Raw genomic sequence first — 55,576 nt, 5'->3', positions numbered from 1 at the left:
ATGTATGGGAAACCTTCAATAAGTTGTAGACTGTTGTAGATAATATAATACTGTAACTGACAAATTATATGATATGGATGGTGGAGAATTTTGTTTGAGAAAGACATTTTGGAATGATGATTTACGGTTCTTGGAAAACTTTATTACGACGAAAGCTAACCGAAGCTCGAGAAGGAGTGAGCACTAATGAAGAAGGCTGAAGCACATCAGGCACGCATGCCACGTGGTAGGATTACAGCTCAAGTCTCGCTATCAGATTGCGTCGGCGTTGAAATTTTGAAGCGATTTATTGGTGATAAGGGTGCCAGATGAATATGGAGTTAGTAGCCAATGCTCTGCCAAAGCCACGACTGATAGTCTGATCCCTTCATTACCATGAGTGCCCAGCACTAAAGGGTCCATGATCTGGCTTTACAGCCACTGGTCATAAACCAGGCTTAAACTGTGAGAAGAAAGTTTTAACCAGTGCTACGAATTCGTCAAGCCGAAGCACATTTGCGAATTTATCGTTCATTCTCTTCATAAAACTTTGATAGTTCTGTTGCAGTTTAGGGTCTATTCAAGACCAGCTGGGTTCGAATCGCAGCCCGCATGCACACCATACAAGCCACGGACACTTATCGTAAATTAATATGGGATTTTATCGCATATTCCTTACACCTGCTCACCTATCAGTAATCTCAGGCTATTCATATGATAATATATCAAGTGTTGAGTTTCATTAACTCATTATGTCTATATAGTCTCATTAATATGGTTAATAATGAATGTGCTTCATTACTAAAATTAGCTTCAATACTACTTGTAGTTCTGTAAACAGTAGACCTCATGCAGTTTTCTCATCCACATTTATCTGGCGTCACCTGTTCACCGGCATCTCCAGACATCTGTGTAATGCATGCAATGAATAATCAACTTGTCAGCTGATAGATTATGAATAATTCTATAGTCTGATTAATCCTATCTTTAAAGTATATAATATACAATATAAGTGATACCGAAGTAGCAATCTATATAGTTCGAAAGCAAGCTCAGCCTTCAAAATATTAGAACTTCTTAAGATAATCTCAAGCAAGTCTGTTCAATAGTTTTCATAGTCTATTATATTTTCATATGATACTTTTTCAAAAGATGATGAAACTATCCAAAGCAATCTTCCTCTTTCAATTAATCTCAATGGAATCGCTCGATATTGCTGCAGCATGTATACATTATAATTTCTTATTTAAATTTTGATACTAATCAACTCTGGCCATCCTTAAATGTTCACTCATTCGATAAAAACACGAATTGTGTTTAGAGGCTACTTCCTTATTCTGACTAGGAATATAACAATGAATAGTTTCAATGTGAAAAACGGTCTCTTCACTTGGCTTAAGTACTACTGAATTTTTCATAAAAGAGACTTTCAGAGATGGAAATGTCAAAGAATAGAGAGTAAAAGAGATGGAACTTTTTTGAACGTCTTGATTCCATAATTGGGAGCGGGTGTACTGGAGATCTTAAGAGCTGTATTCTGATGAGGGGCTTCATATTGACGAGTTCATTGAGAAAGTTGTTAGAATTACGAGGTTTTTCAAGTCAAGATGGAGACTTTAATTGGAATGTTTGAGTTTATATAAACCATTAAATTGCACAAGAGTGGAACAGTGAAGATCAAGCAAATTCCACCGTTTATAAGATAATTTATTTCAAGAATGAAGATTAGTAATTCAAGACCAATAGATCATGAAATTTCAATATTTATGATGAATGAGAAACTTGAATGAGCTTTGTATCGGTTTTAATACCAGATTTGATTGATTCAACGATTGATTTTCAAAAAGAGGATTTTTCAGGGCTTTGACAATTATTCAGTCTGCGAATCCCCAGCTCAAATTCAGAGCCGTTTGGGAGAGAGCAATGCGCAAAATTGCTTAAGTGGCCCTTTCAAACCCTGTTAATGTTCTGATTGAAGTAGCAGTACCCAATCAATTTTTCAGCGATAAATCAGGACCTCCAAAATAGGTATTTAGGAGGTACTGGATAAATTGGTATTCAGGAGGTCCTGGATAAATGCATTTTAATCTTCAACTTGGTGTCAACCTAACAAAGTCAACTCAACTTAATGCCAACCTGACAAAACTATTAATTTAGTTGCCAGTTAACAACTGTTTCGAAGAGGTACTCTATCTAGATTATAGTTCCATAGTAACATATGATATAAAATTTCAATTATAATAAATTAAGAAATTGGGAGAAGAAGAATATAAATGCTAAAAGACGAACTCTAAACCCTTAAAACTACCCTTAGAGTTAAAATATCGCCAAAAGATTTCTTAATGCGCCTCTAAATGGCCAACTGAACATACCTACCAAATTTGAAATGTTATGTCATATTTTTATCATATGTTAGGACGATCCAGTCGGGGTCCAGACTAAACGTCTGGCTAAACGGATATGGCGAGCGAAGCGAGCCTGACGGCTAGTAATTTAATATTCCCAGGAATAGTTCTGATTGAAGTAGCAGTACCCAATCAATTTTTCAGCGATAAATCAGGACCTCCAAAATAGGTATTTAGGAGGTACTGGATAAATTGGTATTCAGGAGGTCCTGGATAAATGCATTTTAATCTTCAACTTGGTGTCAACCTAACAAAGTCAACTCAACTTAATGCCAACCTGACAAAACTATTAATTTAGTTGCCAGTTAACAACTGTTTCGAAGAGGTACTCTATCTAGATTATAGTTCCATAGTAACATATGATATAAAATTTCAATTATAATAAATAAGAAATTGGGAGAAGAAGAATATAAATGCTAAAAGACGAACTCTAAACCCTTAAAACTACCCTTAGAGTTAAAATATCGCCAAAAGATTTCTTAATGCGCCTCTAAATGGCCAACTGAACATACCTACCAAATTTGAACGTTTTTGGTCCGGTAGATTTTTAGTTCTGCGAGTGAGTGAGTGAGTCAGTCAGTCAGTGAGTGAGTGTCATTTCGCTTTTTCATATATATAGAATATAATAGAATAGATACATTGAGAAACTTCCATCTGGTACTCTTATGTTATTTATTGACTAACAGAGAGAGCTGTTGGTCAATACTTTTTTGATTAGCTATTTGATACTTTTGAACTATAATCCGTACAAATTTACTTTAGACTTGGAGGAATATGCAGCGCAGAGAAATGGAGGAAGATCAGTCAATAACAGTGATTAATAGAGTCATAGGTAAAAGTGCAGTTGCCAATTTGTCAGTCGTCTGACCGCTTTCAGACAGGAAACTTCGCATGTGTAGCATGAGTGCATGAACAGTCTCTAGAAATAATTGGAAATGGCTGGCCTCTTCAAAACGACAACATCGCGCCTCTGTATCATTCTCGCAGTATGCTTTCCCTGTTGCGCATGTCCATTCCAAGTACAGAGTACTTGTACTTTTTGCGAACCAATGTTGCGTATTTAAGATATTTATTTCAAATACGAATAGACTACTTTGATATCGGTAGGATGTCAACTCATGATCAGTATCAAATCAGTAGCATTGTTTTTGAAACAAATGTTTGATAAGAAAAATGTCACATGAATTTTAATTGAATATAATTAAAACGAAAATGTATTGTGTCCATGATTTTTTTTGCAATAGAAAAAGTCTAAGGCCTAATTCACAATGAAGTGGCGTGGCGCTGACGTGGCAGGGACGTGACGGTTGTGTGGTCATGACTTTTATAACCTCCATTCATGTTCATATGGAAATGCCACTCCAGTTTCCATTGACCCATTATGTTTATAAAGGAGTAGTGTGGAAGTGACAAAGAGTCAGTGCCATGCCAGCTCCTCATCACCGAACAAATAGAAGAATCAATCATACAAATCGAAGAACCAACAATAAGGAAGTCTATATTTTTGTGTATGAATGAATGAATGAATGAATGAATGAATTTATTTATTGCCAAAAAAACAAATTACAAATACAAAATTCTTATGCAGACTGAAGCAACAAAGTGCAAAAAACAATATATACAAAATTTGACACAATACAACTTTTAATATTATCAAATAAAAATACTTGTAAGCCTATCTTGGCCTAATAATAGCACCTTATTAACTTTTTTGGCACTGCCGGCAGAAGTACAACTTGAGCACCAGCAGTGAGTTCTATTTTACAAGGAAAGCATTTTCTATTTTCAGCATTTACAGCAATAGATTCAATAGAAAAAAAAATAAATTTATAAATGAATAGCTTAAAATGAAAGGATAAAATAAAAGAGATAATTTTTGTTTATAGACAAAAAAGAGTTTTGTAAGGCTTTAAATTTTAGACAATTTAATTTGAGTTTAAAGATGGAAAGATTAAATAAATAAAGATGAATTCACTCATGACATAGAAAAAAGTTAACGTGAGATACTAGGCTTTTCGAAATTAATCTTAAAAAGGCAAATTGAATAAATAAATGAATGAACTAAAGATGAGAATACATTTTTAGGACAATAAGCATTCAATCACAACAAAGAGATAAAAGCACTTGGCTTTCGATGCATCAAAAATAGAGCAACATATAATAGGACAAATATTACCATCATAATATTAGAAAATAGAAAAAACTATCCTAAAACGTAATAATTATCAACCTAATAGGAACATCTTCATTATCATCCAGGAAAACAACAGCTTATCATCAGCAGAGATGAAAATAAATATTTCTCTTCATCCACTCATCAATTTCTATATGAAGCTTTTTTGTAAGTTTGCTAGTTATAAAATGATTTGGGACTCTATTGGCATAAAATTCTACATAGAATGAGAACTGATGTTTATTTATTGTTAATCTGTTAAATGATGTATTGAATAAATTGTTTACTGAAGGGCGAATGTTATAGGGATTGGTATTTAGGGTTAATAATTCTCTATTTCTATTTATGTGAATTATGATGTTTTTTACAAAAACCTGTCTCAGTGTATGAACTCCAAATTCTATGAAGAGACATTTACTAGGGTAAAGTCTAGGTTTCCCAAGGGCTGCCCTGATTATATGTTTTTGTAAAACGAAAATTTTATTGAAATGGGAGTCAAAAGTACCACCCCAAACCTCTATGCAATACTGAAACAAAGAATGAGCATAGGCATGATAGATGGTTCTTATTATGTTCACATCATTCAATAAATTTATTTTGTAGAAAACCGATATCAGATATTTCAATTTGGAAATCAAATACTCTAGATGAGAATTCCACTTCAACTGGCAATCAACCATTACTCCTAAATATTTTATAGAATTTATTTTTTCTATTTTTTGACACAAACAATTTGTCTCACCTATAGGGGTATTGATTCTGTGGTCGTGCATTCTAATACAGAGATCAGGAGGTGGCTCGCCGATCGAAGTTGGGGAGAAAGCAATAAATTTAGTTTTAAGCAAGTTTAATGTAAGAGTGTGATTATCAAACCATGCCTTGGCCAGAGCTAAACCTTTATTTGCATTCACATATGCCTCCCTCCATGACTCACCTGTGAATATTAACGCTGTGTCATCAGCAAAAGATATTTTTGTTGTGTTTGGAATATTCAATTTGAGGAGATCATTTAAATAGATTAGGAACAATAAGGGAGATAAGACTGTACCTTGAGGTAGGCCATAGCTTTTCAGCTTGCGTGTATCTGTTCTATTGTTTAAGGTCATAATTTGCATTCTGTCCTCCAGGTAATTCAAAATTAATTTTTTAGCCAGTCCACGTATTCCACAGCCATCAAGCTTATTTATCAAAGTTAAGTGAGGTATGGTATCAAAAGCTTTAGCTAAATCTAGAAATATTGCAACTGTTTTGGATCCTTTATTGAAGTTCCTGTTAACTAAATCTGCTAACAACATAACAGCGTCCTTAGTTGATTTCCCTGGCTGGAATCCGAACTGATTCGCTGCTATGATGTCCTGCTTATTCAAATAGTCCATCAATCTCTTTTTTAAAAGTCTTTCCATTATTTTCGACAGGTTACTTAATAAACTAATAGGCCTGTAATTCGCTGGATTTGATTTATCACCCGATTTATGTATTAGTATAATTCTAGCAATTTTAAAGCGTTTTGGAAAGTATCCATGACTGAAGCAACTATTTATTATAATCTCCAAAGGTCTAACAATATAGGGAGCAATTTGTTTCAGAAAGGATAATTTGTTTTATAAAGGATGAGGGGAAAAGGATAAGAAAGAGTAAGTTTCCTTGGTCGTAAGATCGGATGAAGAAATGTTTTTATGTGAAACTCGATTTGAAATATAAAATTATAAAATATCTGATTAATATATTTTTTCTATTCTTTGCGATTTTTATATGATAGGTATAATTAGTTTGTCCACCATTTATAAATTTTTATAGTATACTATTTTGTACTGAAGCAGGATGAGTCAACTGCAACTCACTGCCAACACACAAGGGATCTTATGTTGGCAGAGCCAGAAATTAATTTATAATATTGCATTACATTGTTATCTACTCATGTTCTAAAGTCTATTTGTATTGTTGACTCATCTTATTGTTCTGATATCTTATTTGGAAAATAGAATTCTATTTGATTCATTTTGAATAGTAAGTTGAATTGAGAATTCTACTAGAATTTTAATTCCAATCATATTAAAAATTAACAATAATATTTTCCACTTTAATATAAATCAAGCTTGGTTGGATCTTTTTATTGTTTGGTTTTTCTGGTTGTATAAAAATTTTAATCCAAGTTGTATTTGGAATCACACGACTTGTTCTATGTTATAATTTTCTTTTTTCTTCTCCTCTATGACTGCTCTCTTAAGGTGCGTACAGATATACGCTCCGCGAACATGAGCAATTCACTTTTAATCAGCTGACTATATCTGTATTTTTACAGAAACGGTATAAGATATAGATATAAAAAGCTTGGCATCAGCTGATTGAAAGTGAATTGCTCATGTTCGCGGTGCGTAAATCTGTACGCACCTTTAGACCCACACTATTGACATGTTTAATAATTGAATAACCCGCAAAATTCTAAAGGTGAGATTATCATGGTGGATGAAAGAGTCAACTATCACTGATGAAGATTATCATGGAGAATGGAAAGTGAAAATTCTGAAAAGAAGATTGTCATCGTGGATGAGAGAGTATAGAAAATGTGGGATGTTGTGTTGTCAGGTTCACAAATACGAGCGTGTACGTGGGCCTGTCGTACTATGCACCGGTGCTGGGTGGCGACGAGTTCCTCAACTTCTTCCTTGCGGGTGCGGTGGAGCTTCCTACCTACATTGTGCTGTGGCCAGCCATGGAGTGCGTTGGTCGCCGCTGGACCCTCTGCGTCAGCATGGTCATTGGAGGTGTTGCCTGTTTGGCCACCATATTTGTACAAAATGGTCAGTAACACTACTTTTCTATCCAACTTTTATATCTCTTTTTTATCTAATTGTGTTCCACTATCAGAAAAGCACTAGGTAATCCAGTATGATGAATTGTTATTTTGATAGCAAAGAATAAGATGTCGAGGTTAACGCGGCTAGAAACTGAGTGTCCTGGGTTCGATCCCAAATTAATATTTTGTGTAGTAGCGATCATTCAAATTTCTCAGGCGAATATTTTTGTACAGTAGTGATCATTCGAAATTCCTCTGGTGTCCATATTATTTGTTGCTTCTGGAGGAGCAAATATCTATAACCATAGTATAATGAAGGGAAGAATTGGCTTGTACACGTACGGGATAGGAAATTCAAGAATCTCTCATCACTAGTTTCTCATCATCACGTCTGTACTACTGGACTAATTAACTTGTATTTTTGCATATAGATTCTTAATTTACCGAGGATGGTTGTAGGCCTATTTTAAATTCTTCAAGATTTTAGTAGGTCAAGTTTTTAAGAGCACGAGTTACCTGCTAGTAGGCTATAATATAAACGCATTCAATTGAATCGCGTTTTTTCTATACAGAAAGATTCATTTTCTACTGCTACTAATTCTTTTGGATCTTTTTCATTTGTGATGCTATATTTTATGATCCCCCATTACCAGAAATGAAAATTATAACTACAAAGTTCAAAGTCATCTCACAGGCTGCTCTTACCGTTCTTCAATGTGCCATTGGTTTTCCAATCTGGGAAATGATAACTTATACTAGTTCTCCATTGAGTTTTTTCATTTCGGAATATTGAGGGGACTTAGTAGATTTATTAATTTTCGACAATCATTTGAAGTACGCGTATATTTGGAATCATAATAATATTGATGAAAAATCAACATTATTTTTGTTGTTGGGTAACACTACATGGATGAATTTGTGTTTGACAGAGTAATCACAAATTACTAATAACACACTAACTTCAAAGAAAGGGCAATGGAGTATGATAAAAGTATTATATAATATAATGTTTTTGTACAAAAATATATTATTTCAAGCCAAGTTTGAGTTCAAAACAATGTTATTATAAATCAAGTTCAAGGTGAAATTCATGCTTTGCAAAAACAATGGAATTCTAATTAACGATTTTATCATACTGAGTCAAGGGGTAGGGCTGTCAAACCCAGAATCTACCCCGAAGCAACTGAAGTTCTATTAGTGCCATCCAGTAGGAGGAAGAACGAGATGAAAACTTGTCGAAATGAGAAGGCAGGATAGCTTGAAATATTAATTTCAACGTAAATGAATATGAATACATCAAATCATTCAACAATTCATAGATTGTAAACAGAGGAATTGATACAATAGTTACTTCACAGCAAGGTGTGTCAAAAATCATTGTTATTCAGTTTTATCAGCTATATTTTCTTTGTAAACCATCATTGGAATATTGACTCTGAGATTTTTTTCAAATAACCAAGATTCCTACTACATTTAGATACATTTTTCATTTGTTCTCTTATCACTCCCTTTTTCTTTCTAGAATTATTTATATTTCACTATCACCTGGAACTCTCCTCTTCTTCCACCATTATCCTTATTTTTAACTTCTTCAGACGAAACTCTTTTAAAGACTCCTCTCCCCCTTCTTCCTACAATAGATTAATATCAAACAGTTGAATGTCATTCCAATTTTCAGGTTTTCACTCTCATCTCTCTCTTTCTTGCTACCACTCTTTCCTTCTCCCACACTCTGTTCATTTCCTTTTCACATTCATTCCAAGTGTCTGAGTTTAATTTCTTATCTCACTACTTACTGAGTTTTTCTGCATGAATATTTATATTGTAATAAACTTTCTTGCAGACTTCACCGTCCCAGTGCTCAGTTTTATTTTGTAATTTGCTTCGCAAGTTGGGTTATTTTGAAACAATTCAATCCGAACTCATACTTACCTATTGCATTCACAACATACAACATGGATACTTCTCTTTACGCAAGTAAAAAATCCTTGAAAATTGAATGATTTGAGAGCGTTAATTTGTCATCAATGACATCAGTGAATTTGAATGCGCTTCGGCACGCTCGAAGAAAAAAAACAAGAAAAAAGTACTGACGAAAAAATCATATTCCAATAGATTATCAACTTACAAAAACTTGTTCTTCACATTCAATAATTCAATATAGAATGTTCTACTTTCTTATTTTGAATTTCAGTAATCAAGTGCGGATTACTATCAAGTCTGTATTCAATGCGATATATGATGAAGCTACCCAACTAATCAAGATTTAAGCAAGAAACATATTCGTCAGGAGTGTCCACCCACCCCCAAGCCCATAGACGCATCCTCCTTGAAACTAGGAATAATTAAGCTGGCTACACTTCTGAATTGAAAACCCAAAACGCAAATCTGAACACCCTCCGGTGTGATTGGCTAAAAAAGCAAAAAAGGTCAGCAGTACTTAAATAAAGAATGACGATCTTTTTGAGAGGATGAGTACAGACATAATATGTACCGCGAATGCGCTTGCGCTCAGCTGATGAATCAGCTGATTATATATAATGTTTCCTCATAGTTACGGTATGTAACAGACACAATGATGACAGCAACAGCTGATGGAGACAGATAGATAGATAAATAGATATATATTAAGTCTGGTTGGCCTCAACGGCGTCAGACAAGTCAAAGTGCTAGCAAAAAGCGAGACACCATTAATTTTTCATGAAATTTATATCTAGTATAGAATTACTATTTGTCTTTGACTCTACTACAGTAGTCAAAATAGTCTTCTGACTATAAAAGCCCTCCTTCTTTAGAAATAATTTAAAGCTTCGTTTAAACTCTTTTATCGTTAATATTTCCCGCAACCGAATTGGTAGTACTTGGTAAATCTTTCTACCAATATAACTGGGTTCTTCTTCATACTAAGTCAATCTATGATATTCCGAGAAGGTACTCTTATGTCGTGTATTATATGCATGCGTCTTGTTAATGGTCTGTAGTGAACACCTTCCGATATATAACACATAACATAGAGACAGAGAATCTCCATTTCAATAAAATAGTCCCTACAATTTGTTTGTGGATGCAACCTCAACATAGTGCGCAATGCTTTCTTTTGACAAATGGAAATTTGCTGAAGGTTAATCTCTCTAGCTCCCCATAGGGCCACTGAATATGTAATATGTGACTCCACCAAGCAATGATAGACCGACTCCAATAGCGGCTTATTATTTAATTTACTTAAATTCCTTGAGACAAATATTCCACTCGCTATTTTACCTTCAATCTTATCCAATTGTTCCACCCAGAAGGCGCGCGTTCGCGGCGCATAAATCTGTACGTACTTCTAATGGGACGAGGCTGAAATTAAGGATATTTAGGGGGTAGGTCATTGGGCTTAAGGAGGTTGTGCACCACTAGATATTATTCTGGATAGTAGATCAGTGAATCCATGTGTAGCCTGAAGTGCATTATACATTGTGAAAAGATCATTACGAGAAATCAAAAATGAAGATAATTTTGACCCTGTAGCCCCTAAATGATAATCTCCTTCTCTCAATGTCCGTCAGATTCGATGACCACTCTGTGCCTGTACTGCTTGGGAAAGATGGGTATCTCCTCCTCGTACGTGGTCCTCCCCTTGATGGCCTCCGAACTCTACCCGACCGTCGTCAGAGGTCTGGGAATGAGCACCAGTGCTGTTGCCGGCATGCTGGGACCCATCATCATTCCAATTGTCAACTATATGGTAAGTTCCCATTATAATATATTAGTCTCCATTTCATTCCACATCAATTACATCGAAATGATTGAATTCAACTTGGATTTAGGCTGTATGCCGAAGTTTAGTATAAATTGAATGAAAAATATTTAATTTGTGAGTTATATTATTCTGAAGTGATCAGGAAGGTTCAAAAAGTGATAAGATACTGTGACATCCTGAATTTGTTGAAACCATGAAATAGAATAAATCGAAGAAATAGAGGATATTATTATTGTCGAAGGTTAAAAAGAATATCAAATGTACTGTTACCTGATAGCAATAAAGCTTGTGATATACCAAATGATTGCACAACCTCTGATCCACGAGTTAAAGAATTTAGAGAATACTGAGTAAGAATCACAATCTTATCAAAGGCAGATAAACAACGGTTATCAGACCTGTAAAGGCTGCAATAAGTAAATCAGATATAGTATATTTTTACTTTCCTTGCCCTATTACCATAGGTAAGGAAAGTATTGCTTTCCGAAAAAATTAAGATACCCAAATTTCTAAATTTCTATACGTTTCAAGGTCCCCTGAGTCCAAAAAAGTGGTTTTTGGGTATTGGTGTGTGTGTGTGTGTGTGTGTGTGTGTGTGTGTGTGTGTGTGTGTGTGTGTGTGTGTGTGGTGTGTGTGTGTGTGTGTGTGTTTATTGTGTGCCAATTATCAGGCTTCAGATACAATTTGAACAGAAAACTTCAGGTGGAAAAGATTGACCATGGAAATCTCTTCAATTAATGTTCAGTAAAATTTTCACCTAAAATTGGAAATAAGATCGAAATTCGATAAAATGTGATTATTTAATTGAAAACTGTTGGCAACTGTTGAATCTATTGAATCATTCACTATGAAGAGATAGCAGACCTCGTGTGTCTCCAGCGTTATTGTCCTGTCACCAGCAGGCTTGGATCTTTGAATCAAAGACCTTAAAGATGCATAGACTCACTTGCAGCGCTAGTGTCGTACTTGGAATTGAAATCGGCCATTGAGGGGGCAACCTATAAGATTATTACATACCAATGCCTTCGTAATCTATAATATTACAAATATATAGATATAATATCTAGTGCTAAAATACCCCAATGACGGCTTGAAACCGATCTCCTGGTGACAAAAGATTTTGTCGGAGAAGGCTTAGTTGTTGGAATAGTGCTAGACCCTGAGATCTGCGGATTTTTATCTAATCAATGATGTGATCCTAATTCTAGTGGTTTGAGGGTCTTGGAATTAAAAACATAGATATGTGGTTGACTGACTGCTCTTATAATAATGAGAATAATATAGAGAATATTACAAAATACATCTTTACATCGATAATCTAATAATCAATCTGTCTTTAAGAGACCGAATACACATGTCTTTAAGAGATCAAAAACAATACGTCTTTAAGAGACCAAATTCACGGGGCACATCTGATATTGTAGTGGGGGTATCAAGTACTTATCTAAGATCTGTCGTCCTCGAGTCCGGTGTCCAAAGGGTGATGGATGAGGATGAAGGGTGATGGCCTCCAGGCATCGGGCTAGTGGCGTCAGATCGAAGATCGTCTTTCAGCCCCGCACGGCAAGGTCAGATGTCCGATATCACCGGCCATCTCGGTCAGCGAATTCGTAAGCCCTCGTTTGACAGCAAGGCATATTTACAGCACGATCCTCGAATGAGTATTCAAGAATACACACCCACACACACAAAAAACCCTTAAATGGGGTTTCGACTGTCACTAATCCATAGCCTACAATAATAATAAAGTGCAGCAGTCAACCGCTCTCAATGGAAATTAACTATGCCATTAATAATTTAATAAGAGGATTAGTGATTTCAAAACTGATGGGATAAATGATTCCCAATAATATAATTTTAGTCTCCAGGAGAGAACGAAAAACTAGACGAATATGTCATGATTAAATCAGCTCAGAAAATAATGTCTGTACTCTACAGAATCTAAAATCGGTCTCCTGTTCAGGTCTCCAAGTCGATCGAATCAGGATCAAAAATAGGTATCAGGGCTGGTAATATTATGCATTAAAAAATACCAAATTACAAAGGACGTGGTGGGGACGACAATAATTTCCCTCAATAGAACGAGAAAGGAATAAAACTAACAAGGACAGAATACAGGAAAATTCCCTCAGTCAATTAGAAGACTCAGCAATAGAATGGACGTTCAACTAATTTTTTATGATGATTTTGCGTTTACAACAATTCTAAGTACTTTAGGAAAACGTTTGAAAACAATAGAGGAAATATCAGAATTTAATTACGTAATGCGCGGAATGACATCATGAAACTACTCCGATACCGTGAGAAAATCACAACGTTAATCCAGCACTCTAATAAAATTTTATCTTGGAAAAGTTATAATTTAGAAAAAAATAAACAAATTTTGGCACTGGCTTTCAATTTTAAGTAAGAGCTATCATTGGGAAGACATAGGCAATGTGGGTCTATATCTCTTTAAGGTCTTTGCTTTGAATAGTAGACTTGAGATGCGCGTGTACACTAGCGTCAGGTGATTAGTTTTCATAACGGCAAGGAAAGTTGTGTGAGTGCGCCACACCAGATTTTTCAGAAATTTATTAACAAACCACATGTATTCATAATGTTTATTATTTTGAATAGTATTTCGAATATTTGGAGGTTAGAATTGAACCGATACATACCCTAAACAAACCAAATCTTACTGATTTGTGCCAATTGAGAAGGCAGCTTGCGTAATAATTATTTGCAACAGCTATATGATATTAATTTTCATGTTTTCATATTATAATTCCTATACCAAATGGGCTCAAATACTTATTTATTAGCTGTCATAAAGCTATATTTATTTTATAATGTTTATATGGTTTAATTATGTGTAGTGACTTGGGATGACATTCAATCACAGCAAAAGCAATATAAACAAGAAAAATATATTTATTATTATTATTACAAGCATGTGTTCCATTATATGTATTTATACTTCCACTTAATTTCATAAAAATCTGGTGTGGCGCATTCACACAACTTTCCTTGCCGTTATGAATATTGATCACCTGACGCTAGTGTACTCGCACATCTCAAGTCTACTATTCAAAGATATGAGACAGCTGGTGATAGGTCAATAACGCTGGAAACACACGAGGTCTGCTATCTCTTCGTAGTGAATGATTTAATAGAACCAACAGTTGCCAACAGTTTGCAATAATTTAATAATCACATATTCTCGGATTTCAAGCTTATTTTCAATTTTAGGTGGAAATGTTACTGGACATTAATTGCAAAGATTTTCATGCTGGATCTATTCCACTTAAAATGTTTTGTTCAAAGTTATAAGAAGGCTGATAATAATTGGGAATCTAAAATCGAACTTTGCATAGATGGGGCAAAGCATCATACATGGGGCCATTTTAGCCGCCAACTTGGATTGAATTTGATCGAAATTGTTCGTGTCGGATCATTATAGTGTAAGGACCTTACGTTCTGAATTTCAAGTCATTCCGTTAACTGGTAGATGAGATATCGTGTACACAGACGCACATACACTCATACACACACACACACACACACACACACACACACCACACACACACACACACACACACACACACACACACTGTGAAGTTGTGCTCCTGGGGGGGTTATCTCTTATGATATAGTCCCACGTTATGAAGCTATTGTGAGAAGTTGTGGATTGTAATTCCTTCACAGATAATATGGTGTTTCTGGCATTTATAAGAGCAGTCTCTAAATTCCCTCTTTTGCGAATAAATTCACAAAAAATTAAGGCCTTCCGGCTCGCAAAATTACTGGGTTCAAACCTCAGCTCTAGCTCAGTAGTAGAAACATGAATTTTATAAGTACAAATAATCACCATAAGGTTCAAGGACCAGGTATTGATAATTCTTACCGCTGCTTCTATGAAGTTCTTGAAGAATACCAGTAAGGAAATTAAAAGAATATTTGATGACTGATTATCAGTAACCATGTACCACTAGAGAATAATCAGGACCAACTATAGTTGTTTCTAGTTGATTCTTAAAACGCTCGTCGTGAATACAAGTATTCACCAATATACCCTTTCAAAATTCCTTAGAACTTACAACGCCAGTTCTTGAAGTTCTCTGGATCCTTATATGATATAACTGGAACCTTATTAATATAATTTCTTAATATATTTGTTCTGGCTGATGAAATGAATATCATCAAAGGATGATAAATATTGAGTGCTCTGAATAAGGTTAATATTATTTGATTCAATAATTTTAAATGCTGTTAAAGATTTGTTGGTACCAAAACAGTTCAAACTATATAACACGAGATGAGTTGGGATATAATAAAAAATTTTATAAGTTTGTATGCTGACATAAAACACAAAATATATTCCCATAAAACAGATATGCATAAAATATTCAATAAATCTGTAATTCACTTAAATAATCTACTTTTAAAATCTGAATAATTATCACAGGCTTTGCTAATATTCACAATAATGAATTTCAAATTCATAAATATATTATATTCATACTGGTACTTAGACTTCCAATCAATACAAAATTCTACCAATAAAAACCTGTTCGGTCTATAAGTTTGATATGATATGTTTTGTTCAATAAACAAAATTAATATTTAATAAATTAATATTCAAACATGAGATCTCAGGGCTTTAATATGAATTCGGGCGGTGCATGGAAGTAAGCTTCCTACATATAATGAAGAAAGTTGATCTAATACCCCATGTAAGCGTTGCCAGGCTTTCAACCACACTCAGGCTTATTGCAACAAGGAGGCCAGATGTGTGAAGTGCGCTGCTGAAAACATGCATCAAAGGAGTGTACGAAACCTAGTGAAGCACTACCGAAATGCATTCATTGTGGTGAAGCTCATCCTGCAAGCTACCGTGGTTGCTCTGTAGCAATTGAGTTACAAAAAATACGTAACTCGAGTAGGGTAGCCAGTAAGAATATAACATCAAAAAATGTTGTCGATTCTCAGGCTCGGAATGTGGCTAATTCTCAAAGTAGGCCCACTCAACATCAAATTAGGCCCACAGAAAAGAAAATGACTTTCGCCGAAATCGTATCCAAAGAAAATAAATCGCAGATGAAGAAAAATGAAGAAGTAAAAGACACCTCACAAATCCTACAGCTCATCTCATCTAATCTTGATAAACAAGAGAAAATAATTTCATCCCTTCAATCTCGCATCGAGAAATTAGACAAAAAAAAAATCAAAATCATTTATTTGCCAATTATAAAGATAACAATAATGAATAAATAAATACTTCATACTTATACAGAATAAAAATAAAATTTTAACTTAAAATTTAATTGGCGTTGCCAGCAAAACCTAAGTTTGTGTGCTAGCAACGAGTACCAAAAGATTTCATTTAATTTAAAATAAACATAAAAGATGATTAACATTTTATTTGAATGGTAGTAATAATAAATAAATAACTTAAATAATAATAATAATTGTAGCAATATAATATCTGAAAAAAATATAACTTAGTGAAAATAATATCAAAGAAAAAAGTTTTTTTTTTTAATAAAGTAGATTCTAACTGTACATGAGGCGAAAAACATGTTACTTCTGATCCTCTCTCTATTTTTAATGGTTGATTATAAATCTATCTGAGATTAATTGGTCTGGCAAAATATTCATCAATCTATTACTCATGTATATGAACTGCCTGCGGCATACTGTTAAATTTGTTCTAGGAATGCGGTAATGAGATGATGAACGGAAATTATACGACGGAATGTTAGTTTCAAAGAGATTTTTATACTTATGAACGGCTAGAATTAAGTTTTCACGTAAAGTTGTCTCACTGTTAAAACTGGGAACTCTGCAAAAAGGCTATGGCTGGGATATCGTCTTGGTCTCCAAGTGCAGCTTTCAAAAATATATCTGAATACGGAGATTTTATTAAAATGGATGTCCAATGCTCCACCCCATACCCTAATACCATATTGCAATATGGACTGGGCATATGCTGAATAAGCCATCTTTATTATAGTGGGTCATTGAGCTCATTCAATCTATGGAATTTGTGAATTATGTGTTTATTTTCTTAACATGTATTTATATGTGCATTCCTTTAAGATGAGAGTCTACAAAGACTCCTAGGTATTTAGTTTCTTTCACGTTTTTTAATGAGGACAATCACAATCTCCATCACCAGTCCGCAATCTTTCCCGTTCAAGACAGATTGAAGAGTGTATTCTGATACCAGTATTAAGAATATCTCTGGGGAGAGAGCTCACTGCTGGTGAGAATACCATATATACACTCTTATTGGCATTCAGTGTAAGAATGTGTTGGTCGAGCCATGATTTAACACGTGTGAGACCAGACTCTGCCAAGCGCTTAGCTTCATCCCAGCTTGAACCAGTAAAGACCAATGCCGTGTCTCAGCAAAGAGATCGAATGACAACCAGCTATATAAGTCTCAATAGGTCATTAATATAGAGGAGAAATACAATTGGTTGCCTTGGGAATCAGGGCTTCCTCGGCTTTACAATAGAAAAAATTTAATAAAAGAAGTTTTTATACAGATATATGGGGTATTTATCTTAAATTGAATTCATAAATAAATCGTAACATACGATTTTAATAGATAATACATTTAGTTTTTATATGAGTTTTTTATACTCTTGATTTATCATGCTTTTTTAGATTATAATAAATATTTATACAGAAATAATAGCTATTTGTATTTCTACACATCGACTTCCTTTAGTATACATAATATATCCTTTATGAGTGAATTTTATATGATTCAACCGGTCATATGGGTTGATCGAATAATCAGCTGATTCATTCAGTATGGTTCGAATAATTATCGATTTATCCAAGATCGACTAATTCTTTTCAAAACGTAAACAAGTAACTCTAACCTCAATGTTCATGCATTTTATTTTATTTTTTATTTTTGTAATCCGCCAATAATAATTATGCCGCTTTATAATTTTTTGATCTTACCAATGAGTTCTCATAATTATTAAATCACAATAATACATATTTTCTTATCGTTGTTGATAATGCTATTACTCCTAATCACTAGTAATGCTTGATTTGAGTTGATTTACTCTTTAGATAGGTCTAACCTTCTTTCCAATTTTATAGTTCTATTACATTTTATTGGCTCATTTAGAAATATTTGGTGGTTTCAAATTACCACGTGACAACACACACACACACACACACACTCACACAATCCTTGGGCCCATGATGTTTTTGGTAATGATGAACGATATTGGTTATAGTACTGGTTCCAAAATAGTTGGCTATGCCGACGACACATCCATGTTCTTCACAGATTCTGGAATTAAAGCCCTGAAAGAAAAGATGTCCAGTTGCCAGGAGGAAGCGAGTTTGTGGTTCAAAGCAAATCATCTGCTTCTTAATAGTACGAAGACGCAAACAATTATTCTGGAATTGAGACAAGTAGATGATGCAAGAGATATAAGAAGCAGGGGTGCCCACAAGGGGGGGTGGCATGGCGCAGTTTGCGCCATCAACATTTTTGGGGGGGCATGATTTTTTTCATATTTTATGTCAACATTTTGAATCATGTCTGAAAAATCAAGGTATAAAATATATATATCCTAATGTAGTTAATTTTAATGCTTTTCCCCACCTTTACAATGTTATATTTTTCTAAGTGTAACTCAATATAAAGCATAAAAAATACAATTGAGTTTCCTTGCTACCTAATTTTCTTAAAAGCACAATGATAAGTTAAATATTGTAATGTACATTTTAATCTAATAATTATTTTAATTTCGAAGGCGTCTCATGATGATATTAATGTCTCTGAAATGGGAATGCAATTATAAACAACATCGCAAACTCTAGTGAATTTTACAGAAGAAAAAACTTCTCTTGTCAAAAATTTGTGAAAAATATCAAATGATCCAATCTCAATCTTTCAAATTTACCACACAGTAATCAAGTAATTATTGTAATGCTTCATTACTTTTTTCTGTATTGTATAATAGTCCAGTCAAATGGTCGTTTTTCAGGAAACAGCCCGAAAGATTTTTTCGCGACGATTCTATATGTATTTTGGACGCTGAATTCTAATCTGAAATTTTCTGACACGCCAGAGGGCGGCTTCACCCCCAAAACTCCCAAAATTTTGGACTTTTTTCAAGTTTTCCATTTAATCTTGAGAACCTTTAACTGTTCGAGAAAAAGCATTCCCTGAAATATCAAAGATAATAAAATTTCCAATAAATTGAGTGTTTGCGCAGGACTCTACGATTTTTGATTCTGGAGCTAAGAGTTTCCAAAAAAGGAGGGTTTTTAAGGGATTTTCAAAATTATGCAAATCTACCACTTCTACCCTATACAACTAGGATCTTTTTCTAGTATTGATAGAAAGCCACACATCATGTGAATCAACAATATTAATTCTGAACAGAATTCCTTAGGTACCTATTTTTGAATTTAGTAGTGGTGGGAGGGGGAATACACCCAAAAATAGAAAATCATGTCCTACAGCCAAAATTCAAATTCTCATTATAATACCTTATCATGGCCTTCCTAAAAAAAGAAACATTTTTCGGCTGAAATCACCTTACGAGTGTTATGTTCAATGAGAATCACTCGTTAGATTTCAGTATTTCCTAGTGGGGGCACACATAAGGATACGTCCAGGTTCAAAACTTTAATCACTTATAACTTTTGACTGAATGATCACATCTCCTCGTACTACAGCTCGTTCATATCAGCTCGTCAAGGCGGTTGAAAATCATGTATCATAACACCAAAATTTGTAAAAAAAAAAAGGAAATTCCTCCTTTAGTGTATTTTAGCCCATATTTCAATGCATAGAAAAATGACCGATTTCTATATTCAAAACTGTGTGTCTCGGTAACTCAAAATGATACTTGGTCTTGATTTGAAGAAAAGTCTCCTCTTTTATGTGAGGTCACAGAGGGAAGAAACACTACTAAATAATAAAAATAACACTAAAAATAACTACTCAACAACTTTTAGAGAGTGCCGGAAAATTCAACCCCTAAAGCCGAGAAGGGAGACTGAACGATGCCGGGAGCAGAGGCCTGCTGTTGCTGCTGAACTATGAATGCGCGCTAATATAGTGATTGAACACCGCACCAGTGGACAGAATCGAGTTGGAAAATTAAAAACATTCCATTTGTGACTTGGCAACAGGGCAGATTGGCAACAGTGCACGTCTTGGCAAGCATCCAAGCATGCGATGATTGTACGCGAAAGACCACTAAGTGCAGGGACACACGATCCGGCGAAATCGCCGTCCGGCGTTTTCGCCGGACCCGGCGGCAATTAGCATTCAGAACACACGACAGCCGGCGAAGCTGCCGTCCGGCGTTTTTGCCGGATCATTTAGATACATTTCAGTATAATAAATGGAGTACAATGTAATGTCGCGTAATTAAAATTATTCCTACCAAATCTCATGAAAATTTAAAGGTTACAGGACCTATCATGCCTTACATCCCAACAATGTTGCGAGAGGGGGGAGTTCAATCATAATCAAAGGGAGCATTCAGCATAATGAACACGTTAAATTAGAAACTGAACGAATTCAAATGATAGGAGTATGTGTGGAAGCAGTTAATTATCGATTTGTAGTTGCAGCTGTCTACTGTCCTCCTCGATATTCATTCAGAAAAGAAGATCATCTATCAATGTTTGATATGTGGGATTTATCCTTGGCGGTGACTTCAATTCAAAACACATTCATTGGGGATCACGATTAACAACTCATAAGGGCAAGGTACTTTACGAAGCTGTAAGAGAGTCAAGATGTGAATCTCTTTCAACTGGAAAACCAACTTATTGGCCTACAGATACAAGTAAGATACCTGATCTCATAGACTTTTTCATAATCAAAAACATTTCAGTAAACTATTTGCAAGTAAAGGAAAGTTTTGATCTCAATTCAGACCACTCTCCAATTATTCTGAAGTTGAGTGACACTATTTTACAAAACAAAATAATTATCCCACACTAGTTAATAAGTATACAGATTGGGATGGCTTTCAGCAAGTGTTGGAGGAAAGAATTAACCTGAATTCACCATTAACAACTGCAGATCAAATAGATGAGGAGCTGGAAAAATTGTTACTGATATACACCAGGCAGCCTGGTGTAATACTCCGCAGACTAGGAACGAAGAACAGTAGGAAATAATTATCCATTGGAAATAAGAGAAATGATTGCAGAGAAAAGAAGAGCTAGAAGGAGGTGGCAGCATTCACGTTCTCCTCAAGATAAAAGATTACTGAATACTCTCACACAGGAACTGAAAAGAGAGATACAGTTTATTAAAAATCAATCAATCAACAGTTACTTGAGTAATTTGACAGGACAAGGCAACACTGATTACTCACTATGGAAGGCTTCTAAGAAAATGAAAACACCCATCCAACAAGTTCCCCCTATTAGGAACTGAATAGACAATGGGCCAAGAATAATGAAGAAAAGGCACAGGCATTTGCTGATCATCTTGTGAATGTCTTCCAGCCAAACGTTGCAGCTCAAGAAGATCTAGAAATTGAAGGTAACATCATGCAGGAAAATCAAGAACTAATGAATGTCCCAGTAGAAGAAGTGAGAAAGGAAATAAAACTTATGAATGCTAAGAAAACTCCAGGATTTGACCTGATAACTGGCTTAGTCCTGAAGCATCTACCAAGGAAAGCACTCATCAAGCTAACAAACATCCTGAATGCTTCATTCAGACTCAGATTTGTACCAGGAGTCTGGAAAGTAGCTGAAGTTATAATGTTACTCAAGCCAGGAAAAGAACCACATGAAGTAGCTTCATACAGACCAATTTCATTGTTACCTGTGTTATCAAAGTTGTTTGAGAGGATATTATTGAGTAGACTCAAGCCAATAATTGAGAGAAAGCAATTAATTCCTAATCATCAATTTGTTTCAGAAAAAACACTCCACAATTGATCAAGTACATAGGATAGTTAATATAATAGAGAAGAGCTTGGAAGAAAAAAAGGTTTGTTCAGCAGTTTTTCTCGACATAGGGCAAGCTTTTGACAAAGTATGGCATGAGGGACTTCTTTATAAACTGAAGAAAATGCTTCCTAAGCAATTTACAGAAATATTGCAATCATATTTGACAGGAAGGTACTTTAGAGTCAAATATGAAGATTCATATTCTGATCTAAGAGAGATAAAAGCAGGAGTTCCGCAAGGAAGTGTTTTAGGACCAGTCCTTTACCTTCTCTTCACTAGTGATATCCCTAATTTGGAGGAGAATACCACAGCCACGTTCGCAGATGACACCGCCCTACTAGCAGTAGACAGTGATGTTGGTATTGCAACAGCGAAGCTTCAGAGATCTGTCAACAAGATACAAGACTGGACCAAAAAGTGGAGAATGAAGCTCAATGAGGAAAAGTCGATTCATGTTAACTTCACCAACAAGAGAGCTGTGTACCTTCCAATCAACATCAATGGAATAATATACCACATGAAAATCAAGCTAAATACCTAGGTATGACTCTTGATGCTAAGCTTCGCTGGAAAGAGCATGTCAAAAAGAAAAAAGAAGAACTGAACATAAAATACAAGAAATTCTACTGGCTTATTGGAAGAAACTCATCACTTTCAATACCAAACAAATTGCTCCTCTACAAGCAGATCTTCAAACTGTTTGGACCTATGGAATACAACTATGGGGCTGCACCAAACAGAGCAACGTCACCATCATACAAAGATTCCAGAACAAGGTGCTCCGAAACATCGTTGATGCTCCCTGGTATGTGCGGAACAGCGACATCCATAGGGACCTGGGAGTCAACATGGTATCCTGTGAGATTCAAAGGTATGCAGAAAGTCATGAAGAACGGCTCCACCAACACACGAACGTCGAGGCAATCCAGCTGCTAGACAACGGAGGGTTGGTGCGGAGACTGAAAAGAAGGAAACCATTTGAATTGGTGTGCAGTGAAAGTGGTGTCTAGTGAAAGAGCAAAGCAGTGATTGAGTGAAATCTAGCTTGAGTAGTACAGTTAATAGATGTACATAATAATTATTAGTAGGTAGCAGTAAGAAATTCTAAAGAGAGTTTCACTGTAGTCCATATTATATACAATTGGTAAATTAGGTTTGATAAAATTTGCTCATTAGTCTCAAGACTAGATAGCAATAGTAATGTGATTAAGAAAAAAAAATAATTATTATTACAAGCATGTGTGTTATTATATGTATTTATACTTCCACTTAATTTCATAAAAATCTGGTGTGGCGCATTCACACAACTTTCCTTGCCGTTATGAATATTGATCACCTGACGCTAGTGTACTCGCACATCTCAAGTCTACTATTCAAAGATATGATACAGCTGGTGATAGGTCAATAACGCTGGAAACACACGAGGTCTGCTATCTCTTCGTAGTGAATGATTTACTAGAACCAACAGTTGCCAAAAGTTTGCAATAATTTAATCACATTTTCTCGGATTTCAAGCTTATTTTCAATTTTAGGTTATTTTCAACCCATATTATCCCAGCGTTACCGTATGGTAACGACATACACACCATGCTAAAAGTGAGTGGGAAATTTCAATTATGTTTAATCCATGTTGGCAAACCTGTTTAATCCATGTTGGCAAAGATTTTCATGCTGAATCTTATCCACTTGAAATGTTTTGTTCAAAGTTATATGAAGGCTGATAATAATTGAGAATCTAAAATCGAACTTTGCATAGATGGGGCAAAGCCCCATAGATGAGGCCATCTTGGATTGAATTTGATCGAAATTGTTCGTGTCGGATCATTATAGTGTAAGGACCTTACGTTCTGAATTTCAAGTCATTCCGTTAACTGGTAGATGAGATATCGTGTACACAGACGCAGACGCACATACACTCATATACACACACACACTCATACACACACACACACACACACACACACACCACACACACACCACACACACACACACACACACACACACACACACACACACACACACACACACACACAACACACACACACACACACACACACACCACACACACACACACACACCAAACACACACACACAACACACACACACACACACACAACACACACACACACACACCACACACACACACACACACACACACCACACACACACACACCACACACACACACACAACACAATCCTTGGGCCCATGATGTTTTTGGTAATGATGAACGATATTGGTTATAGTACTGGTTCCAAAATAGTTGGCTATGCCGACGACACATCCATGCTCTTCACAGATTCTGGAGTTAAAGCCCTGAAAGAAAAAATTGTATGGTTGCCTGTAAAGTCGGTATACGGGCGAAAGTTTTATGTGACAACGACTTCAGTGGTAAAATAATTCTAATGTGAATATTCATTCGTATAGTAGGAAGAAGGATGAAATAATAGTAACAATTATTTAAAACATTATTTATACAAAGAATTATATTTAAAACATTAATTTATACAAAGAATCTCGAACTGAACCACAACATTGTGATTACTACAACATAACCTATTCACTTATGCATGATTATGTGATTATGCATTATTGTGATTACTACAACATAACCTATCCACTTATTCACCTCAGTGAACTCTATACTAACATAGTTAGTATAGAGTTCAGTGATTCACCTAAGCAGGCGTAGTCGCAGGAGATTGCTTGCGGCGCCTGCGCAGGTTGACTGCTCCGTTTCACTCTCTCTCCAGGTGAATGCCTTCGGATTGCTGCAGGCTGCGTTGCTCGCCACTGCTCCTATTCGTGCTCTTTCCAGACGACCGTGAACCGAAACGAACGCTCTCACTCGCTCTCATTGTGAGCGCATAACGTGGGAACGTAACGCAGTTTCTTGAAGTGTCACCCGGCAAACCAATTTATAAGACATTGTCACGTCAAAAATGTCCAGTTGCCAGGAGGAAGCGAGTTTGTGGTTCAAAGCCAATTATCTGCTTCTTAATAGTACGAAGACGCAAACAATTATTCTAGAATTGAGACAAGTAGATGATGCTAGAGATATAAGAAGTGTTAAGATTCTTGGTATAAATTTGGATCAAAGACTAACCTGGAGCCCTCATATAGACTATGTCTGTTCTAGGTTGAGCCGGGTTCTCTACCTTTTACGCAGATTGAAGGAGTGTGTCCCAAGGCATTATTTGAGGGTAACCTACTTTGCCTTTTATCAAAGCACGTTTTTGTATGGCCTATCCTTATGGGGATGTGCTCATGATACCCAAAAAATCCTGCTAATTCAGAAAAGGGCAGTTAGAATTATTTCTGATGCTAACTACCTGGACCACTGCAAACCGTTGTTCATTGACCAAGAAATAATGACTGTTTATAGCTTATTTGTCTTTTTGCTGTCACTGAATGTGAGAAAAAATATTGAATCATTTCCATGTAGGGAGGACTTTCATCAGTATGATACAAGAAATAGTCAGCAAATTGATGTTCCTTATACTAGGCTAAGGAGAGTGCAAATGAATTCGAAGCTAATTTCTTTGACAATCTTCAATAAGTTTCCTGCTTCAGTGAGAACCAGTTTCTCTGTTCAAACGTAGATTGAAAACTCTCTTGACAGAAAATCCTCTATACTCACTGTCGGAATTTTTTGATATGGATAGGGATATAATTAGTAATTATTCCTAAATATTCCAAAATGTATCAATATTAGGTTGGCAATAATTTTAGTGTATGAGAATACATTTGTTATATATATATATATATATTATATATATATATATATATATAATATATATATAGATATATATATATATATTTGTAACATTATTTATGTATGAGCTGAATCATACTATGATTGTTCGATTGTTTTTTTATTATTGTATTTATTGAACATTGTGACGTTTCCGATTGTGTAATCTGTATGCTTAAAGGAATAAAATCTATTCTATTATATTTCAAATTTAATATTCTGCTTCCTGAGTTCGATTATTTCTCTTTAGCCCTTAAGATTTTGTGCCTGGCACGTTCATACTTGTTGGGAGTCAATCAAGGACGATCATTGAAATAATTGATCCAAATCTGGATAAAGGAACAGATCTAAGTGGAAATATTGAATGGGGTCAGATCGAGATCATATATTATCTGTCTTTACCTCCTAATATATCAGCTTTTATCTGTGCCCAACCTCACCTAACTTAGAAGTAAATTTCTCACCATAGAGCAGAAGCAGCTGCAGTAATAATTTCACACAGTAGAGCATAAAGTTCAAAAAAAAGATTCTGCTCTCAAAATATTTTCTGAATGGTATTTGGTCTATCGAACCTATCCTAGCCCTTCAGGATTTATTAGAGGCACAGTCCAGCAAATTATATGCATGGAGGTTTTTGCTCGACCTGTTTGATTGTATATACTGTTTCCAACACAGGTAATAGTTTATGGTCACCGAATCTAGTGTCTAGCAATCGCTACACTACAACCTACATTTACTACCTGTTTGACTACATTTACTACATTTACTACCCATTTGCTCGACCTGTTTGATTGTATATACTGTTTCCAACACAGGTAATAGTTTATGGTCACCGAATCTAGTGTCTAGCAATCGCTACACTACAACCTACATTTACTAAAGAATATTATTCTCTTTTTGCCATTAGAAAAAACAAAGGACCAGAATTAGACACAATAGAACAGTTTGAGATATACACCCAATTTAAAAGCAATAGACAATGTATATTAAACGAACAAACCAACTTCAAATCCCACATCCTCTTTGATTACCTTCTCAGCCACAACAAACCCAATAGATACCAAGAGACATCAACAGCACCAACAGACACTAATCCAATAGACACCAACAGCACACTAAAAATTGCCATCCTATCCTTCTTCTTGTCTATGAGTACAACCAAGAAGATGGCGAACCTGTCGACAGATCTCGTTGTCACAGTGAGTGATTAATTCATTTATTGTAAAATATCTGACTGCTAGGCGTTTTTTCTAATAGCAAAAAGTGATTTAATAATAAGCAGTTCGTGATGGAAAACAACATTGAAGAATATTATTCTCATACAATCAGTCAGTGGACGAATCAAGGGTGTGCGAGAGTTTATGCCTCCTGAGATTTGGACGATTGTATTAAATCTTGTACTGACTCACTCAATTTGGTGTTTTATAGTGTTCATTCACATGCTTACAAATTAAAGGTTATAACACCGAGGACTCAATATAAGATTTTTCATATGTGTGACGTCTCCATCTGGGGCATTGCTAAAATATCATCAGAACCCCACAAGGAGCGTAATAATACAAAATGCAGTAGAGTATTTGATACAGTACTTCATTACTGGAACTGAAAAATGCTTGGATGGTTTCTGAACTGAGTCCGTACTATTTCAGGGAGAGGAGATGCTAGTCCTTCCACTGGTGATAATGGGAGCTCTGCTAGTAGCGGGAGGAGCAGTGAGCCTCCTGCTTCCTGAAACGCTGCGAGAGCATCTTCCTCAAACACTGGAGGACGGTGAAAATTTCGGCAAAGACTGGACCTTCTGCTGTCCCTCAAGGTCAGATCTTTTTGCATTTATGACACAGTCATTGTACAGTAACTAACTTATATACTTAACTATCTATATCTATAGAAGGCTAAGCCCCGACGGACTGAAATCACACCACAGCCCAAACTACTGAGCCTAAAAACTTGAAATTTTGCACAATTGTCTATGTTAGCTTCAAAACATCCACTAAGAAAGGATTTTCAGAAATTTGCCCCCCTGAGGGAGCTTGGGCCCCCCAAAATTCTGTACTTTTTAACCGCTCATTGCACAGCAAAGTCATGAGGAACTTTTTCGTTCAGCTACGAAAAAAATTAGATCTATGCAGAAAAATTCCGATCAGGAGCACAGGGGGGTTCAGGAGAGGGAATTTTTCGAAAATTCTGTTGTAAAATCACACTATAGCTCAAACTAATTGGCCTACAGACTTGAAACTTTGCACAAATATTCTTCAAACATGCTAGACGCGTACTAAGAACGGATTTTGTGATATTTTTCCTCTAAAGGTTTCAAAGGATAAAAAAGGATCCTATTAAGTAAGGTTATGAACATGGTAAGGTGCTTAGACCAGTTATAGAATAGATACGCTGGAAAGTCTAGCCTCTGAAGCCAACATCTACTGCCATATCACCATATCGTGACGTCAGCATCGGATAGGAAAGTTTTCTGCAGAGTTTGTTTACATTGTTTTTTATCCGATGCTGACATCACGATATGGTGATATGGCATTAGATGTTGGCTTCATCGACTTTCAGTATGAATATACAATGAGCCGTGTCTATTCTATAACTGGTCTGAGGTAAGGTGAACGCCATATGGGACTGAAATAATTGACACATGATATTCCAACATATGTTGTAATCATTGGGAAGCTTAAAATAATCTTCTCAATCAGCTGATCGAATTAATTTTGTGTTTATCGAGAGCGCGAGCTTGCCACGTGTATGTTCCATTGTTGTATGCTTGGCCAGTTCGGTTTGCGCCTTCTATCAGCTGTATAATGGAGTCTCATACATTCCGATTGGAACAGAGCACAGAGATTTTCATTGGTTAGGAGTTTGTTGATAATTATTCTTTTTTCGAATTAAAATTTCATTGCCTTAGAAAATTACATTGGTAACTTTCTTGCTTAAAACAAGATTATAAAAACAAAATGTCAAACATATACCTACATTTATTTGTAGCACGGCCAGAAAAAGACAAACTTGAGTACTAACTGTGAGTTCATTTGATATAACTTATATATATATTTTTCTTAATATTTTGTGAATAAAAAGTACGAGTTGATGAGAGATGTGAGTAATTCCTTATATTTGATCCAAATGTTTATTCATATTGTGGTAGTCGGGGTCACTGCAATCAAAAGTTTTTTATTCTGTAGCTAGTAAATGTCATATGTATTGATTGTCCATAATGTATCCAGTGTCCATAATGGAAGTGATTGAACTACTCAAAATTAATGGCTTTCTGGTCCCTCATCGAATTTATAGTATTCCTAGTGATTGAGCCTGTCTTTTTTCAGCGTTGACTATTAATAAAAAAGCTTTATTTACAACTAGCTTACCCGGAAAACTTCATACCGCTAAAGAGTTAATGTATCTCATGTCACACTTGACTTTATTTGGTGAATCATGAAATTTATCTGACAATCAATATTTTTATTCACATCTCAATACGGACTTCATATGTGCTTTGTCATGCAGCATTCATTATTCCGAAAACATATTCTTCTCTATCAATTGGTAATAATATCTATCAGTAAAGTGTTGAATTAAAAAAACAGATAGGTTGAATCAGTGATTCAACGATAAATATTCAATGTTTTCATTGTTGTTGATTGTCAATAGATGGTCCAGGAAACATGTGATGTACAATGAATCACACAGAATTCCATATTCTTTCCATCTTCCATTTTAGGATGAATATAAGCTAAGCTAAATTCAAAAAAAAATTATTATGTCAGTAATCAATAAATGCAATATGAACAACTCTCTCTCATGAGGTTGATTATTAACAACTCTCTTTCACATAAGAATAATTGGTGAATAATTTTTCATCATATTCACCATAATTCACCATAAAACTGAATAATTTTTTTCTCAACATTTTCTAGTTTCTCAATGATAGGGGAGTGATAATTATTTGTATAGGTCTTCTAAGGAACCATTATCTACAGCTGGTACCAGTCAACTACACTTCAACTCCAAACTACCGTTTTAATGCCAGTACACAATTTATCACAGGGTGACGTGTTTATTACAGCTTGTAACTTTAGATGCTAAATCATATAATCACAATATGATCTTGAATCATGATCACCTTTCCTTTCTTGATGTTCAGAAACAAATCCCCAATATTCAGACAACATATTCCCAAAGTTTGATGCCGTTATGTCAAGTAGTATTCAAGTCTATAGGGAACAAACACACAAACAGACATTAATTTTTATATAATATAGATTTACATTCGGCTCAAACAAAAGTCTCTCTGAATGGAGGTAGAATGATAAGGTTGACAACTTTCAGCTCTGTTGTTTTAGCTTTTTTGTTTTCAAATCACCTTCAAAAAGTTCATGTAGTACCTATTGTGTTTGAGACACTTCTGGCGCTATCATAGTTCCACCACTATTCTGTTCCAGAGCAGTCTCTCTTGCAGTCGTTAACTTTATCTTCTATATAATAAGAAAGAGTAGGGTTGTGTTTGATCTTGTGTTCGTTTGTTCGCATCAAAACATGTCAACTTGTGGATTGCATACCGGAAAAAGTGGGATGTTTTAGATCTCCAAATTTTGCACATAGATTCTAAAAATATCAATCTCATGCACCTCGGAGCCCAAATTTCAATTCTCCTTCTAGATTTTTCATGATTATTGTTCAAATTTCATTTATGGGACATACGATTTCATTCAGCGAATTCACCAAATCATTTATGATAGAATTAAAAAAACAGCTGTTCTGTTTTATTATTGCTCTCTACCTGATCCCACTTAACTTCGATAATATTGTTTTGATAATATTGATCAATATTTTCAATAAAAATATTATTATTATCATATTCTTATTGATATAATAATTGTATTGTTTTGATATTAATAAATATTTTTAATTTTACAAACTCTGTATAATAATATGGTGAATGTGAAAGAGCTGCATCAAAAAAATTATCTCAAAAACATCTGTTTAAGCTGGGAATTCCTTTGTGCGTAAATGCCGTCCTCGACCACAACAGGGAGAGAATCTCAGATTGGGTGGATTTCAATTCGTCTACATAACCTAAAAGATTATGTTTTAATGGGGCAGGTTGAGCTTAAACTTTTTTATACTTTTAAATGACAATATGTTGATATAGTTTAAAATTTTTGATTCTTCAATAATAAAGACAAAAAAATGAAGTTATTTGATCAGCTGTTTTAGCACACTTAAAAATGCATTTGGACAATATGAATGTCAACCATGCTTGCCATCGTCGACTGCAGAAATTTACGCACAAACGAAAATGCACCTTTAGAAAAAACATAGTTTGGAAACTTCGTTTTTCTGATGCTATGTATAGGCCTACACGTGGCATGGATTATTATTTTTTGAGACAAAGTGCTAAATAAACGTCTTCAGTTTTATCAACGCTGTATCGGCAATATGAATACGCATGCAGTTAATATGTCTTTGAACAAAGGTGTTGATATTTTTACATGTATAAATTATTCTCTTCCATTCTTATTTAATGACAATTCCAAAATTATTGGAGCCCTAATAGAATGATTGATTAAGTGTACAGTCAGTCGGAGATTTTAATATTGGAATGAAGGGTATTTTGGCAAGCTGAACAAAAAAATAAAGTCTCATGCACCTTTTCGATGTATTTTCAAATGAAAAATCAGTTATTAGGTTTGTCAAAACTCCCCCTGGAAGGGAAACTATTCAACTTATCCTATCATTTAGTAAAATAACAATGATTTCTGCGTGGGATAACATGTTTCTTGCCAACAACAATCGAACTCTGTGAATTCAGATATGACTAACACTGTAGATTTTTCATACAATTCTATTAATTGAACACATGAGAATTGAAGTATTTATTTCAGTAAGTTCATGGTTAGTTGATGGAATTGATTAACAATTAAAAAAATGATTACAATTAGATCTTTCTAGATCTTTTTAGATCTCTCAGTAGCAATTCAGAAGTCGTAGAGAGAACATTGTTTTAATTGTTCGTCGTAGTTTAGTGTAGTCAGCAAATTTTTGTGTGAGTGTACAAAAATTTCGTCAGTAGTGATAATTAGGTCAGAGCATTGAACTGTGTACAACGTTAAATACTGTAAATTCGATATGAAATGGGATCGCCAGAAAAACTTTCTCAGTTTCTAGCATCGGAGTTTGAGGAAAGTGAAAATACTAGATGTGAAAGTGATAATCCTCAAAAATCAATGGAGCCCAATAAAGATAATAATTTGGTTAACCAACTTTGGACTCTAAAGGCATCTTTTGAAGATTGGGGCACAAAGCTGTATGATAAGAAAAAAATATGTCAAGCAGACTATAAAGAATTTCTTGTGCTTTGTGAGAATCTTGCAGTAATCGCAGGGAAAACCGAAGTGAGCAGTGAGGGAAACGCGCAAAATAAAAAGGTAGATGAAAGACTTAACATGATAGAAAAACAAATTGAGAAGCTTTCATCAAGTCTGATAGTTTCAACTCCAATCAAGAAGCCTAGCTACGCCGAGATGGTCCAACTACCCAAGAAGAAAGAAGAAAAGAAGCCAGGAGAAACAAAGGAGAAATCCAGTGAGCAGAGGAGCCGGCCGGTTCCTAAGGATAAGACTATCCTAATAAAGCCGAAGGAGATCCAGGGAACGGAAAAACAGACCAGCGAGAACCTGAAAAAAGTTATTAAAAAAACTATGTCTATCGAGAACTCTTTGAAAGTTAAAAAAGCAATCAATGTGAATGGCGGAGGAGTACTTCTTGTGATGGACTCTAGTGTAGATAAAAAAAATTTTTAGCGATTCTACGCTACAAGATGCTAAATTCGAGGTAAGTGAGCCACCTAAAATTAAACCTAAATTGGTAATATACAATGTACCTGCCGAGTGGAGTCAAGAAGAAATAGTTAACGATATTTTCAATAGGAACTTTCAAGATTATATTTCACTTGAGAAATTCAGAAATTCTTTTAAACCAATTTTCAAGATAGGCTCAAAAGATAGGAAGCAGGTTAACTGGGTTGTAGAATGCGCAGCAGATATTAGAAATAAATTAAAAAATATGAGAAGAGTATTTATAGACTGGTCATCAAGCAATGTAAAAGACTTTGTATCAGTAAGTAGGTGTTTCAAATGCAATGGACTTGGCCACATCGGACGTTTCTGTTCCCAGGAACACAACACATGCAGCCACTGTGCAGAGACCAATCATGATATCAAGTCGTGTCCAAATCTAAATAAACAACCAGTATGTATAAACTGTAAAAAACGTAACAATCCAGCTAACCACAAAGTAAGTGACAAAAACTGTCCGGAGTATGAAAAGGCGCTGAGGAAGGTTGTTGAAAAGACCGACTATGGGTATTAAAAAGATTTTTCTCGGTGCCTTGCAACACTTCAGTAAACAGAAAGTTTCTATTGTTACACAAAATAATATTACCAATAAGAATATATGTGAAACACTAGATACATTTAAAATGTTCAACATGACTGTTAAAACCCCAAAAAGTAGAATCAATCTTGTTTATAATTATGGTGAATATGTAGATTTAGTTATCTCGTTTGCATGTAAAGAAGGAGACAGCATGATGTTATCTAAGGGGCTTTCAAAATTCTTACAATGCTCCAAAATTGATTTTAACGAATGGTTACAACTTCCTGACACTGAGGTAAAATATGTTAAGGCCTTTTCTGTAGAATCTCACTGTCCTGTATTCATTGTAGAAACAAGCAAACAAGCTCAACTAAGATTTAATAATATGCTTGCTCTACTTAACAGGTGGAGTTTGGATAATTACCCTTTAGTGATAGGAATTGATATTTTTAACTATTCAATTCAAGATAATATACCGTCAATAAGTATGCTGAGTTCTGTCCTTGAAAATGAAGCCCTTCGCTTTGTATTTTATAATCAAGGGATTAGAAATATTGATTACTTGGAAATACCCAGTCAATTTAATAACAGCGATACTGAGTATCCTGCTGGTTTATTTGAGGGTATGTCAAAGTACGAAAGATATATTAATACAATGATAGACCTGCGTAATCTCCTTGAAAAGGCGGATGCTGAAAATGCTAAAATATATAAAGAAGTTCTCAATAGTATATACAAAGACGTAACGAACAAAACAATTGATGCTGTGAAGAGAAAAAATATGAACATATTTGATAATGATATGAAGAAATTTTTATTCAAAACAAACACTTTTACAGAATGGGGTATAGTCTAGAAGAAGGAGGCAAATATGTTGAATTCCTAGAAGCCGAAAATAAGTTCAAAACCACTGAAAAATACATATTAGTCACTAAAGATACAGAACTTATGCTGGATGGCGAGCTAATAACTAAAATAAATAAAATACACATCAACAAGCCTCTATTCCCACAAGTCAGTTGGATAGAAGGAGTACCTGGCTGTGGAAAATCTACATATATCATAAGAGAACACACGCCAGGAAAAGATCTAGTATTAACTCAAACTAGAGCAAGCATTAAAGATATAAGAGAATCAGTCTCAAGACGTTACACAAAAGAGAACTTATCTATCCAGCTTAAATTAGATTATAGGACAGTAGCATCCTACATAATTAATAATTCGGGCAAAAAATATGAAAAAGTTTACATTGATGAGGGACTAATGATGCATGCGGGATACATCGGATTTATTGCAGAATTGAGTGGAGCAACGGAAATTATAGTAGTAGGTGACTCCAACCAGATACCTTACATAGAAAGATCTCCAGTAGTTACCAAGTGGAACAAAATTTCAGATTTCTGTGAGCCTGAGGAATATATAACAATGACTAAGCGGTGTCCTGTAGATGTCTGTTTTGCCCTTCAATCATTCTACCACGAAATCAGCACAAAAAACCCCCAAAATCTATACTTCCAACTTTCAAAAACGGCGAAACTCATCAGCTAAAGGAAGATACTCTGATACTGACATTTACGCAAAAAGAGAAACAAATTCTAAGTGATTCAATGAAAAAATATAAGTCTCAAAGAATTAACACAATTCACGAAGCACAGGGGCTCACATCAAAGGATGTAGTATTAGTGAGAATTGACACAAGAGACAATACAATTTATAACAGTGTGCCGCATGCTATTGTTGCAATATCCAGGCATACAGAAAGTTTCAGGTATCTAACAACAGGCTACAATGATGCAGTTCAGGACATAATTGATAGAGTGAAGGACAGGACAGGAGAAGAGCTTTTGTCATGGAATCGAGAAAGGTTGTTGAAAGGAGAAGCTAATACTAACAAAATTGATCATGGCTGATATCGATGAAATCCTTACATCACTGGAAACTGATAACTTCACTCCAGAAATCGATGACTACATTAATTTTGTTCCTTCCATAAATGGAAAAAATGTTGAATTTTTAAATATTTTTTCAACTAATATCCGTAGCCTCCATGCAAATTTCAACCAGCTCATTTGTTGTATAAACAGCTTAAAAACTGATATACATGTAATTGTTCTAACCGAAACTTGGCATACCGAGAACATGCCATTCACTTACAAGATCTCAGGTTTCACCGAAGTAAATAAATGCTCAAAGATGAACAAATGCGACGGTCTGTGCATTTATGTTAGAGATAATATTGATGTCTGTGAGATTGCCTGTAACATAGTTGATGCCAACTCTTTGTGCTTGGAATTGAAAATGTCGGATGAAAAAATTTTTAGAATTATAGGAATTTATAGATCACCTAGAAATCAAAACACTGAGAATTTTATCAGCAGTCTAAATAACTTCCTCGATAATATACCTAATTCAATAACTGTTTGCATGGTTGGTGATATAAATATTAATATTCAATCAACTAGCACACAGGTTCAGGAATACCTGCATATTTTACTGAGCAGAGGTTATAAGTCTTATATAAATGGGAGTACTAGAGTCTCGACCACAACTGAATCGTGCATAGATCACATATTTTTCAAAAATAACAGCAAATTCAACTATATTTTTGGAAATATTTTCAAAACAACAATAACTGATCATTATTCTGTACTATTACACTTGGGTAATGAGAAAAATCCTGAAACCACTTCACATAGAAACAGGCCTACAAATAACGTTAAAATTGCATACAACTACAAACTAATTGCTGAAAAATCGGAAAAAGAAAATTGGAATACTATTTTTGGAAATGATGATACTATAGATACCCTAGTTGACAATTTTGTGGATCGTATAAATGGTTTTATGGATTCAAGTAAAACTGAGAAGTATATTCCTCGCCGAAAGCGTCCCTTAAAACCTTGGATTACGGACGGAATAATAAGATCAATTATTATACGGGATAAAATGCATGATAAAATAAGAAAAGGCCCTGCAGATGCTGATTCGATAAATACATACAGAGTTTATCGTAATACATTGAATAGACTCATAAGTGAGGCGAAGGATAACTATTATAGGGATAAAATAGAACAATGTAACACCAATAGTTCAAAGCTTTGGAGGTGTATTAATGAGGCTATCGGGGAGGGGAAGAAAGAGTGTTGTAAAATTGGAGTTGATGCCAAGAGGTTGAATGACTTTTTCACCAATGTTGGGGAGAGACAGGCTAAAACTATAAACAATGATCCCACAAGCTCTCCAAATTTCAATTTCAACAACGATGTAATTGAAACTCCTCTACCGAATTCCTTCTTTATGAGACCGACAAACTTCAATGAAGTTCAAGCGACAATAAAAGAGCTGAAAAATAACTGCACCCCAGGCTTGGATAATCTCAATAACACAGTACTCAAACATATAAGCCACACTATTTCACAGCCGCTTTCCGTGATTTTCAACAAATGCTTTGAACAAGGCTACTTCCCTAAACATTTCAAAACCGCCAAGATAAAACCTTTATTCAAGCAAGGAGATCCCTTGGACCCAAGTAACTACAGACCAATCAGCCTTATTAGTAATCTAGCAAAAATCATGGAGAAAATTATAAAGAAGAGATTAGTTGTGTATTTGAACAAGCATAAAATAATAGATAAGAATCAATTTGGATTCCAGACTGCGAAAAGTACCGAAGATGCGTTAATTGAATTTTCTAATACTGTTTCACAAAACTTGAATTCCAATTACAAATCTATAGCAGTTTTCCTGGATATTAAAAAAGCCTTTGATACTATACCACATAGTTTTCTTTACAATAAACTCGAAAGATATGGCTTTAGGGGAATATTTCTAGAACTCATAAAGAGCTACTTGAGAGATAGAACCCAGTCTTTAACAATCGACGGACTTACTGATGTCTCCAAAATGACCTCCTACGGTTTGCCTCAGGGAACGGTACTATCACCAATCCTCTATATTATATGTCAATGACTTATTAAAGCTGAAATTAAAAAACGCCACAACTATATCTTTCGCAGATGACACTGCAGCTATTTTCCATGGGGAATCTTGGACTGGGGTACATGAAATTGCAGAACAGAACTGTTTGCTCATAAAAAATTGGTTGGACAGAAAAACCCTGAGCCTGAACATTGAAAAAACCAATTACATCACCTTCGCATTCAATACAACTGGTAAACCTGATGAGAATTTAAATCTGAAACTCCACTCAAAATGCAACAATAACTGCACCTGCCCTACTATAAAAAGAGTCAAAAGTACCAAATATCTAGGTGTCCAAATAGATGAAAATTTGAAGTGGGACATACACATAAAATTTATTTGCAGAAGAATGAGATATCTATCCTATAAATTCTACGAAGCAAAAAAATTCTGAACTCAAAACATCTAAAAATGGTTTACTTTGCACTGGTCCAGTCCATAATTCAGTATGGTATATCCGTATGGGGGGGCTGTTATAATTCTCACTTAGAAGAGCTTTTCATAATTCAAAAATCAATAATCAAAACAATTTTAAATAAACCCAGACTTTACCCAACCGACTTGACTTTCAAAGAGTTTAATGTGTTAACAGTTAGGCAGTTGTACGTAATAAATGTAGCGAAATATATAATCAAACATAAAGCTAATTTTCCTTGCACAAATAACACAATCAATAACCTGTACAATCTGAGACCCTCCTCAAATAAGTATCTTATGTACAATACAAACATTGAAACCATCAGAAGACAACTTATATATTTAAGCACTAAATTGATAAATAAAATTCCCGAAGAATATATCTGCTGCGCAAAATTAACTAAAAAAATAAAACATGATATTAGTATTTGGATTAAAACGAACTATTTTTTCTACCTGTAAATTAAACAAAGTAAAAGAGGAACTTAGTGTTTTTGTGTGCTCACTTACCAATCTAGTGTGGACCTTTTTATTTATTTTTCTTTATTGAATTAATATCCTATCATCCCACCTCACCTTTTTTCCTAATCCTTTATTTTCCCTCTCAAGGATTGAAAGCCTTCCTAGTACATGGGTAACCATAGTTGGAAGAGCTTCAATCCCACCCCTTTACACCAAATGAATTAGCATCTTGTACGGACATTTTTGTTTTTTTTTCTGTACTAATTTTGCTAGTTGTTTATTCTTGTTGTAATTTAATATTACTTGTATTTTATGTATGTGTGTAAAGGAAAATAAATTGAAATTGAAAAATTGAATTGAAATTGAAATTTTAACAGTACAGAATTAGTTGAATAAATTAATTATATAATTAGTTGTCGTACTAAATTCTTGGTCAACAATATTACAATATTGGTATTTATCCATTCATTATTTTTCCAGAAGTTTTTTTATTTGTATTAGAAAATATTTATTAGGTCCTATCAATTTATCATTCGTAACAATGAATTGTCCAAAACATGGATTTAATCAAAATAAAAAAAGGCCCATATACTTCTGTATTCATGTTTACGAACGTGTTCGCATGTTTACACTTGTGATGGATAGCCAAAATTTGTAAAGCAAACTGCACGGCGAATTGTAATGGAGGACTCTGATTGGCTGAAAAGTTCAGCGTTCGGAGTGCGGTACGGCGAAGAGTTAATTAAAACTGAGGCGAGCGGCTCGGCGAACGGTTCAGAGTACGGTACGGCGAATGTTCAACAGCTGATTTTTAACTTTATGAAACATGCTCATGTTCGCTGAAAGGCGCGATGTTCGACGGAATGCACGGTTTGCTGCGCGGTTCAAGGTTCGGTTCAGCATGTGTGGTCGCACCTTCAGATGTTACAGGACATTTATACAGATCACAGGCCAAAGCAACATAATAATCTATACTATAATAAAGGAAAGAACTGGCTTATACACGTACGGAATGGGAAAATTATGTTTGACACTTAATCACGTCTTAACTACTGGACTGATTAACTTTAAATTTTGCATATGGATTCTTAATTAACCGAGGATGATTATAGGCCTATTTTCGATTCTTCAAGATTTGATTATTAGTTTTCAGTTTGTCAAGTTTTCAGTTTGTCAAGTTTTCAATTTCCCGGTTTCAAGGTTTCCCGTCGACCGAAGTTTCGTCCACCATTTTTGAGCCGCCATTTTGAATCCAACTTCATTTTTTTTAATTGGAAGGTGGTCATATGATATATTATGATCTCGATACAGGATTCCAAGATAAAATATGTTGAAAACCGCACATCGATATCTCAAACCTTTCAAAAGTTATTCTAATCCATCTATCTATCATCTTCTATGCTATAATAAAGGAAAAACTGGCTTATACACGTATACACCTGTAAAGGATAGGAAAATTATGTTTGACACATCATCACGTCTGAACTACTGGACTGATTTACTTGAGATGTTGCATATAAATTCTTATTGACCGAGGATTCTCATTGGCCTATTTTCAATTCTTCTAGATTTCATAACGTCAATTTTTCAGTTTGTTGAGTTTTTTAATCTTGACAATATCTGTGATATTTCAATCCATTATTGAACACAACAATATAATCAATTCGATTTATTGCAATTTTATAAAAATATTACAATATACTTATTTTCCTCCAGTGCATCATTGAACCATAAATATGAAGTCAGAATGTGAAAAGAGGTATTACTAGGAATTAGATAAATTTTTATACAAAATTCTTCAATCTGATGCCATTTCTAGTATATAGACAATTAGTCTGTTCGCTAGCAATGAAATGTATTTTGTGAAAATGATATATTCAGTGTTATTGCACACATAAAAATGGTTTTTCTTATGATGAATATTGAAAAAAAGGAATGTCACTCTCATTTTGTAACATTGTGAGCTTTAGAGCGATATCATATTAGGTGTTTTTTCAGGCGCCAACCCAATCAGACAATCGAAGAGCTGCCTGCCCTACCGACACGTCTGGAAACGCCTGGAAAAATGCCTTATATGGTCTCAACCTTTCACGGAGCTCTCTTATTCCGTTTTCTTATTCTTAACCACAGATGAGCATGTAGGGAAATCACTGATTTCGACTTTATATATCATATTTTCTTTAAAGAAAGTAAATAGATCAAGCAGATTTCATTTACTTGAAGAAAAATTATTTTACATTTACATTGCTTAATTTTCGTGTAGCTTATTTAATCACGCGATTAAAATGTTATCATGGAAAGAAGTTAGATTGCACCCAGCCATCAAATAGAATAAGGAAGTTTTTATTTAGGCTATTGATATGTTAACTGATTTCTGGGTATTTTTTATTGATGAGAATATAGCAGTTGTGTAATCAAATTGCCTTCTGCTTACTGAGTGTCTGGGAAATCTTATAGAAATAGATTTGTACTAAGTGGTCGAGTATTGTTACAGAGTGTAAGGGGTTGTTGTGAATGTTTCGCTCTATAATTGATAGATAGGATCAAGTTTTTGATATATTATTGCCTGATCAATAGGTCATTCATTTCTTGAAAATGGCGCTACTGGGACAAATCCGAAGTTTGACAAAGCTCGGATCAGAAATTTCTATGGAGTAAATAATTTCTTCAAATGACTATCATATGCACCCTCCATATAATATGCACCAGGCATATCTATCTGTTCAAGACTCAGCGCACACGGTGTGACTGCAGTTGCGACTGACTTGCAACTGTAGTTGATGAACAGTCACATCGTCTACGCTGGGCCTGCATAGTTGACAGTGGTTCGTTTGAACAGTTAACCCGAATATCGAAGCTCAACCCTCATCAAATGCAAATCTGCATATTACATTCTATGAGTAAATAGAAATATTATAATTTGTGAAGAGTTGAATATACTCCTGGAATGGAATATTGGGATCAATTTTTTGAACAGTTTAGTACAGGTTAGAGAGTGAATCGGCCTCAGAAATAACAGAAAAGCAATTCTATTTTCTCTAGTAGCTCAGATATATATATATATATTATATATATATATATATATAATATATATATATATATATATATATATTTTTATATATATATATTCAACCTACATTTCAATGGTTGGTTTTGTATTTGGATAGGAAAGAACAAACCATCATTTGTCAAACAAACATCCCTTCTTGTATGAATGGTAGAATAGGGAGTTTAAGAGACGGCAAGAAAAGAGTTTTGGATGGGAGGATAAGAGAATTAAGAGAGCAGAGGTCTAGAATTAATTTTAATTCGTCTCAGAGGACAGGGAAGCACCGGTACAGGGTACAGCTTCCTTGTATTTTGTCAAGTATGACCTGTGATCATGAATTGGGAGGTCATGAGAAAGTCTCAGAGTGCTTAGTGATCATCCACAAGAGAGATTCATAATCACTGAATCATATTCAAAAACTACAGAATCTAATTGGATGATTCATTGCAAGTGTTTGCTATCGTTTTTAATTTAAGGTTTCTCCTTGCCATCAACCTATCAGCCAGAAATGCAATCACTTTTTTCTAAAAAGAAAACTGAAATAATCAAAGTCCCGTCGGAGGTGCATGAACGTTCAATTTGGAACACTCTTCATGAATATTTTTCTTGCATTTTGCCTCGCTGGAGAAGAATTTAATTACTGTATGCTGTTATTGATTTGTCTGGTTTCAATAACATTTTTCTTTTGATCTCAAGCTTGCTTAACAAGATGCAAGTTTCGCTGAAACATGAATAGTACTTTCCGAAAGTTTATACTTAAATGAATATTTTTACTGATCTGAAGAGATAGCTGTATTTCTTGAACATTGACCAGCCTATTGCCACTCTTCTAGTAATCACTCTCCATTGTCCATCTCTCCCTTTTCGATGTCCTAAGTAGATGAAGTGTTCAACTGCTTCCATCCTTCCGTCTTCGGTCTCTAATACTCTCTTGTTACTTTCACTATTATAAATCATTACTTTTGATTTATCAAAATTTACTTTCAATCCAACCTTTCTTGTTACTTTCCTTCATAATTCTACATACTTCTTCGGTGCTATTTCCTATAATAGCAATATCATAGGCAAATTTCAATGTATTAAATTTCACCCAATTGATCTCGATTCCTTTTTCCTGCTATTATAATTCATCTATCTAAAGATTTTTCCAGAAATGCATTAAATATTCTCGCTGATGGTCTCCCCGCCTTAAGCCTCTATTCACTTCAACCACTCTTCCTTTTCCTCTCAATTTGAATTCAATTTTCATGTTCCTGTAAATGAATCTGAATAATTCCAGGTACTCATTGACAATTCTCATGTCTTCAAGCGTTCGTAATAAGGAAGTTGTGTTGATTTTATCGGATGCTTTCTCTAAATTAATGTATAGGAGCACTAGTGGAAATTTATACTCATTAGAACGCCTTATCAGTTCCTGTAAGACTAGGATGTTATCCAGCGTAGAGAAGTTTTTCTTGAATCCGGTTTGGTTGATTAAAGTTGCTGCCGTCAAATATCCATCTATCCTGTAGGAGATTACTGCCATGAATATCTTGTAAATATTTGACAGGAGACTTATTTGACGGTTATAATTCTTGATTTCCATCCCATTACCTTGATTGAAGAGTAATATCAAGTTAGCTTTAAGCCATATTTCAGGAATCTTTCCACTCCTAAGGCATAAATTGAATATTTTTGTTATTATTTCAATAACTCTTTCGCTACCTGCTTTTAACTCCTCGTTTGATATTCTATCAGGGCCTGTTACTTTTCCTTCCCTGAGATGATCAATGTCGGTGGACATTCTTCATTTGTTTGCATGTATTGATGATTTTATCCATAACTACATAGAAAACTAAAGAGGTGAGGGTGTTAAAGATTGAAGTCATCAAAGCTTGTAATCATTATGGCGCCTATTTACAGAAGAGCTATAGTATACAAGTGTGCTACTTTTCACAAATATTATTACCGTCATTCAGGGTTATCATACTGGGCTATAATATAAGCCTACGTCTGCTTTTATTAGTGCAGCAACCCTGCAATTGGGCTGTTTCAGTCCTCACCTTGGTGTTGCCCACCCACGGAGATCGCTCGTTTCATCTATGGTGATAATGCCTGTGAAATGTCGGTTATATATTGCTGGCAAATTACTTTGGCTCCTGCTCTACAGAATGAGTCGGCTGCAATTACGGAAGCAATAATTTGTGCTCTCTGAACATCGGCTCAGGCTGCTCAAGTTGAAGTGCTAAGTTATAATCACTGGATAATTGGATTAAATGAAGTATTTATCAAATACTATTACAGGCTCAATTTCCTGCTCTTGAGGTGAAACCGAGCACAATAATTATCTCCATCAACCATTATTATTAATTATTATTATCCAGAATAGAACATCACAATGTTTTGGTTCATACTGTAACAGACTGAAATAGTCCACATTGTGTGGTCTATTATTTGTGTAAACTATTTGGAGATATTATCTCTCATGAGGGAGTGAAAGTAAGTTGAGTTAAATTAAGTGAAAGATTAAGTTCAACTCCGTTCCAGTTTCTTTGTAAACAAGTAAACTCATTGATGTCGTGCTTTCAATATGTGAATTATGAGAGGCGAATGAAATCGAACTCCATGAATCTGAGTTAATGGGGAGCATCTCTGAACATTGTTTGAGGAATGAAGAATATTTTATTCAAATATGTTGTATCCATCTCATTCAGACATACAGAGTAAGATGAATAAAGATGATAAATCACCAGGCTCACCCCAACTTCTCCTTATAGCTTAATACCTTAATACCTCTTAATACCTACGATCTTAATACCTTATGGCTTTTATACCTCATACTTTGAACATTTAAAAACCTTCCTAAACATTATTCCAGTGATAAGAGTCTACATATTGCAAAAATCTTTCAAACTATCAAAAATATCTGTGGAAACATTTTGTTGAATTTTGAAATCAAACCAATTGTGGAACCCATAACTCACAATTCACTTGTAATTATTGTATATTCCAATACTGAAAGCAAAAAAATTCAGGAAATCGAGGAAAATTGGGAGTATATTATGTGCATTTCTCTGATGATCAAAAAATGTGCCTTTCTTTGAGAAGACATCGAGCTCATGTATTGTTACGGGTTTCTACACTAATAAAACACTTGAGGCGATTTAAACTGAGTAGATTTATTACTTAGCACTATAACACACTGAAGTAAACTAGAAACAACTATAAACTGATAACTTCCTACTAACTCACACCAAACTATCACAAGCTTACGTTTAAAAATAACTGTCACCGAGTATAATAAAACTGATAAACTGTATAAGCAACCACAAATGTCTACAAAAGTATGTTATCACTCTGTCACGATAAGAGAAGAAACGAGCAAAAGCACTGTAGTTTGTCAACTGCTTCCCTGACTGCAACTCACGCCATTTATAAGGCGGGCAGAACCATCCATAAAGAACCAGAGTACGGCAATTCGTCCGACCAATCACAGTGCATGGAAAACTCCAAAAGATTCAAGATCGCGCCCGCCATTAGTCGATGGCTCCCCTCACCAGAATCCGAATAGACTGGAACGTTTCGGAAGCACCCCTGCTACCCCGCGTCAACACTGCTCCCGCTGTGCCGTCCACCAGAGACCCCTCGCCTCCTGCCATCCTACTAAAGGCTTCATCCATAACAGTATCAATTGAAAATTGGTTCCTGCTAAAGAAATCATTCATGTGTAATCCATTCTATATACTCGTATCTAGATATATTTCAATATTAATATATTATAAATAGTCCAGTTACTATATACATTGGTGTTTGCAATTTATATTTTAGTTCTGATTTTTTGATATATTGTTAAGATACATGAGAGAAGTCAGAATCAATTTCTTCATGCGAAATTTCCTTGTGCTAGATACAGCGTGGCCCAAAAACGTCGCATTTTTGGTTCATTTTCCAGTTTCCATCTATTTCTGCCAAATCCAGTAATCGGACAAAAACATTTGCTCCCGCCTTTTTTTTAGATTATAAAATTCTGAAAAAATGAGATCATTCGGAACTCTCTATCTCCTGATCAATCTCACCAAAGTGGGCAGGAAAATCTATCTATCTATTATTCTTACAACTCACAACATAATGAGGAGAAACTTTAAATATTCCGAAAAATCGCATTATTTGCATTTGAAATTTCCAGAATCTCACACCTTCCCGGTGGGCCTGTTTGTATTGCAAGGAAGGTTTAGAGGATAAACTGGATCTGACGATAAGCTGAATAATTAATTAGTAATTGGAAGAGACTATGAGGCTGATCTGAGCCGCCTCAGTGCTGTTTGCGAATAATCAACCTGCTTTGCACAGAGCCAATGCCAATGCCACCAGTTGGAGAGACTACAGATCATTCGGTGGCAATTGTTGGATTTGCTTGGTGTGGATTAATTGCTTCGATACTCTTTGAGCGACAGATTGAAATTGTGGTCGACCGCGCAACACTATTTGCCTTCCTTCTCAAATCAATGATGTTGGCCAGTTGGCTAGTCACACTTCACCCCTATTTACCCAGACTTGAACAAGAGTTTGTTAAATTGATTGGATCATTATTTAATCAATTGATTGTGTACTATAATTTCGGTTGACTTTCATAGTACGATTTTGATAGTCAGTTTTGCCACCCAGCATCAGTCATAACAAATAAGTGGAATAAAGTGATTAAGATAAGTTACGTACACTCTTCACAACTGTAGGTACCTTGCCCTTGAGTAGCCTTCTCCTATCTTGGGTTGATGTGCTCCAAAATCACGTCTTGTTGGTACCTTGAACTGTAAGTAGGGCCTGGATGCACTCATATATATTCAATTTAACCGCTGTAAAATGACGACATTGTCCGATTTGTTCATAGGTTATCCTAGCTTAGCTTCCGTTAGATGGCGTCATTCAACTATAGTTGAATAATAATAATATTATTAAACAAAAATTCAAATAAAATGCTGTGAATCACACCGGAGACTTCTGCCACTGCAAATATTGACAACTGAAAATTCCCCAGATGAAAATTCCCTGTTGTCAATATTTACAGTAGCAGAAGTCTTCGGGGTGATTTACATCATTTAATTTGGATTTTCGTTTGATAAGAATTATTTATCTATTAGAATTTGAATAAATGCAATATCACAGTAATTTCCATCCATAGTTGAATAAATGAACGCACTCACAATCTGGTGATTGCCTTATGGGAAGGGTGATACTTCCCACACACAAACCTGGGGCTGAAAATCAACAAAAGATAACAGTGAACGATTTTGAGATGTTTCTATTCTAGGAAGCTGGAAATAGTTCTAGTAATGTGAAATTCCATAAGCATAAACAATTAACTTATTTTAGATATCAGACCAGCAATCGATCTGAATTACTGGATTCTATTCTTTTCACTTCCCATCTTTGTCGCTTCCAAATCGTATTCCTCTTGTTTTCCACTTCCAACCTCAACTCCTTCCCTGTTTCACCTTCACCTAAACTTTTTCTTATCCCTCTTCTGATTCAATTTTGTTCATATTCTGTTTTCGTACCGAACATGTATAAATTGAATTCTGCTTCTCCTTTTCCTTTTGAATTCTTTTCCTTCTACTGATTTTTTTCTGCTTCCTCTTTTCCTGCTTCTACGTTTTCTCCTGCTTCGTCTTATTCTCCCATTTCAGCTCCTTCTCGTCATTTCACACTTCACATCTATTATACTCCCACTTTTTCTCACATTTTTCCAAGAAATCTTTGTTTTATTTTGTACCTCTTCATCCTCTGCCCACGCTATTCATATCCTTATTTATTCTATTATCCTAATGATTTCAGTGTTGAACAATTTTGACCGATTTTAGTGTTTGTATGCTCGTATTCTCATTAAACAATGAAGTGGGAGTAGAATGCGTCTCGTTTTCCGGTATGAGTCAAAAAATAGTGGGAATCATCTATTTTAATAAGAGAGTCGATATTTTGGATCAATTGGGTAGGACCACATTATTGAATTATCCGGACTATCAAAATCACCTTGAGAAATGGGCTAGCATGAACTAAATAAAAATGTATTTAAAATTGTATATCTCCTATCATAATCAGGTAGGCTACAATAGAAGATCTAAGAGAGATTCAAATATTTTTTTTAATGTATTGTTAATATCGCTCATTCAATTTGTACTTATTCTACAAATACATATGTATGTACATATTGTAAATATGTACGAATCGTACATATTGTACAATAGTCAGTAAATACAAGACATATTTCTAGCTAGAGACCAATTCGGTTTATCAACGGTTGAAATTTTTGGTCTACTGTACTAGTACAGAAATAACTATCACAGAAATTTTACCCGGTAAAGCAAACCAGTGAGAGAAATGAGAATTTCTCTTCCGGATCAACTGATCAGCAAGAGCCTTCTTGCCTGGCAAAATAACTTCTGCACAATCTGGAACTAACTTCGTTTTTCTTTATTGCAGAGTCGGTGATGTGAGCGCTGATAAGAAACCAACGAACGTAGTTGAGTCTCCAATCAAGAGGTTAGTCGTAAAAAATATCCCTGTCTCAATTCATGAATGTAAACATAACCATACTTAAAGATACGGTACTTAAACTAGTCATGATAGAACTCAGGCCTTGAGATACAATTGTCGATGTCTTAAAAACCTTGAGTTTCATTTCCTTTGATGAATAGATTTTATTCTAGGAGTAATCGAAACAAATCACGAGATTCATAATACTATCAAATATAATATGAATGAATTGGTGATATTACCAGCAATGTTCCAGGTATAAAAAATAACCTGAAAATTGGTGACATATATTCACTCCAAACCAGTTTGTTTTATTGGATTCATTTTAATGTTTAAAACTTCATATAATGTACGCATCATCGATAGTATAGCTCAATAAGATATTGAATATTTATTCTGATTGTTTTTCATTGCAGTATTATACTTTAACGTTTAACGCCAAAATGTTGATTTTACGGTTTTCTAAGCTCCTAATTTTTTATGTTCTATGTAATGTTTGATTTCGAGGTTTCTAAGCTGCAAATGTTGCATTATTGGAGAGTTCAATTAGCTCCAATTTGCATAATAGTTTTACTCTCTGCCTTTAACACTGTTATAGAAATAATAATGCGTGTTATCAATTTGACACCTATTCCTCAAGTGGAATATTCCTGATGGTTGAACGCCAAGATACGTACTGGATGTAGAGAAATTCTAGGCTAGATATAATATTTCAAAATGATTCATTTCATTATTCAAGAGAAATTTTGATGAGGAGGGGATAAAAAGCTATATTTTCACAGATGGAATATCATGATTTATTCTGTATAATTCCGGTATCCGTTCTTTGATATATTTCAGTCTTGAATTCGAGAAGGGCACATGTGAATTGTCTCGCATATCAAAGAACGAATATGTTCCGGAATTATGGAAAATGAATTTATTTTATTACTTTCAAACACTCCTATTCTCATGAGATAATCCACTTTAATCTACTATAGTTCAGGCAACGAAAGTTTATAGAGGAAAAAGTTTGGAACACAATTTTTGACCCCACAGCTCTTTCAAGGATATATGAGGGGGTAAACATATCAAAAGTCCTCACTCCTACTCCCTTTGCTAAAGGGGTCAATATGCGTCTTTCCGAAATTTTATTGGAATACAAAATTGAAGCTTACATATTAGCCTACAAGTTTTATCTGTAACATTTTCCCATATCTCTTTTAGTTTTCTGGGTATGTGCTCTCAAAAGGGTCACATTTCAAGAAAAACCCTTCCGGCTCCGATTTTTTCGTCTTTTTTGCCTTATAACTTTTCAAAGATTGATTGAAAAAATCCGTGTTGATCATGAGCTCAGAGAGCATAATATTCTCTTCAATTTCATGTGTTACTACATTATTTTACGCTTCTCACTACGATTGTTACAGCCGTCATAGTGTTGAGTGTAAATTAAGTTCAACAACAGATCAATTGACAGGGAAATTTGGAGGGAACGTTTGGAGCACAATATTTGACTTCGCAGCTTTGTTTGGACTAGTTAGAAGGAAAAATATCAAAAGTCTTCTGAGTACGTGTCCAGCCCATTGTAATCTCCTACATTTTATTTCTCTAACAATGTCTGAGTTAATGTAGAGGTCTCTAATCTCCTTATTATGTTTCCTCCTCCATTCTCCTAGGCCTAGCTGTTTCTTGGGCCAATATATCTTTAGCGGCAATTTATTCTTTAAACATTGTACTTCTTTCTTGGTCAAGTTTCAGACCCGAAGAGTAGTACTGGACTTGTTTTGTATAGTCTGAGCTTTGTTTTGTGAGATAGGGTCTTTGAAGAGAGTATTTTGCTGCAGGCATACATAAACCTGTTTGTTAATTTTAATATCTAATATCAGCCTGTTTGCTGGTATCTCTACATAATCCATTTTCAATCAATGTATATATTGCAACAATGCTTTTGCTCATTATTTACTACTCTATTGATTCTATGCATTCTCAATTATTAATGTATTGAAAAATGATTTTTTAAACTAAAAAATCGATATTGAATGCGTTGAGAATGTGTAATGAAAACACTTTCAAAACGCTTGAAACTGATCTTTATGAAACGATTTTTTCAGTCTACTGCACCAAGCTACAAGAGAAACGCCAGCATCAACGCCGATCGCAACGGACGTGACGTCATCCACAGACGTGACTTCGGACACGGTGCTGTCGAATCCTGCCGAGCAGATGATGCGTGTGACAGTTGTCTGACACCCGACTCGCGCCACACCCCACGCCACCAGCTTCACCATCGACCACATCGACGGCTATACACAGGACAACGACACCACCGGCTATATGAAGTACGCGTCCTCACCAAACACGCAACTCAAGTACATCACCTCCTTCTATCAGTAACACGCCTCTATCACTCGCGTGATACATTCAAGTGACACTCTCACAGTCAGACAAATCTCGTACCAAAAGCTTCAAGTGCCAATTATTAAGGTTTAAACAGTTTTGGGTTCTCCCCCAATGTAATTTTAAAATATAGCTAACAAAAATCATCTACTCATAAAATAGAGAGTTTGTGTTACAAAAAACCAATAGTGTCGTCTTGTGTATCTCAGACGCGACTAGTTTCGCACGATTCACGCTATTATCAAGCGTCGAAGTTCATTATTAATTTGGCGCTTGATTATAGCGAGAATCGTCTGAACTTGTCGCGTCTGGATTGAAAATAATAAAAAGGTGCAAATAGTTCTCTGTGATTAATCTTCCAAGTAGCATTATCAATTTTTTTTAATGTGTATTACATTCCCTGTTCTTTGGTACCCAAAAACTGCAATTAATCCATTGAGAAGTGATTTGGTTAAGGTATTATTGTTAAGAATGATTTGGAAATGTGATCAAACTCAATTAGTAATCAGTGTATTGTGATAACGGTCCGGCAAGATATAACAATTATAGAGCTGAGGAGCAATATTGATTCCCTTATTACCTATTCATAATTTCAAAAACTATGTTGACCATCAACATTTCAAGGCTCATTATACTACCCTGGATGTTTTAAAACAAAGAACTAAAATGCCGTAATGTGAAAAACAAAAGAATGAATCTTCTGTTATGTTATGTGAGGTGGAAGAGCTTGGTTAATTCCTAGGATAAAAATTTGCTCTTGCTCAAGTAATCCTAGACTGTCCACTTTCCCCTATGCATTCAGCCACTAGACTACTTCAGGATACCACCAATACACATGGGTCCTTATAACTACAGAGCATAGCCTATATGTGAGTCGTCATACCACGAGACTTGTTTGCTTAGTAGGAAAACATACTCTTACGAGGCCAGAAACTGGTCGGTTGGATAATAATACAGATTAATTGAACAAAATGCGGTGTAACTCTGAACTAATTTTATAAGCTGAAAAGCTTAATGATAAAATTGGTTTCATCAATAAATAGAAATTATGAATTGGACTACTAAAAAAATTGACCTATCACGATTGGAAATCAGTCGACCACACAATAATCCGTAGCTCCCTTGTTCTTCCATCTCTGAATTCAGAACTCGAAACAAACTCATTACATCATTTAACGATCCCACCCGAGGCTGTTTTCGTTTCTTTGTTCCAACCGGTCTAGTTTTAGATGCCCTCCTTCAGTATCTGAAGCCCTGCTTATCATTCCGACCCTTTCATCAAGGTGAAGCCTGATTCATAGAATCATGTTATTATTATTATTCACAATCTCTCGCATTTTCTGTTATTCTACTGATACTACCAAGCTGTTCAAACATGATTGCCTTCACATAAAATGAAACACCTTTACATCAAAATGCTTCACAAGTATTATAAAACCTCTTGAAGCTCGTTTAAATACGGTTAACATTCAATGAGACTAAATATTGGGGAAGATTTAAAAATAACTGAGAACATGTTCAACATTAAAGATTTGAAGTTTCAAAGAGATTTGACAATCCATCTCTAATTCTTCTAAATTCCGTTTGATTTATTGCGAATGCCATAGTATAACGCTATTCAAGACTATGCAAAATTACAATGAGCAGCAATAATTGATCGGGCCCTACAGATAAGAGTTTATGAGGCATTAATCAAGTCAACATTGAGGATAAGTAGCTGTCAAGCGATTAATGCACTACACAGAACCGAATACAACATAAATTCCATGATTTCAATTCAATAACATAACACGACACCTGTTGACTGATTGTATAATTTTAGGGAGCACAAATCTCTTGTAGCTCTATTCACAGTTGATCTTGATACAACATGATCATCACTGAATTATAGAATAATTGAACAGACCAGAGTACAACAGCTCTGCTTGGTTGTTATGTGAAGCATTATCATTAGCAGTCCCATCCAAGTGAAGTACATTCAGATTGTTATTGCATGTGAGAGAGCATGCCCAGTTAGTGCAATACATATTCTCACGTACTCATGGATTTCACAGCAGCCCATTAGTTCAAAGTTGCAGAGATCTTAGATGTTCTTAATAGTCATACTGCATTATCATACAAACAAGTATAGATTTCATCGACATTATTTCTTATTCACTCTGAATCTACATAGGGTACCCGATGATTGTACTACCTCACCAGATAAATGCTGTCAATTTATTATCAATGTAATCTAATCTTACTTTTCAAAATATCCTGCCAAGTGGACAAGAAGCTAGCTTCTAATGCAGTTGCTATTAGACCAGGATTTATTTCCAAGAACAAATTAAAGGAATCATTAATATTGTTTATGCCTGTTGCATGAATTTATAAATGAATAATAGATAGAATGATCTGATCGAGAAACGTTTTGATACACAAAGAACTTTATATTCTAGATCAACCTTGATATTGTACAGTAGATTAATTATTCATCATTAACTATTTAAGGGTTTAATAGTGTACTTACTGTAACGTTCGTTATTGATGCACTACAAATATTGCAAAACTCACGTTTTTCCAAATATAATCTTTGTAGTTTTTCTTACAGAACGTGACTGAATGCAAATATCTATTGGAAATGTATAAATTTTCATGTATGACATTTCCCATCACTGATGGAGAAATATATTGAATTCAGCTTCTAACTGAATGATCAAACACAGAGCTTATTACACACATGAGAGCCTGAACATTTATTGAAGCGAGATCTTTTAACAATGTTATCAACAATGTCATTGATGAATTTATCCAGAAGCTTACAGGGTGGCGGATTGATATTGAAGTTCTATAGCTCAAAAGCGCTCTTTCTATGGAAAGTTGGCTTTCTATCAAGGGATTTTGCATTGTTGACGGTTGCCTGTTGAACAAAGCCATGCGGTCTTTGTTTCTTCCCAATGGATTAAAATGTGTGTGGTCTCAAAAGCTGTAGGCTAGCGAGTATGCTATTACAGCCAGCCTGCTCTGGATTTCTCTGTTGAAGAAATAGTGAACAATCAAGTTGTAATTTTGAAAGTCACCACCTTCAGATAGTCATAAATCGAAACACAGATAGAGAGTTCATATGAATAGTAGGCCTACCCAAAACAAACCTAATATTCCAATTATTATAGAACCGATGAATCGATGTACACCTATTTTTTTCTCAAAAGAATTGGTTAATAAGTAAAGCTGACTGGATGAATGTCTCCAGTTTATTGATTTATGTAAATACTTTATCATTTCAACTGAAATTTTTGGAAGAAGCTATCAGATATTCTTCTTCTAATCAAAGTACGAGAGTGTCACATCGATGTTTAACATAAGATATTAGCGAGCGATTAATTGAGTAAATATTATGAGAATTGAACTTCCTAAATGTGAGATCGAGGTGGTCTTTAACATGAACCAAGTGCCTTATAAAATGTTTTAGTGTTATTGAGTAATGTATAATCAAAACTATGTCTATTGTTTGCTAACGATTAGAAAAATAAATGATTAAACCCTTCAATAAAATGTTAAGTGCTTCTTTGTTAACCTGAAATAATAATAATAATTGTCTATAATTACTCTGTGGGTGTTCCTCTTCTTGCACTGATTACGAATTAATCACAAAGCAAATTCTTTTCCTGTCCTGGAGAATCGTCTGTCGTGTGGAAAAGCAAAATAGCTACGTGTATACTCTTTCTGCAAACTATGTGATTCCCAATGTCAAATCCAAATTGTGATATTCCTACTCTATTAAGATGATCCATTATGTTTTTATTCTCATGGAAATTTATGTTTTTAGCTTCTATTATTGGGTCATGGTATCTCTATGAACCAGACAACTATAACTATTTATTAATATCAGCTATACAGAAATTCATGATGAGCGTTTCAATTTAATTTCTGCATTTAACCTAATGAAGAAGTTTGATAATCATTGATAAATTAACCATAACCCAAATTTGAGTGTTCCAATTCAATTTTTAAAATCGATTACAATTTTTCATCTCAAGATAGGGACATTGTCTGTTTCAAGGAGTGGGGAAAGTCAGCCTTTTAACGCTGAACAGAGGCGGAAGGACAGAGGCAGAGGTTAGAAATGAGAAATAGAACAACTTCCCGGACGAAATTTAGAGAGCGTTAGCTGAGATAAATAATTCAATTTAGTCGCCACCCCAATGGTGTTTCTCACATCGCCAGTCAACTTACTCTAATAGACTAGACTTTCTTCTCATTATAGTCATGATAATTCCTCTTCGGAGCTGAAGTGTGGATGGGAGTCTCAGTGAGAATTAGAATTAATGGCAAATTAGCTGAAAGATAAGTAGTAGAATAATTCAGATTGTGAGCAAAGAAAAACTGAAAACTACAATAAGCAACTCGTCAGGATACGCTTAAACTTCAGTAACCTATTTTAAATTCTGGTAAGATTGGAATATAATATATTTAAATATCTTGTACTGAAATATAAGATTAGTGATATATATAAGATATATACTTCATATACAGGATATAAAGTTTCTAGCATTCGATATCTAGTAGCTATAAACTTTCAAAGATTTCCCAGTCACTTTTTAATAACTGACTTCTGTGAAGTCAATCACAGAAATTCAGTTCTTGAGCTAGAAATATAATTTAAGAGACAGTATTCATTTCAAAACTGCCTATATTTCAAGTTATGGTGAACAATACAATTACAATAGAAATAAACCATCAAATTGATATTTTCCATCACTGAAATAGGTTACAAAAACTTCTTCAAACCAAAAATGAATCAATTATGGAAGAAACTCTGAATTAACTCTGAAAGAAATCGATTTCGTTTTTATTTTCATTTTCAAATATCTCAACGCAAGAATGCTAGTGAAGATGAGTGATCTTTAAGTATTAGTATTTTTCAGAGTTTATATTTTTACAATATTTCAATAATATTTTAATAATCTCATAAATGGTGAACATTTTTCCAACCACTGAAAATAGCATCCGCACATTTCTCATTGATGATTCCAGTTTAAAATAACGGAAGAAATTTATTTGAAATAATAATAAAGTGACATTGTGAATTGAAGAAGGGAAAGGATTAGTTGTCAATGGGAATTAACATTGACATATTTTTTTTGAAATGTTGAAATGCGAGAAGCAAAAGGATGAGCCGATTAAGGAGTTCTTCAAGTTTCCGAAACAGTCAAAATTGAAGATTGTAATATTCTTCCTCCAGACCTATCTGAGAGGACTTCTCCAGACTTCCACTGCAAAATCAGCAGCTTCTATTCAAAATCCTTTTGTTCAGTAAGAAGAACAAAACGGTTATTAATTTGTGCGGTCCGCTCACCGAACTAAACGGCTTTTGTTGGCTTTTTGTGGTACTTCAGTAATCTTGAAAGCATCAATCCAAACAACTTCACTTTGAGAAGTGAGCGTTTAATCTTTCCTCCGTCATCATTCGTTTCAAGGCATATGTTGCGAATGATTCTCAACATTACAATGCTGAGGTGCCTGTAAAGCTGGGAAGAATGCTGAGAAAAATAGAAAGAAACCCTGAGAAAAAACCTTATTGTTCATCCTACAGATTCCATATCAATTGTTTGAATTTATTTCACGG

The 55,576-nt window shown here is 34.8% G+C and overlaps 1 protein-coding gene across 1 annotated transcript; it reads left to right on the top strand.

Annotated features, from left to right (window-relative positions):
- The first annotated feature begins 6,768 nt into the window (after positions 1-6,768).
- On the top strand, positions 6,769-53,524 carry LOC120351541 (beta-alanine transporter-like). Its single transcript, XM_039429325.1, has 6 exons — positions 6,769-6,785; positions 7,144-7,358; positions 10,906-11,084; positions 27,449-27,612; positions 47,539-47,598; positions 49,683-53,524. The coding sequence occupies exons 1-6, from the start codon at positions 6,769-6,771 to the stop codon at positions 49,816-49,818; spliced, it is 771 nt and encodes a 256-aa protein (XP_039285259.1). The 3' UTR covers positions 49,819-53,524.
- Positions 53,525-55,576: the final 2,052 nt, after the last annotated feature.

Source organism: Nilaparvata lugens, chromosome 5, assembly GCF_014356525.2.
Source record: "Nilaparvata lugens isolate BPH chromosome 5, ASM1435652v1, whole genome shotgun sequence".
Lineage (NCBI taxonomy): Eukaryota > Metazoa > Arthropoda > Insecta > Hemiptera > Delphacidae > Nilaparvata > Nilaparvata lugens.
Note: the sequence above shows the minus strand (reverse complement) of the source record. Positions and strands in the feature narration are given on the sequence as shown.

What these genes read in the sequence shown, in the direction of transcription:
- LOC120351541 (XM_039429325.1), top strand. An exon ending in TTCCAATTGTCAACTATATG is followed by an intron (nt 11,085 to 27,448) that starts GTAAGTTCCCAT and finishes GTACTATTTCAG; the next exon opens with GGAGAGGAGATGCTAGTCCT. An exon ending in ACCTTCTGCTGTCCCTCAAG is followed by an intron (nt 27,613 to 47,538) that starts GTCAGATCTTTT and finishes TCTTTATTGCAG; the next exon opens with AGTCGGTGATGTGAGCGCTG.